The 68002-nt window shown below is 38.4% G+C and overlaps 1 protein-coding gene across 1 annotated transcript; it reads right to left on the reverse strand.

Moving 5' to 3' along the window:
- Window positions 1-10456: 10456 nt before the first annotated feature.
- On the reverse strand, window positions 10457-58376 carry COX7B (Cytochrome c oxidase subunit 7B). The gene is made up of 3 exons (XM_090373389.1): window positions 58232-58376; window positions 40313-40488; window positions 10457-10663 (listed from the first exon to the last, which is right to left on the reverse strand). The coding sequence occupies exons 1-3, from the start codon at window positions 58290-58292 to the stop codon at window positions 10610-10612; spliced, it is 291 nt and encodes a 96-aa protein (XP_090229515.1). The 5' UTR covers window positions 58293-58376; the 3' UTR covers window positions 10457-10609.
- Window positions 58377-68002: the final 9626 nt, after the last annotated feature.

The raw sequence follows: 68002 nt of genomic DNA on the forward strand, positions 1-68002 counted from the left end.
TCTTACCTCATCTTAATTACCTCTCCAACAAAATACATCATTATATTGCCATGATCGTAAGAATTAGCAGAACAGACGGGTTTGAAGACGACTCTCATGCTACTTTACTAAACCATCTTCTTACCAGCTGCACATATATGGCTGCACCATAGCTGTGTGCTATGGTGCAGCCATATATGGTTCCCTCGTGCTATCATTGCATGTAATAAAGCAAAGCTACATAAAATTCAATGCAATATCTTACTCACCGTGACTAGAGCTTGCCGCACAGTCAGTAATCCTGCCCTGCAGGTCTTAGCAGGTACTCTTCCTCTGGACCTGGAGGTTATTTGTAGCGGCCTTGCATAACGCATAAAGAGAGGAATTCCCAACACCATTCTGGATATAACAATCGATCTAGCTGATCCAAAAAACGAAATGAAACATATACTCTAAGCTTTTCCAGCATTGGCAAAGATCTTGGGGGCAAACAGCCAAAGGTGAAACAACTAAAAGATTTCTCCCACAAGTTATGATAACTGCACCAAAACCGCCTCCGTGGTACTCACCAGGTCTTCACATCTCGTTCTTCCTCACTGGTCATGGATCGTTTCGGGCCAAGCTGCATGCCCTGGGTCTCACCGATACTCCTCTCTGCACATGCAGTTACAATGAAGACTGGATTCACCTCATGTATAATTGCACTCTTTATGATTTACCCAGAAGTCTCCTAATTACCAGAACTGGAAATATACCCAGTGGGCAGGAACATCTCTACATAATTGACGAAATAAAATACAAAGCCTTCACTAGTTTTGCCCAGACTGTATTTGAAACACGTCAAATTCACCTACAGCAAACTGTTCAGCCACCCCCATCTTATAATGAACTCAAAACTCAATTCACAGAACATATCCTGTATGGAATCAAAGAAAACACCAATAGGATATTGATCTTTATCCTGACCTAAGGAATCTCTCGACGTTCACAAAGGAAACTATCTTACAAACCCACCAACCCAAAAAGGACTTTTCTACAATAGACACAAGAACTCCAAGCAATCCTTGTGCTTCATGAATCCATGTGCCTCCTCTCATCCCCTCACCTAAGAGATTATCCAAGTCCTCTATCTAGTGTGGGACACTGCTCATTGCCTACAAGTCACACTTGGCTAAAGAAGATTAAATTGCTGCCACTGGGCCCTTGCCCAATGTGGGACCCATTTACTTGCTGGCACCTCTTCTCTTCGATGTGTAGGACAATATCTGATTTTCCTACTTGTGTTGGAACTCACATAAATACTCCTCTGGGAGTGGGACTGGCATTTGACCTTTCAAATGCAGGGTGATGCTTAGGCAACCTGACTTTGTGGGTCACTTGACCTCACAATCTTTTCTCTTCTTCCTGAGGTAGGGTGGGCTCCCCCAAAGTGCGAGCCCACCCTACCCCGCCCTCTTTCTTCTACCTACCTTCTTTCTTCTCCTAAATCTCTCACCCCTTCTCCTATTTCAAAAAAGAAATTATTTTTTTTGGCCCTCCCTGGGAAGCTTAGGCTAACCCCAGGGTCGGCCAGCCAGAGTTCTCTTCGCACTTACCTGGTCCGCCTCCCAGTGCCAGTGACGGTAACTAGCAGTCTGTGGTGTTCCACAGACCCTAGGCTAAGCGGCCAGATGAACAACATAACCCGCACTAAGCAAACATGAACATACACTAACATATGCTATCTGGCCTTGACAGTACTGTCTTACTTCACAAGAGATTCAAATGCGGAGTTGTGCGAAAGCACCGGTGCCGCTTGTCAAAAAAAACACTATGTCACACTATGTCAAGAGTGCCCCAGAAGTGAAAGTAAGCCTGTCAGCCTCAAAAGAAAACCAGAGTGCCCCCAGCAGTCTCGAAGGAAAACCGGAGGGCCCACGAAACTGAAGTAAGCCTGTCAGGCGTGCGGGAAACCTGAACACAAGGACATTGGAAGTAGCGGCAATGTCGGAAAGTAAGTCTGTTTCTTTATTGAATCCTGAACTCAAGGACTCATAACTTAGCTCTGTAAGCCATTAAGTGATAGTCCTTGTAAAAGAAAGGAACATTCCTGTTGTTAATGATTATGAATACATGTAAGCGTAGTTCAGGAGTAGTAAAATCAAAGTAATAATGTAAAGGAATTAGCAAAGAAATTTTATTTATAAGGTAGTACTGTAAGGATAGGTTAACCTATGTCATTAAATTAGGCCAAGTGCCAAACAAGGTAATATATCAGATGAGGTGCAAAGAGAAATAAGTTTTATTAATAGATAAACCTCGTGAGTAAAGAGGGATAACTAAGATGATAACTAGGGTGGCTAGGATATTAATTAAGGAAGAATGGGTGACCTATAAGGAATGTTATTGAGATAAGAGGGTACCGGACGTAATACGTTTTATGTGTGAGAGGCTAAAACAAAGATTCTAAAGGAGCAATAAGAGCTGAAGTAAATATTATTGATGTAAGAGAAAGAAAGAAAAAAAAATTGGTAAGGTAAGAGAATCATTGAGTAATCATTGTGGAGTCAATTTTATGTAAAATACAACTTATACAAACTGATGTTAATAATTCTCATATTGAGAATAACTGAGAAGAGAGAGAGAGAGAGAGAGAGAGAGAGAGAGAGAGAGAGAGAGAGAGAGAGAGAGAGAGAGAGAGAGAGAGAGTGTAGTTTATTGTAGCATGGTTTACATACGTAATGAAATTAGGAAGCTTGTATGTAATTATTTGTTTCTTTTATGTAAATGCTGTATTTATGTAAATGTTGTATACTCATTAACAGTTTGTTAAATTTTGTAAACAAAATGTGTGGCTTTAATGTTCTGCTAACAACAGCTTTACCACCCTAAAAATTGTAGTCAGATTTGATTGTGTGGGGGTGATAAAGAGGTCAACAGGGTGCTCGGCAAATTGCAAATTTTTAGATAGTTAATAAGAAATTTTTTTAAGTAAATAATAAAAATAATATAATAAAAAATAACATAAAAAATAACCCCCCTCCCACAACAATAACCTAATATAGTGGTGGATTGTTTTTTTGGGTTTTTTTTAAATTTTCTTTTCAGATTAAATAAATACCTAAAAAAATATGTCTGGTAGAAAATATAAAAGCGGAGCTGAAAAACGAAAAATACAATTAAATAGGGAAAAAGAAAGAAGTAAATGTGCCAAAATTTAAATTTTTTTGTATTGGAAAATAAAAATGAGAATCTAAACGATATAGGTACAGTCATAAGTAATACAAAATGTATATAACAATAAAGAAGAATTACTAGAACTAGAATTACAACCCAGAACCTCTAAAAACAATGTTGACGTTGACGGACATTCAGTACCAGACAAAAATATACAAGATCTAGACGACGACCAGTTCTCTGAAGTCTCTGTTGCTGTTTTGCAAGAAGATAGTGATAAAGAGGCAGAAGAAGCTTTAGAAAATGCAGAGTTGCTTGCTAAATATGTTGACGTAGGTTTGTCGCCTACACAGTTAAATGATAATTTTATTAATCACCGTCTCTCACGTGAAACGACTTATTTCCAAAATAAAGATCCAAAAAATATATATCCAGTTTCAATAAGGAATGACAAAGAACAAAACAGATCATTTTCAAATAAGTACTTTACGAAAAAAATAAAAAATGCTCAATTACTGGAAAGATCTTGGTTGCGCTATTCTACCAGTATGAGAAGTGGTTTTTGTCTCGTCTGCAAACTTTTCCCTAGTCCCTTCTCAATATACAACTGGATTCTCTGACTGGAAACACATAGGACCTTGTTTAGAAAGTCACAAAAATTCTAATGAAATCATTGTTAGTATGGTTAACACGTAAAGAAAACAAGTCTCTTATTAATAAGCAGTTGCAGGAGCAACTAAGAAGAGATACGGAATATTACCACAATGTCCTAAAATGTGTTATTGCAGTGGTGAAATATTTAAGTGTAAGCGGCTTAGCATTCAGAGGTCACGAGGAAATATTTGGCTCTTCGCACAATGGTAATTTTATGGGGGCTCTGGAATTCCTAGCAGAGTTTGATCCATTCATGTGCAAACATATCCAACGAGAACTGCGACCAAAGCCTTTCACTTCGTACTCATAAAAACAGTTTATGAACAAATAATAGAGATTATGGGAAAACAAGTAATAAAAAGAATTATAGCTGAAATAAATAGTGACGATGCAAAGTACTACTCAATTGTGGTGGCAAACTCAAGTAAAGGACATTCTTATCGAAACTAAAGAACTAAAATGGTCTTGGGCAGGACACATAGCTCGGAGACATGATGACAGATGGACTAAGAAAATAACAAAATGGTACCCAAGAGGAGCTATAAGAAAACCTGGAAGACAAAGGCAGAGATGGATAGATGAAATTCATGAGTTTGTGGGTAGTAAATGGATGGCCAGTGCTCAAAACAGAAGGAACTGGAATGTTGCTGGAGAGGCCTTCATCCTGCAGTGGATTGAAAATGACTGATGATGATGTGCTGCGCATTCCCTAAATTTAGTTGGTGGGGAAGCGGTTAAAGTTGCGACTCAAATTGTGAACTTTTTTGGAATAGTGCAACAAATATGTTTTCTTTTCTGCAACTACCTGTAGGCGGGAGCTTCTAAATCGTGAAACAAAACTAAAATTTTCGATAAAAAGTTTAAGCCAGACGAGATGGTCTTATCACTAAGATGCTGTTAGAGCTTTAAAAAATAGTTACAGCGATATCATGGACATAATAAAAACCTTTAGTGACAATATGGATGAGAAACTTGATTTTCGAAGAGAGGCACAGAATTTATATAATAATTTGGCGAAACTTGAAATCGCATTTTTTTTAACTGTTTTTTGGGAAGAAATTTCAGAGAGATTAAATTTAGTTAACAAAAAAGTGCAGACCCGAGGCATAGACATATGTGAGGTTAGAAATTAATTACGTCACTGGAAGCTTTCGTGAGCAACATACGAAGAACAATCAGATCAGAAACTAAACGAATACAGGAGACAGCCAAAAAATTAAGTACTAGTGTGGAAAAAGAATACAGTGATTTAAAAAAGACTTATTACTTCAAAAGTTTCGGATAAATCTACAGAGAAAGTTTTGCTAAATGGAGCAGAAAAATTTAAACGGGATACGCTAAACGTTGCATTAGATAAGTTCATTATGGATTTTTAGAGAAGAGGCCATGTCTATGGGGAATTTAGCAAAAGATTCAAATTTTTAATCGATTTGCAAGACATTAATATCGAAAATGACTTGGAAAATGCACGTAATGTTGTTGATTATTATTCGGATGACATAGACGAGCATTTAGTAAGTGAATGCATTCAGTTAAAATCATACTTACAGACTAAGCCAGACTCATGCGGTGATATATTCAAGCTAATTTATGAAAAGAAACTTGTCAATGTTTTTCCGAATTGCTACACAATCTTAAAAATTTTTTTGGCGTTGCCAATCACTAGCTGTGAGGCGGAGTTTTTTTTATTTTTTTATGTGAACCCCAAACACGAGAGGTATTAGAACCTATAGTACTTAGTACCGTGCTTGGGTTGGAGGTTGAGAAGACGAAAGAAGATATTTGTTGACATTGGACTTGAACTTCTGTAGATTGTAATTTTCAGGAAATACGTATGAAGGAAGGTTGTTCCAGAAAACGGCAGTTGAATGAATAAATGAGGAAGATGAAAAGTTGGTTCTGTGGGTTTGAACTTGGGCAGTAAATGGATGTTGGCTGGTGGCGGCACGTGTTCGGACTGTTCTGAAAGAGAGAGCGGGAATTATAGAAGCCAATTCAGAAGAACAGTGCCCATGGAAGTATCTGTAAAAGAGGCATGCAGCAGAAACAGTGCGTCTATGAGAAAGCGAGTGGAGAGACTCTGTTAGAGATGAATGATTAATTAACCTAACTGCCCTCTTCTGAATGGAATCAAGAAGCCTGAGAGAGGTTTTGGGGGCACCACCCCAAATGTGGGAACAATATTCCATGGTAGGGCGGATTTGCGATTTATACAGAGTGAGCAGCTGTTTGGAAGAAAAGTAACGCTGAGAGCGAAAGAGAAAACCAAGTTTTTTAGATGCAGAGGAAGCAATATTTGCAATGTGCTTGTGCCAAGAGAGATTAGAAGTCAGGGTAATCCCCAAAACAGATATATCCTTTTGCCTAAAAATTGGAGTGTCACTAAAGATAAGCATACGAGCAGAAGAATCCTTTTTGCGAGATATAAGACAAGACTGAGTTTTAGAAGGGTTCAAATCAACTAAGTTGTCTTTGCCCCACTGGAGAATTACCTGAAGATCAGCATTTAAGGAATTGGTAGCAGATTTTCGAGAAGTTGAAGCTGATTAAGCAGGACAGGATTTCTCAAAACGGAAAGTTGAATGCAATGTGCTATCATCGGCAAAACTATGGATAGGATTTCCAGTCAATGGAAGGTCATTGATATACAAGAGGAAAAGAGTGGGGGACAGAACTGAACCTTGGGGGACACCGGCATTAGTGAAGAAGTTAGAAGACAGAGAGCCATCTACCATCAGTGAGCGATCAGAGAGAAAACTGGATAACCAATTACTAAAAACAGTTGGCAAACCATAAGATGGAAGCTTGTTTAGAAGACCTTTATGCCAAACACGATCAAAAGCCTTTGAGACGTCAAGAGCAACTACTTGTGTTTCACCGAACCTTTCCACTGAAGTAGTCCATAAATGGGTAACATAAGCCAGGATATCACCAGTGGATCGACACTGACAGAATCCATACTGGAGATCGTTGATCAGACGGAAGGTTTCTAGGTAGTTTAAGAGTTGGCAGTTAATAGATTTCTCCATTACTTTAGAAAGAGTAGAAGTAATTGCAAATGAGACGATAATTGGATGGGAGGGATTTGTCACCCTTTTTAGGAACTGGCTGGATATGAGCAAATTTCCAAGCAGAAGGAAAAACACCTTTGGAATAAGAAAGTGAAAAAAGGCAGAAAAGAATAGGAGTAAGTTCAGGAGCACAGGTTTTGAAAACAAGTGGAGAAATACCATCAGGACCTGGAGCTTTCTTAGCATCAAGATTCATCAAAATCCTTCTGATATCCTTTTGACGGAAGACCACAGGAGGCATTGAATGGACCGTGTTGGGAATGGTGGGAGGTGTTTTACCAAGTTCATTAATACATGAGCTGGAAGAAAAATGGGATGCTGGCAGGTCAGCTTTATCCTTGGCTGAAGTGACAACAGAACCATCTGGTTTGGACAGAGGTGGAAGCAGAGATGGGCAAAAGTTGCGGCCAATAGTTTTGGCAAATGACCAGAATGCTCGGCTACCATTAGGGCAAGAAGCAAGATTTCTACTCTTAGCCTGTTCAAACTCTAGTTTGGACTGATTAATAACTGCTTTACAATTGTTGCGAGCTTTGGTTTAGGCAGAAAATGAAACTGAAGAATTAGAAACAAGCCAATTACGATATGCAACATTCTTCTCTTGAACAGCCTTAGCACATTTATTGGAAAACCAAGGTTTAGATAAAGGACGAGATTTTAAAGTGGAGTGTGGGATAAAGGATTCCATTCCTGCAGGAATAATTTCACTGACATGATCTGAGCAAACGTTGACATCAGAAGTTTTGAAACAGTAATCAGACCAAGGAAAAGAAGAAAAGAAGTCATGCAGGTCATCCCATTTTGCATTCTTGTAATGCCAAACAACACGAGGTTGGGAATAGCCATGAGATAAAGGTTGCATTGGAGAAGAGACAATCACCAAGTTGTGATCTGAAGTGCCTAAAGGACCTCTTACTTCGACCGTGTACTTAGAAGGGTTGTTTGTGAAAAAAAGATCAAGCGTATTGGCTGTATGATTCGGATTGTCCGGTATTCTTGTAGGTAAATGAACAATTTGTCCTAGGTCATTAGTAATTGCAAAAGCCTCAGCATCTCGACCTGCTGTGTCGGTGTGACTAGAAAACGGAAGCCAGCTGGAGTTGTGAACATTAAAATCACCAAGGAAAATTACCTCACTGTTAGGAAAGTTGGACTGGAGAAAGTCAAGTTGCAACGAGAGGACATCAAAGAGCTCCAAGTGATTAGTGGAGTTGGGAGAACGGTAGAGACAGATGAATTTGACACAATGAGGTAGAGAGATTTTAAGCCAGAGAAGATCAAAGTGGGGAGATTCCAAATTGCCAAGTCTCTGACAGGGAATATCAGAACAGACATATGCACAAGTACCACCTTTGAGGCGAAAGGAATCATACAGTGAATAATTTGGGCATCTGAGATGAGCAGTAGTTGAATCAACCGATAACTGAGATTCTGTCAGAAAAAGTACATGTGGTTTGGCAGACTGCAAGTGGAAATGGACATCGTTTAGATTAGAATTGGGACCACGTATATTTGTGAAATGAATTAGGAAGTCCTTGGGAGGTTTAGATCTTTTCACAGATAAGCTTGTTCTATTAGTTTGACAATTCATGGTGTATTCAATAGTCAGAAAAAGTGGGTGGGACATGCTGTATGAAGTAATGAAATTTTTGGATATGGCATACATGTGGTAAGAATATACCCAGATGCTTGACATAACGTGGCCTCGACAATGCTCCCCGCATACACACTACTCGGACTCCCTCCAGTCACTATCTGGCAGAGTAGAGGTAGCAAGATTATACACTAGCTGATCCGGAAACCTCCTAGAGAGTTACCAATAGGTTCGGTCCGGTGTAGTAACTAGCGGCCGGCCTGCGAAAACCATTTTAGAGCTGTACCCTCGAAATGAAGGAATATTGGATCTCGCCACGACGTTCATCATAACCTCAAAAGTCATCAATCATACTGCATGATGGAAGAGATAGGGAAGGGTTGACCGGAACTTAGCTCTAGAGACTAAATATGGGTTCCACCACTTCAAGCCTCCAATAAGCAAAGTGGTGGTATTTCGCCGGTTGATGAGAGTCATCTACCACCTAGTACTGCCTGGTAACATAGAGAGGCGGCGTGCCTCCATGTGGTGTGGGCGCCACACCTCGACCCCTGCTTACGTTGGTTCACACCTGGGTGGTCACCCACCATGTGCTTGTGCATGGAGGTTATACCCAGGATTACTAACAGTCCCACCATCGTGAAGGTGCAAGCAGAGGATTTGGCTGTCACAGACCGTCCGGACTTCGCCGAAATTGGGTCCACTTGACTTGAGTGTCACCCGAATATCAGTTCCATCAGCGTTTTAGACTCCCAGGTAGCAAGTACAGCTTGTCTGGCATATCTGAGAGAATGTCTGTGACAACCTCAAGGACCACATTTTTAATACATTAAAGTGATCCTTCTCCAGGATGTTCTATATAGAAAACAAATATAGGACAACAATGACGAATGAAAGATTAAATTATTTATCAATTCTTTCCATAAACTGTGATTTAACCAAAGAATTACAATGTGATGATCAAATAAAAGAATTTGCAGCGGAAAAATGCAGAAGAGTTACTCTTTAAATGTCTTTAATGTATTAAAAATACTTATATAACTCCTAGAATGTTTTATTTATTTTATTTTTAAGAGTAAGTATTATTTTTGTTTTTTTTCTTAGTCTTTATTCTTGACTTGAGAATTTGTTGTTTCGTTTCTTTGCTTGTTACTAAAAGTAATATCTAATACATTCTATTTTTTATTTATGTTTGATGTTTGTTATGTATACAAAACCTTATTTCATTAAAACTGTATATAAAAGTTGTATCCAAGTGCATCAAATAAAATAAAGTTCTTCAACGTCTGCTGCATATAATTTTTCCTATTTAAAAAAGGGTAAAAAAAAAGAGTTTTTCGACAAAATGGCGAATGAGTCACCAGAACTAACCCAACATGCCCTAGTTTCCTTCTAATGGAAAATAATTCTCTTCCTACATAGCACAAATGGTGGAGGACTTTCTTCACAGCGAGGATATTTCCTGAAGGCATACCGGCAAACTTTTACAGTTTTCCCTGAAGATTACTGTAAATTATGTATATTTTACAGAAAGTTTGTGCTTTGGCATTTTGCAAAACTAAGCTGAATTTGTTAGCTTAGTACAAAATTTCTCAAAAATATTTGCCAGCGACAAGACTTAAATAGAGAAGTTCCCAAAAATATGGCTACCATTATGGGAGGAGGGGGGTTATTAATTTTTTTAATTGTAATGTAATAACTATACTTCCAATGATTAAAGCTTTTGGCTCAAATAACCAAATAATATTTTATTATCATGCTGTCAGTTTATAATAAATTAAACAGCCTTTAAAGTTAAATCTGAATGTTTTATACATCCACAGATTTACTTATTTTATTTTCTAGAATTTAAAAGTTTTTCACTGTTTTTATTTTTTTCTAGAAATCAAGCAAACCAGTACACAATAGAAAAGATGATCAATGGTCTAATGATCAAAAAAATATAATAATAAATAAATAAAAACAAATCAATAACAATGTTATTATACACAAATACACGTACTTCCATTAGTATGATTTATTAACTAATTTAAGTAACTTAATTATAACATCTTTGCATTTTTGTCTACAATCTATCCTAATCTGAAGGTAAAAATCCTTTTAATCATTTTTATTTCATGAATGAAATTTACTGCAGATACTTCCTTACTGTGCTCTAATTTTTCATGGGTGGAGGTGGGTTTAAATAAATTAAACCTGACTGGTATGCCTGCAAAAATAAAATATTTCATTATTTTTAGTATTATATATACATTTTTTTTTCAGTTACAGAAAACAAAATTAATTAAAGGTAGAACTGTAGTAAGTAAAAAAAAAAAAAAAAAAGACTTCAATGACACACACACAACTTCCATTTCGTTGTTTTTTTTTTTTTTTTTTCTTTTACATACACTGCATGTGTTTCCATCCCTCCACCCATTCTTACCCATCTGGATGTCACCTTACTATTTTTCCAAAATTTTTAAACTATAATGTAGTGAAATTTCTATTCTCATTTCATTCCAGGCACATATTAGCATTAGTAGAGGGATATGATGCAAGAAAACAAGCTTATATAGCGTCAGCCAAAAAAAAAAAAAACCTTCTCATTTCACTCATCCATTCACTCCAAAATTTTGTCTAGTTCAGCCTTGAATTTATTTAAGCTGTGGACTTCCACAACGACAGATGGAAGTTTGTGCCAGCAATCAACCACTCGCTGGCTAAAGGCAAATTTCCACTCATCTATTCTACAATTGTCTTTAATCAATTTGAATTTATGCCCCCTCAGGTGCAGAATCTGAGCAAGAGGAAGAACCCCATCAGCACTGAGCTCGCTCTAACCATTCAAGGCCTTATACACCTCAATCAGGTGCCTAGTTTTCAGACACGGCAATCTGCAGAATTTAAGCCAGGTTACTGCTCCCCATATGCAGAGGCAAAGAGCACTTCCACCACCCTGAAACAAATTTCAGACTTTGGACCACCGAATAGACACAAAGAACACAAGTGGCCATTGACGACCAGCTGAGTGACTACAGGACTTGAACACAAGAGGCGGTGACAACCTACAGCAACTGAAAGACAATCGAGTCGTTAATGGATGCGACAAAACACTGGGACCTAGATGTAGCTGGCCTGTCACGTGCAGGTGACGCATCCTGGACTCTGCCGAGACTAAGGGTAGAAACACACTATTATCACATCACGTGAATCTCGTCATATCCCTGTCACAGAGTAGTACTCTGTGGTCCCTGTTTAGTGTAAAACGCGAAGTCAGTCAGAGAAGAAGCCTCGTCACTGTAACATACGGTGGCCACATTAAAAATTTGATCTCGAGGTACTCATGCTTATGTTTAGGGTATTCATTCCTCGTTTAGGGGTACTCACAGAAAACCGAACAATTTTAATAGCAACCATTTTATTTCTATATTTTGTTGATTTTGACAAGTTCATGGAATGCAAAATTAGTCAAATTTAAATAAAATTAACCGAATTATAGCCCGCGGTTTAATTCGGAAAATTTTATTGCAAAAGTTATAAACACTAAAGGAAACTTTTATAAATATTAACACCAAATGTTTTACATAATTGTTTATGATACACATTCAATAAACCTGATTTATTTTATTAAAAAGAAAATATTTACCTAGCATTTGAGCAAATTTTCTTTAACAGTCTTTCATTTTTTAGTACATAATGCGTAAAATTCTTTACATTGCATATTGTGATTGGTTTCCTGCAACAGTTCTCCTTCAACATTCTTTAGGGCTAATTTATTTCTATCCTTTTTCCATGCGTTAAACATTGAGCTAAATACTTGCTCACTCAATGCATCTGAGTGAGGCAAAGCAAAAACAAAATTAATATTTTTTTCTATATTAATATTTAATATATGTACTTCGTACGCATTTAAAATTTTTATCCAAACATCTGTGGTATTTTTGAGGTCTTTTGTCTCAATATTTCTACAGAATGATTTCAACAGAACACATTCTTAATACAGCAAATCGATATTGGTAATTTTAAATAAAAAAAGTTTGTTGCCTGAGCCTTAAACCATTACAACAAAATAAAAAAGAAGTCACGTAGAAAGTAAAAGGTTACAAAGTAAGCATAATATGAATATTCTACAACCCTCTTTGTAAATAGGATAGAATGTCGTATTTGTGTCTTTAATTAAGGGTGCATTTCACAAACTTTATCGTCAGTTAATTCTTTCTTCCTAAATAACCATTTCAACAGGGTGTTTTATGGTTTCTGCTTTTTTCAAATGTTAAAAAAGGGGTATATTGGAAATTTTATTATACTTCCAAAAGGGGTACATCTGGCACCTGTAACGTTGTATATGTGTCATTCTCTTTGAGGAAAGCTGAAGCGAAATTAATTGCCACAGTTCATCCTCCTCTTCAGATTTTGAAGATTTAGAATATGCATGCGCTTTTCTTATAGCCGAGAAAACAAAAGAGTGCACAATGGATAGACGATATCAACTGGAAGAGAACAGAAAAATGCAAATTCCATCATTTACTTCAGGACTTTTTTTTTTTATGTGAACCCCAAACACGAGGTATTAGAACCTATAGTACTTAGTACCGTGCTTGGGTTGGAGGTTGAGAAGACAAAAAAAGATATTTGTTGACATTACAATCAACAGAAGTTCAAGTGCAATTTTCAGGAAATACGTATGAAGGAAGGTTGTTCCAGAAAACGGCACTTGAATGAATAAATGAGGAAGATGACAAGTTGGTTCTGTGGGTTTGAAGTTGGACAGTAAATAGATGTTGGCTGGTGGTGGCATGTGTTCGGACTGTTTTGAATGAGAGAGCAGGAATTATAGAAGCCAATTCAGAAGAACAGTGCCCGTGGAAGTATCTGTAGAAGAGGCATGCAGCAGAAACAGTACGTCTATGAGATAAATTTCTGTTTATACTCCAGCACGACAACCAAGTCAGTAGAGTTTACAATAAATCGTCAGTACAAATATTTATCGTATTTAGTAGTCACGGGCTTCAACCCGGTCCACTCAAGAAATGCGTGCTATGCACTCTCGCTCCTGACCACTCGGCTACGTCTATGAGAAAGCGAGTGGAGAGACTCTGTTAGAGATGAATCATTAATTAACCTAACTGCCCTCTTCTGAATGGAATCAAGAAGCCTGAGAGAGGTTTTGGGGGCACCACCCCAGATGTGGGAACAATATTCCATGGCAGGGCGGATTTGCGATTTATACAGAGTGAGCAGCTGTTTGGAAGAAAAGTAACGCTGAGAGCGAAAGAGAAAACCAAGTTTTTTTGATGCAGAGGAAGCAATATTTGTAATGTGCTTGTACCAAGAGAGATTAGAAGTCAGGGTAATCCCCAAAAGAGATATATCATTTTGCCTAGAAATCGGAGTGTCACTAAAGATAAGCATACGAGCAGAAGAATCCTTTTTGCGAGATATAAGACAAGACTGAGTTTAAGAAGGGTTGAAATCAACTAAGTTGTCTTTGCCCCACTGGAGAATTACCTGAAGATCGGCATTTAAGGAATTGGTAGCAGATTTTCAAGAAGTTGAAGCTGATTGGACAGGACAAGGTTTCTCAAAATGGAAAGTGGAATGCAATGTGCTATCATCGGCAAAACTATGGATAGGATTTCCAGTCAATGGAAGAAGATCATTAATATACAAGAGGAAAAGAGTGGGGGAAAGAACTGAACCTTGGGGGAAACCGGCATTAGTGAAGAAGTTAGAAGACAGAGAGCCATCTACCATCACCCTCAGTGAGCGATCAGAGAGAAAACTGGATAACCAATTACTAAAAACAGTTGGCAAACCATAAGATGGAAGCTTGTTTAGAAGACCTTTATGCCAAACACAATCGAAACCCTTTGAGATGTCAAGAGCAACTACTTGTGTTTCACCGAACCTTTCTATTGAATTAGTCCATAAATGGGTAACATAAGCCAGAATATCACCAGTGGATCGACACTGCCTGAATCCATACTGGCGATCGTTGATCAGACAGAAGGTTTCTAGGTAGTTTAAGAGTTGGCGGTTAATTGATTTCTCCATTACTTTAGAAAGAGCAGAAGTAATTGCAATGGGACGATAATTGGATGGGAGGGATTTGTTACCCTTTTTAGGAACTGGCTGGATATGAGCAAATTTCCAAGCAGAAGGAAAAACACCTTTGGAATAAGAAAGTGAAAAAAGGCAGAAAAGAATAGGAGTAAGTTCAGGAGCACAGGTTTTGAGAACAAGTAGAGAAATACCATCAGGACCTGGAGCTTTCTTAGCATCAAGATTCATCAAAATCCTTCTGATATCCTTTTGACGGAAGACCACAGGAGGCATTGAATGGAGCGTGTTGGGAATGGTGGGAGGTGTTTTACCAAGATCATTAATACATGAGCTGGAAGAAAAACGGGATGCTAGCAGGTCAGCTTTATCCTTGGCTGAAGTGACAACAGAGCCATCTGGTTTGGACAGAGGTGGGAGCAGAGATGGGCAAAAGTTGCGGCCAATAGCTTTGGCAAGAGACCAGAATGCTCGGCTACCATTTCGGCAAGAAGCAAGTTTTCTACTCTTAGCCTGTTCAAACTCTAGTTTGGACTGATTAATAACTGCTTTACAATTGTTGCAAGCTTTGGTGTAGGCAGAAAATGAAACTGAAGAATTAGAAACAAGCCAATTATTATATGCAATATTCTTCTCTTGAACAGCCTTAGCACATTTATTGGAAAACCAAAGTTTAGATAAAGGACGAGATTTTAAAGTGGAGTGTGGGATAAAGGATTCCATTCCTGCAAGAATAATTTCACTGACACGGTCTGCGCAAACGTTGACATCAGAAAAGAAGAAATGAAGTCTCGCAGGTCATCCCATTTTGTATTCTTGTAATGCCAAACAACACGAGGTTGGGAATAGCCATGAGATAAAGGTTCCATTGGAGAAGAGACAATCACCAAGTTGTGATCTGAAGTGCCTAAAGGACCTCTCACTTCGACCGTGTACTTAAAAGGGTTGTTTGTGAGAAAAAGACCAAGCGTATTGGCTGTATGATTAGGATTGTCCGGTATTCTTGTAGGTAAATAAACAATCTGTGCTAGGTCATTAGTAATTGCAAAAGCCTCAGCATCTCGACCTGCTGGGTCGGTGTGACTAGAAAACGGAAGCCAGCTGGAGTTGTGAACATTAAAATCACCAAGGAAAATTAACTCACTGTTAGGAAAGTTGGACTGGAGAAAGTCAAGTTGCAAAGAGAGGAAGTCAAAGAGCTCCAAGTGATTAGTGGAGTTGGGAGAACGGTAGAGACGGCATCTGAGATGAGCAGTAGTTGAATCAACTGATAACTGAGATTCTGTCAGAAAAAGTACTTGGGGTTTGGCAGACTGCAAGTGGAAATGGACATCGTTGAGATTAGAATTGAGACCACGTATATTTGTGAAATGAATTAGGAAGTGTTTGGGAGGTTTAGATCTTTTCTCAGATAAACTTGCTCTATTAATTTGACAATTCAGTGTATTCAATAGTAAGAAAAAGTGGGGCGGGGGACATGCTGTATGAAGTAATGAAATTTTTGGATATGGCATACACGTGGCAAGAATATACCCAGATCCTTGACATAACGTGGCCTCGTCAATGCTCCCCGCATACACACTACTCGGACTCCCTCCAGTCACTAACTGGCAGAGTAGAGGTAGCAAGATTATACACTAGCTGATCTGGAAGCCTCTTAGAGAGTTACCAATAGGTTCGGTCCGGTGTACTAACTAGCGGCCGGCCTGCGAACACCGTTTTAGAGCTGTACCCTCGAAATGTAAGGAATATTGTATCTCGCCACGACGTTCATCATAAGCTGAAAAGTCATCAATCATACTGCATGATGGAAGAGATAGGGAAGGGTTGACCAGAACTTAGCTCTGGAGACTAAATATTCATCGACGTTCATCATAACCTCAAAAGTCATCAATCATACTGCATGATGGAAGAGATAGGGAAGGGTTGACCGGAACTTAGCTCTGGAGACTAAATATGGGTTCCACCACTTCAAGCCTCCAATAAGCAAAGTGGTGGTATTTCACCAGTTGAGAATCATCTACCACCTAGTACTGCCTGGTAACATAGAGGGGCGGCGTTCCTCCATGTGGTGTGGGCGCCACACCTCGACCCCTGCTTACGTTGGTTCACACCTGGGTGGTCACCCACCATGTACTAGTGCATGGAGGTTATACCCAGGATTACTAACAGTCCCACCATCGTGAAGGTGCAAGCAGAGGATTTGGATGTCACAGACCGTCCGGACTTCGTTGAAATTGGGTCCACTTGACTTGAGTGTCACCCGAATATCAGTTCCATCAGCGTTTTAGACTCCCAGGTAGCAAGTACAGCTTGTCTGGCATACCTGAGAGAATGTCTGTGACAACCTCAATTACTTTGCATTTGTCAATGTTAAACTTCAGTTGCCACCTCTCAGCCCATCTGCTCAACCTTTTCTAGATTCTGTTACAATAGGTGCAGTAGCATACCATCCTTACTGTCATTAACAACCCTACCAACCTTCGTATCGAATGTAAATTTGGACACTAAGCCTGATATACCTTCATCATTGATAAATACAGACAACAACAATGGGCCCAACACAGACCTCTGGGGAACTCCACTAATAACATTAGTCCATGAAGAGCAGTGTCCATTGATTACCACTCTCTGCTCCCTCCCTCCCACTCAACCATTCTTTTATCCATTGTAGCAATTTTCCCTTTATGCTATACTACTCCAGCCTGTATAGTAGTCTTTCATGTACAACAGAATTAAAAGCTTCCCTAAAATCCAAGTATGACATCAAAATTATTTTTTGCAACCAGCTTCCCTGCAGCCACATAGCAGCATCCAATCGAACTGGCCAGGCAAGACCTCCCCCCAACAAACACATGCTGTGTCTGAACTATAACTGCAGTCGTGTCCAGATGATCCTACAGTGCTTCCCTAACCAGTGACTCCACCACTTTCCCTGGAACAGGTCTGCAACCACTCTTATGACCTTTTGATCCCCCCTTCTGTGAACCAGAGACATATCCGCATATATATGCCTGCAAATCCAATTATTAGGTGAATGGTTTTAAATTTCATTCCCATTGTTTTTATGTTATCTGCTTAACTGCCATGTTAAAATTTTGTATTCTGTTCACTCATCGTTGGCCATCTCAAAAATGAGCCCATTATATGAAGACAAATGCCTTTTTATACTTTTAATTCATAGTGACACTAGTGTGGGAAATTGAGTGCTACTAATGCTATAAACATCTGTTTCTAGTTCAAGTTATTTACAAGGGGGGACAAAATGTGGAAACACCTGATATGAAAGTAGTTTTTGTAATGATTGTGTAATTTATTAAGAATATGCAATTTTTTTTTTGTTTCTTGCAGGTAATACTGTGAAGAAAAGACTATAAAAGCTGATGTTTAATTAGAAATGACATAAAAAAGGTAAATGAACAAAATGACCAACCTGTCAATTCCAAAGAGGTCAAATTGTTAGTGCATGTTTAATAGGGGTATGAGGATGAAAACAGCTGATTTGTTCAATATATTGAGAGTAATATCCGCATTGTATGGAAAAACAAAATCTGATAGGATGACTGCAGCAAAAATTTGAAGCTGAATTGAAAGAAACTGCCAGATAATGAAAAGGATTGTAACCCAAAAACATAAAACTGTCTCAAAACTAACTGCAGATCTTAATGTGTCTCACCAGTTCAGTTTCTAGCAAAAAAACGTTCAGTGAGAACTTCATAAAGCTGAAGTTTGTAGCAGAGCAGTTACTGTCAAGCCACTTATTACTGATGGTAATGCTAGAAAAAGTATGCAATGACATAAGGAGCACAATTAGTTGAATCATCATTCACACTTCTTCCAACATCAGGAAGAAGTTCACATTTAGTGAAGTGCATCATCTTGATGGTCTTGTGCCAACTGCCAAACTGGAGGACGATCAACAATGGTTTGAGCAGCAATATTTTGGTATTCTTTAGGTCCTATTATTACCCTGAACAAGCAAATCATTGCCACTGATTACCTTGATATTCTGAGCAACCAGGGTTCATCCCATGGTGCAAACACTGGTTTCCCAGAAACAATGCCATATTTCAAGGCAATGCTCTAATACTCACAAACAGATATATCCAATCTCGGTTGTGACACATGAAACTAAGGCTAAGCATCTCCTGTGGCCTGCACAATCATCAGACTTAAATGATACTGAGCCACTGTGGGCATATTTCGAGAGGAGAGTGAAAAGCAGATTTCCTCCACCTTTATCAATCAAGGAGTCTGAAACATCCCTCCACGAAGAATAGTCCAATATTCCTCTTAAGACAGTTCAAGATTTATTTGAATCTATTCCACATAAGATACAAGATGTTTTAAAGCAAAGGAAGGCCCAACCCCATATTACTGCATACCTGGAAACACCTCACGTGTTTTCATTATTTTGTCCATTTCCTGTACAAAACCCTCCCACCTGATCTGCATTTCAAAGAAGTTATGATGGTTTACTGTTGATAACTAATCTGAATCCCCCCCCCTAGGAAAACCCCAAACACAAAAGGTATTAGAACCTATAGCACTTGGTACGTTCTTGGGTTGAAGGTTGAGAAGATACTTGTTGACAGACTTAGACTTGGTTTCTTTAGATTATAATTTTCAGGAAATGTGTGTGAAGGGAGGTTATTCCAGAAAACAGAAGTTGAAGGAATGAATGAGGAAGAAGAAAATTTGATTCTGTGAGTATGAAGTTGGGCAGCAGTAAAAGGATGCTGATTGGCTGTGACACGTGTTTGGATCAGTTTGGAAGAGAGGATTATAGAAGCCAATTCAGAAAAACAGTGCCCAGGAAGTATCTATAGAAAATGCACGCAGCAAAAACAGAACATCTGTGAGACACAGCGGAGAGACTTTAGAAAAGATGAGTCATTAATTAATTTAAGTGCCCTCTTTTGAATAGCATTAGCATTAGTAGAGGCATTTGATGCAAGAAAGCAAGCTTATGCAGCATCAGTCAAAAAAAAAAAAAATAAATAAATAAATAAAAAATAACCACTTCCACTTCACCCCTCTGTTCGTTCGAAATACCTGTCCATGTATAAAAACTTATTTAGGCTATCAACTTCCACGACAAGGGATGGAAGTCTATTCCACCAACCAACCACCCGCTGGCTAAAGGCAAATTTCCTCACGTCTATCCTACATCTGTCTTTTCTCAATTTGAATTTATGTCCTCTCAGGTGATTATTCTGAGCAAGAGGAAGAATCCCATCAGCATTGAGCATGCTCAAACCATTCAAGACTTTATACACATCTATCAGATCACCTCGCTGGTGCCTAGTCCCCCAGACACTGTAATTTTCAAAACTTAAGCCTTTCTTCGTAAGAGCACCCCTTTGTTCACTAATCTTGTTGCCCTTCTCTCTACTCGTTCCAGCATTTCTACATCCTTCTTGAAATGATGCCTCCAGACCTGTATACAGTACTCTAGGTTTGGCTGAAACAAGAAAAAGAAATGAATCACTTATAAGTTTATCAAGTGGAAATCTGCTGTACACCAATGGAAACAGTGAAAGGAGTGAAGGTGAAGTTGGGTTTCTGGTCCATAAATATTTAAAAAACAACATTTTGGAATTCAAAAGTACATCACCAAGGGTGTCAAGATTAATACTCAAGATTTCTAAGAGGTACAAGCTAAAGGTTATAATGATTTATGCACCAATATCGAGCCATGATGATGAAGAGGTTGAAGAAATGTACACCGAAATTGAGTCTTCTAGATGAGCAAAAAACCCACTACACTATTATTATGGGGGACTTCAATGCTAAGGTTGGAAAAAGACAAAACAGCACAGAAAGGGGAACTATAGGAAGTTTTGGAATTGGTGAAAGAAATGAAAGACTTGTGGAATTTGCAGAATCTCAAGGATTGTCAGTAATGAACACTTTTTTCAAGAAAAGGGTGAACAGAAAGTGGACATGGAAGAGTCCAAATGGATTAACAACCAATGAAATCTACTTCATCCTCACTAACAGAAAATATATTGTGAATGATGTTACCGTCCTCAATAAGGTAAATGTTGGAAGTGATCACAGAATGGTAAGATGGACACTTGATATAGATGTAGGAAAGGAAAAAACTGACTCAAGTAAATAATACAAAGGTCTTGGAGATAACAGAAGAGGAGAAAAAGCAGTATGTACTGGAACTTAAGAACAAGAAAAGTAGAACAAGCATTAAAGGAAAACAAAGGATTTAAATCAGCAGCCATCAGCAGTAATACAGAAAGAGAAATGATACTGAAACTGAAGAATAGCGATGGTGTACTTATAAACAGCAGAGAAGACATAATTCAAATAGCAGAAGACTACTATAGAGAATTATACAAGGAGCGAGGGAATGATGCCAGCAGTGGGGAAGATGGATTGCAAAGTAGCAACGCATACGACATTCCCCCTGATGAGGTAGAACATGCATTGAAGAAAATGAAGAATCAGAATTCATCTTTGCCCAGAAAGCCCTGGGCAAAGATGAAGTTACTGTAGAGTTGTTAAAATTGGGAGGAAGAGATATAACACAAAAACTGGTAAGACTCTTCACAAAGTGCATTAGAAAAGGTGTGATGCCTAAGCAGTGGAATAATGCAATCATAGTTTTGCTGCATAAGAAAGGAGATAAATCAGAAATTGGAAATTATAGACCAATTAGCTTGTTATCCCACATCTACAAGTTGTTCACAAGGGTCATTACTAACAGATTAGAAAGAATACTTGATCAACCGAAAGAGAGTTGGCTTTAGGACAGGATTCTCAACTATGGATCACCTTCACATAATATCACAGCTAATGGAGAAAGCAAATGAATATAAAATACCATTATGCCTGGCATTTGTGAATTATGAAAAGGCATTTGACTCCATACAGCATAAGGCAATGTTTCGGGCACTGGAAAGACAAGGCATAGATACCCCACATATTATTTATTTATTTATTTTTTGGTAGTTGTTGGCGTATCGGCTTCTGTGGCCATAATGCACCTCCCAAGGTTTCTGCAGTACTTTGATCCAAGACCGAGGCGGGATTCGAACCCGCGACCTTTGGGTTGCCAGGCAGGCACTTTACCCACCCGGCTAGCCCGGTCGGTACCCCACATATTATGATTTTTAAGAAAATATATGAGAGTGCTACCTACCTCCTACAGAAAGTGGACATGGAAGAGCCCAAATGGATTAACAACTAATGAAATCGACTTCATCCTCACTAACAGAAGATATATCGTGAATGATGTTACTGTCCTGAACAAGGTAAATGTTGGAAGTGATAACAGAATGGTAAGATGCACACTTGATATAGATGTAAGAAAAGAAAGGAAAAAAACTGACTTGAGTAAATAATACGAAGGTCTTTGAGATAACAGAAAAGGAGAAAAAGCAGTATGTAATGGAACTTGTTGTTGATTTGGAGGAGCATTAGCAACTAAGACCATATTGCTCTGGTGATATGTGGTGGTCATTCCCTTACCTTGTAATGGAACTTAAAAACAAGTTTGGGTTTCTGTAGACTGCTCGGGACCAAGATATCAACGAGGAATATTACAACTTTGTGAAAGTGATAAAGCCCAAGAAACCTATAGGTAAAAAGAAATCCAAAGAAGAAAAAATTAGTCAAGAAACACTTGTCATAATGAACCGAAGACGACAAATGTTCACCCTTTTCTTGAAAAAAGTGTTCATTACTGACAATCCTCAAGATTCTGCATATTCCACAAGTCTTTCACCTCCTTCATTTCTTTCACCAATTCCAAAATTTCCTATAGTTCCTCTTTCTGCACTGTTTTGTCTCTTTCCAGCCTTAGCATTGAAGTCCCACTCAGTGATCATTAAAATATGACCACCTAATTAATACCATGTTGGGCCACCGTTTGCACAAATAACAGCTGTTATTTGCCTAGCTATTGACTCACTAGATGTTGAAGACATAGGACTTGCAAGGCTTTCCACAGTGTTGGAATGGATGACAGTTGCTTGTCCATACACCGCACTTCTGGTTTTAAAACATCAGAGGTTTTCAATTGGACCGAGGTCAGGTGAATGTGGGGGCCAATCAAGATGGATGATATCTTCAGTGTTCCTCAAACCACTTGTACACAGTACAAGTCCAATGGCATCGTGCATTATCCAGGAATGTCCCATTTCTGTCCAGGAAAAATGCAACATGGAAGGGTGCACATGGTTTCCTAACCCTGGTCTTCATTAGACCTCACCAGTGAAATGCTGGTCCATACACACCAGGGGTCCAGCAAAACATGCCCCATATTAAACAATCACTGCCACCTGCCCGGATAGTGGGCACCATGCATGATGATGATGAGTTCATGGACTTCGTTCATGTGTCGCAAGCACAAGAACAGAGGCATCCGTCAGCGTGCTGCACCAGGGACTTGGACTCACCTGACAGCACACTGGTTTCTGGTCTTCCAGTGTTCAACCAGCAAGTTGTTGACACAACAGCATTTGCCATCTATGATGGCCAGTGGTGAGGGGAGGGTGTCTCTTGGGTTGTCTGCTGTGGAACCCCCATACGTCTGGGTGTGCAGTGCCATTATTTGAGATACTGTTCTTGCATTCTCCATATTGTATTGCGTTGTGAACTGTCACACAATGACCTGCTGTTGAGTCCATACAATGCACTGCACCCTTCGCTCACCAAGAACATCCACTTTGCTTAATCCTTTAGAGTTCTGCCAGGAGGTGATGTGACCCATTCAAGACCATTCTTTGTTCACCTTAACCACAGTGGACAGAGAACAACTCAGAAGATTTTACCTTTCCAATATGGAAGCACCCAATGCACAAACTCTCACAATCATGCAATTTTGAAACTCTGTTCTGGGGAAGGGAAATTGTCAAACTTTCTCATATGTGACTGCCTACCATCATTACTATAGCAGTGCTACCTAAGCAATCCTAAAACAGAATTTTATCACATAAAAGGAGGAGACTACAGATAACATTCTTCAACTCATTATAAGGATTTGTTCCTCAAAATAGACGAGCCAATAACGAATAACCTGGCTTTGTTGTGTAAATGAGAACAGTGTGTGCCTCAATCTATCAATTTCGGAAAAGAGTAAATTTACAGGATATTCAGAAATTTCTATGAATAAAGGAACAAAGATCTGGACATGTTCCGAATCTTCTGGTATTTGTACGTTGGTACAAATGGCTGCACAAATAACAGCTGTCATTTGTGCAGCCATTGGTACAAATACGTCTGGTATTTGTACCAATGGCTGCAGACAGAGTTCTGTAATTTTACAGCATTACCAATATGATTATCCAGAGGCACACTAAACAAAAAATTAGAAATACTTCACAAGTTAAAAACATACATGAATTTCACACAGTTCTATAGTTGAAGTGCTAAGATTTTCTTCACCATTCTATTTGAAGTTAGGTGACATCTCATTGTTCCTAATCTTTACACCTGCAAAATTTGATCTTGTATTTAGAACTAACTTTAGTCATCATTAACAAGAAAGCAGATTAAAGGCATGCCATTGAAGAGAGAATAATTTATATACACCTCCATCAGGAATACGAAGTTTGCTTTGGTTGCGTGATTATCTAACATTTGTTTTTGTTGTCATACAAAGGAATACAGAGCTTATATCAAAATAACTTGCAGTAGCTGTTCAAATAATTTTTTTTCAGAAGTTAATCACATAAATGCCACAATTCACTCAAAAAGGCATCTAATGCTCTTAAGCTTATCTTCAATTAATTCAGATTTCTAAACAAGATCACATATCTCTATTAAGGATTATCCTAACTTCTAATCTCCCTTTCCCCAGGCACAAGCACATCACAAATACTGTTTCCTCTTCATTTAAAACCTTGGTTTTTCACTTGCACTCTTGGCATTACTTTTCTTCTCAACAACTTCACTGTACAAACTTCAAATCTGCCCTACCATGGAAATACTGTTCCCACATCTGGAGTGGTGTCCTCTCTCAGGCTTCTAAACTATTCAAAAGAGGGCATCCAAATTAATTAATGACCCATCTCTTACAAAATTTCTCCATCCGTCTCATAGACATTCTGTTTCTGTTGCATACCTTTTTGCAGCAGAAACAGAATGGTACTGTTCTTCTGAATTGGTATATATATAATTCTTCCGCTCTCTTCCAAACATGTGCCACAACCAGAGCAATTTACTATCCAACTTCAAACTCACTGAACAAACTCTTCTTCCTCCTCCATCCCTTCAACTTCTGTAGAAAACGTGTACATGTATTTCCCAAAAATCACAATCTACAGAAATTCAAGTCTAATATCAACAAGTACAGCAGACTCTCGATTTACAGGGATCGGATTAACCGGGACACTTCAAGATTCCAAATTTAAAAAAAATAAATAAAATTCAAATAATAACTAGAATATGTATAAACTTATTTACGGCTTGTTTTGCAAGTCGTAAATAAGCGACAAGAAGCGGCTTTATAAGTCGTCATTAGATTAGTGTGCCTATTATCTTGCAACAACCCCCACTTGTCTTCATACCCATCACTAAAAAAAAAAAAAAGAGACCAAATGTTTGGTTTGTTTTAGTGCGTCTCGTTGATTGTTGAGTTCCGTCGCACCGCAAAAGGACAAATTTTGTTTCGTTATTTTTCTCAGGGATGTCGGAACATTTTTCTTTCTTTTTTTTTAGAAATCGCGAAATTGATGGTCAAACAAGCAAGAGTTGTGCTTTCAGTTGAACAAAAACTTGAAATTATTCAAAAGTTTGAAAACGGTGCATCTGTTAAATCTCTAAAGAACCATTATAACGTTGGTGACAAAACCATATACGACATTGTAAAAAGTAAAGGGAAGCATCATATTGGATATGCGAGTAGTGCATGGTAAGCTCTTTATCTATCACCATACTTTTTACATAGGTTGCTGAACATTTTTCGATACAGCAAGTCCCCGACTTACGTAGCTTCAGGCTTACATTACATTATTTATAATTTTTTTATATGACTGAAGATTTCAAGTGATGGAGACACACATTTTACCATAATGTAACAACTCACAGAATTCCAGCTATCGGTATTATTGCAAATGCAATAAGATCGAGTTTACTAGCCGTTTATAATTAATTGCATTAACAGAAAAGCCCCCTTGAAAGTGCAAATTGTGTTTATTATTTTATGATAGTGATCTCCAGAAATGTGCTTTAGTAAAATGTCAGATCGCATGGAGTGATAGTGAGTTTTCGCCATAACCCTGTGAAGTTCTTTTCAGAGAATTTAATTTTGACTGTTATCATGATGCTGACTAAGAGAATAAGTGACAGCGGTACTAGTAAATTTATCAAGAAAAGGAAAGAGATCGAGTTGGATTAGAAAACTAAAATAATAAGGATGAATGAAAATGGCCAAACATCAACAAGTATCGCACGGAATTCAGATTTGTCATTGGCAATGGTGAACACAATAAAGGAGAAAGGAAGAATATGAGAAGGGGCCGGCACCAATGAAGGTCAACTGTAATAATAGCGAAGGCTATTTTGACTGTTATCATGGTGCTGACTAAGAGAATAAGTGACAGCGGTACTAGTAAATTTATCAAGAAAAGGAATGAGATCAAGTTGGATTAGAAAACTAAAATAATAAGGATGAATGAAAATGGCCAAACATCAACAAGTATCGCGCGGAATTCAGATTTGTCAGTGGCAACAGTGAACACAATAAAGGAGAAAGGAAGAATACAAGAAGAGGTCGGCACCAATGAAGGTCAACTGTAATAATAGCGAAGGCTACGAAATACATACCAGTTTTTACAGTACAATAGCAGCCCCCAAATTCCAGTCAATATCTGGGAAATTAAAATCTCCCATTATAAGACTCTCTGATTTACTGGCCCACTCTATTTCCCTGTACAGTTCCTTATTATACTCATCAGAGTCATTAGGCCTATAGCACACTCCTACTCTCAATTTTGATCTCCCAATGCTTATGTCACACCAAACTGACTCAACACTGCACTGTCCAGCGATGTCGACTGGCTTCACTTCCTTGGTTTTTATGTGTTTCTTAACTAATAGCATAACCCCTCCTCCCTTCCTATCCTTTGGAAGTATCTGTAGCAAAGGCATGGAAGTATCTGTGCAAAGGCATGTAGCAGAAACAGTGCCCATGGAAGTATCTGTAGCAAAGGCATGCAGCAGAAACAGTATGTCTATGAGACAGAGTGGAGAGACTCTGTTAGTGATGAGTCATTAATTAACCTAACTACCTTCTTCTGTATGGAATCTAGAAGCCTGAGAGAGAGAGGTATTGAGGGCACCATCCCAGATGTTGGAACGATATTTCATGGTATGGCAGATTTGCGATTTGTACAAAGTGAACAGCTGTTTGGAAGAAAACTAACGCTGAGAGCAAAAGCGAAAACCGAGTTTTTTAGATGCAGAGGAAGCAATATTTGTAATGTGCTTATGCAAAGAGAGATTAGAAGTCAGGGTAATCCCCAAAAGAGACATATCATCTTGCATAGACATCGGAGAGTCACCAAAGATAAGCATAGGAGCAGAAGAATCCTTTCTGCGAGATTAGTATCAGTAGAGGCATATGATGCAAGAAAGCGAGCTTATGCAGCATCAGCCCAAAAAAAAAAAAAAACCACTTCCATTTCACCCCTTCGCTCGTTCAAAATACCTGTCCAGCTGAGCCTTAAATTTATTTAGGCTATCAACTTCCACAACAAGGGATAGAAGTCTGGTCTGTTCCACCATCCAACTACCCGCTGGCTAAAGGCAAATTTCCGCACGTCTATCCTACATCTGTCTTTCCTCAATCTCAATTTATGCCCTCTCAGGTGATTATTCTGAGCAAGAGGAAGAATCCCATCAGCATTGAGCATGCTCAAACCATTCAAAGTTTTATACACCTCTACCAGATCAGCTCGCCGGTGCCTAGTCTCCAGACACTGTAATTTGCAAAACTTAAGCCTTTATTCGTAAGAGCAATCCTTTGTTCCATTCACTAATCTTGTTGCCTTTCTCTGTACTCATTCCAGCAGCTCTACATCCTTCTTGAAATGAGGCCTCCAGACCTGTATACAGTACTTAAGGTGTGGCCTGACCATTGCCTTATACAAGGGAATAATCACCTCCCTATCCCTGCTAGAAAAATTCCTGTATGTCTTGTCAAAGATATACAATGATATGAGCTACTCTTGAAGCCCGTCTGCACTGCTCAGAGAACTTCATATCTGCCTGCACAATTACCCCCAGGTCCATTTCATTCTCTACCACTGCCAGTGTAGTACCACAGAGTTGATACGTTGCTCTGGGGTTGCTGTTTCCCATATGTAGTACTTTACATTTGTGAATGTTAAACTTCATTTGCCACCGCTCAGCCCATCTGCTCAACCTTTCCAGAACCTGTTGCAGCAGCATAGCGTCAGTAGTGTCCTTAACAACCCTGCCAACCTTTGTATCGTCTGCAAACTTGGGCATTAAGCTTGATATACCATATCATCAATATCATTTATAAATACATAAAACAATAATGGACCCAACACTGAACCCTGAGAGACTCCACTAATAACATTAGTCCACGATGAGCAGTGTCCATTGATTACCACTCTCTGTCTTCTCCCACTTTATCCATAGATAAAGTGGGAGAAGACAGAGAGTGGTAATCCCAACAATACCAGAGAGTGGTATCCCAACAATCCCTTTATCCATAGCAGAAATTTGCCTACAATGCTACACTGCTCCAATTTGTGCAGCAGTCTTCCATGTGCAACAGTATCAAAAGCCTTTCTAAGGTCCAAATATATAATATCAAAGTTATTCCCTTCATCCAGTTCTTTTGTGACTGCACCACAGTATCCAATGAAATTGGTCAAGCAAGACTTTCCCTTAACAAAACCATGCTGTGTCCGAGCCAAAACTGAAGTCTTGTCTAGATGATACCGCAGTGCTTCTTTAACCAGTGCCTCCATTAATTTTCCTGGGACAGAAGTTAAACTCACAGGTCTATAATTACTTGTGTCAGCCTTTGATCCTCCCTTGTGAATTGGGGTCACATTTGCACATCTCCAGTTTATGGGTACCTCCCTGAGTCCAAGGATGCTCTCATAATTATGGCTAAGGGTTTGCTTACTTCCTTTGCTGCCTCCTTTAATATAACTGGATAGATCCCATCCACCCCTGGTGTCTTTCTTGTGTTTATCTTGAACAATTTCTCCTCCACTTTACTCTCAGTTATTATAAGATTATTTGGCTTCCTGCCAGAGTTTACTTCACCTCTGACATTCCCCTTCCTGAATAACTCCTCACGTGTGAATGTCGATGCAAAATATTCATTTAGTTTGTTAGCTACCTGAGCAGGATCAACAGTTGAACCATCGATATCAAGTGGACCAATCTGATTCATCCCCTTCCTTCTAGAGTTTACATAAGTAAAGAACTCTGCTGTTTTTCTTTGCATTCTTTGCCAAAGGTTTCTCATAATCTGCCTTTGCCTGCCTAACCTCCTTTGTAACTTGGTTACAGACCAGCTTATATCTATCATAGGCTTCCATGTCACCCATTAATTTATATGTATCCCATGCATTTTTCTTCTTATTATGATTGCCATTCATCTGAGACCTCAATGAGCAAGTCGCCAGATCTCAGACGCTTGGTTGTTTTCGGAGATCCTATTAGATTTTCTAGGTATTTCTGAATTTTAAGAGGTGAGAGACTACCTAGAGACCGTTCTTAGGTAAAATGCAATACAAGCTGCATTGGAGCCCTTCTTTGAACACTGTCAGTTTTTTGATGTTTTGCTCTGCATTAGTTAGTGTCTTCTATCTCATGAGTAGCCATATTAGGTACCATATGTCCTGTAGAGAAGATCATTTTGCTCCTTTTAGCCCTGGAAAGATAGCTTTTCTTTCCAGGTTAGCGGCCCCGCCACGGGGAGACAGAAGCAGTGCCACAAGGGTAACCAAGCAGCTGCGTTAGTTTGGTTAGTAAGATTAACAAGAAACAGAAAGGTGAATTTCCTTCCTGGAACTCTGCCTACTTCTTTTAGCGCAAAAGTTTTGCAATACAAATAAATATAGAAAACTGTATTTAAACCTAAAGAAAACTATTTGCTTTGCATGCAATATAGAGACAGCTTGGAATCGCTTGGTTACACTAATAATTGCTTGACACCCGGGGCCCTTTGGTCAGTGACTGTCAGAGAAATACAGTAAATCTCCGCTATTCGTGGGGGTTACGCTCCTGAGAAATGCCGCGAATACCGAAAACACGAATACTGAGTTTTGGCTCCCATAGTAATAAAGGGGTTCCGTTCCAAAGTATGAAATATATAAGAAAAACTAGTCTAAAATTGTCTATGTATGTATTATATGTACCTTCATAATATGACTATATGTACATAGACAGTACATAGTGAAATGCAAGCATATGGCATCGAAATGAAAATAAGAAACAATTTAATATTAAATGTAATATTTATTAGAAATTTCAAACAAATCTTTCAAACCAGCGCCTTTGCTAGCTAAAAAACTTAACCCGCCAGTGCTATCTCCAGTTTTGCTAAAGTGTTGATAAAGGAGTTTTGCCTTTTCACGAATGATGAGTGAACTTAACGGAATTTTATTTTGAGTTCGGTCTTCTATCCACAGATTTAAAGCCTTTTCCACTTTTTCTAATTTAACATCACAAGTTACACAGCAAATTTTTGAAGCAATTAGCGTGTTTTCATGGACACTATGGCGGATTTTTTCTTCCGATTTCTTGATTGATCGTACCGTTGACTCATTGATTTTATGTTTTGCCATTGAGGAGACACTTTCACCATTAGAAATTTATCTATAACTCAATTTTATTTCTTCCATTAACACACTCAAAAAAGTCTGTTTTACACTGCAAAACAGTAGATTTATCACTTTTGTAAGCATATCAATTTATAAGCATATAAATTAAAAGCAAATGAAGAAAACCTTCCATGACAAGCACATAACACATACTGAACAAGGATTAGCGAGAAACATCCACGCTCGCGATTTTGTCACCCCCCCCACCCACTGAGTGCTGTTTTGAACAGGAAAGAATTTTTGCCACGCCCATGTTTTTTTATGGCGGAAAATGTTCACGGCGCTTTAAAATTCACATTTTTTTAGGTTTCATTTTATATTAAATCAGTGACCAAGAATACGCGAAACCGTGAATAGTGGGGGTTTACTATATATTGCGCAAAAAACATAGGTAGAACAGAACCAGAGTATGTCTGCCAGGTGTAAAAGGTATGTCTGCCAGGCATTTTGATTAATGATTTTAGGAGACCTGAGGACTTATTTAATAAGTACAGAGAAATGCTTAGAAAAAGTAACAAGCTTGGGTTAAATTTGAAAGTGTCTGCAATTTTTCCCAGACATGATAGGAGGGAGTACATGATCAGCGCCTAGTCTGTCAATTTGGCGATGGAGAGATTGTGCAAGGCTCAAGGGGTAGAATTTTTTCAGTGTAGTCTGCGATTGTTAACAGTGGAGACAGGTTCTAAAGGAATAGGATACACTTAAATAGAGAGCTTGCAAGAACATTTGCTGATGCTATCAAGGTAGTGTTAGGTGGGTCGGAAAACTGTTGACTTCGGGGGGGGGGGGATACTAATAGATTAAAAATAGCTGCAGGCAGAAGTGAAATTGATTTTTGCACTGCTTCTATTGAAACATTCAACAGCCTGGAAAGCAAGCTACTGGGGATTTTTAGCCCTGCTGTGGGTCATCACGGAACAAGGAAATACATGGGCTGTGTTAGGGTAAAAAAGAGTAAGAACAGGTTCAGGTATACTTGCATGTACACTAACACAAGCACAGTAAATAAATTTGATGAATGAAATGTTGGTCGAGTCATCAAATACAGACATTGTTGATATAATGGATGCAGAATTTGATTATGGGGAGTACAATGTATATAGAAAGCACAAACAGGACAGGAGGGGGTAGGGATTATGTTTTTTTTTTTTTTTTTTTTGTAGTTGTTGGCGCATCGGCTTCTGTGGCCATAATGCACCTCCCAAGGTTTTTGCAGTGCTTTGATCCAAGCCCAAGGCGGGATTCGAACCCGTGACCTTTGGGTTGCCAGGCAGGCACTTTACCCACCCAGCTAGCCCGGTCGGCGTTATGCTCTTAGTTAAAAAAAGCACTTAAAACCACAGTTGACATAGATGGAGAGTGCAATGTTGAGTTAGTTTAGGGTGACATAAGCACTGGGAAAACAAAAAAGAGAGTAGGAATGTGTTATATAGGCCAAATGACTATGATGAGTACAATGAACAACTGTACAGAGAAACAGACTAGATCAGTAAATCAAAATGTCTTCTAATGGGAATTTTAACTTTCCAGATATTAACTGGAACTTGTGAGTTGGTCACTCACACACTAGCAAGCCTTGTGGATTTATGGGATAACAGTTTTCTACAGCAGAAGCAACGAGAGAGAGAGAGAGAGAGAGAGAGAGAGAGAGAGAGAGAGAGAGAGAGAGAGAGAGAGAGAGAGAGAGAGCAATATTACTGATCTGGTTATCAGATTCTTCATGTATTAAGAATCTGCAAATAATAAACAACCATGTGGCAGTAATCACAGTGTACTGATGTGGGATTTAATTAAAGATGCAACTACACCAGTAAAGGGAAGGTGTTTGCTTTTGTAAAGGAGACTACAGTGGTCTTGGGCAGTTTTTAAATTCCATACAGTGAGACTAACTATTGTTGTTACCAACAACAAATTCTAAATGGGAAGCATTCAGGGAAATAATCACAGAATGCTATTAGGCTTTTCATAACTAAAGAATACTGTTCAAGGCTTAAAACTAAATGGATGTCAAAATGAACTGTTGAGACACATGGCTGAAAAGAAAAATACATGGAATATATATAAATTATCAGGTAACACAGAAACCTATGGTAGATATAAATTAATCAGAAATCAAGTCACAAAGGAAGTTAAAGCAAGTCAAGGCAGATTACGAGAAATCTTTGGTAAAAGATACAAAGAAAAACAGCAAAGACTTCTTTACTCATGTAAACTCTAGAAAGAACGGGATGAATCAAATTGGTCCACTTCATGTTGATGATTTAACTGTTGATCCAGGTTGCTGACAAGCTGAGTAGATATTTTGCATCTCCTTTAACACATAAGGAATTCTTTAAGGAGGCAGATGGCAGAAGTTTATCAAGCTCTAACAGGGAGCTAAAGAATTTTCTGATAATTGAGAGGAAAATGAAAGAGAAATTGTTGAAGTTAAATATAAAAAAAAGTACCCGAGGTGAATGGAATCAATCCAATCAGATTAAGGGGGACAGCAAAGGAGGTAAGCAAATTCGTAACCATAATTATGAGAGCATCTTTGGAATCAGGGGAGGTCCCTGCAGATGCAGATGTGCAAATGTATCACAAGTTCACAAAAGAGGATCAATAGCTGACAAGAGTAATTACAGAACTGTTAGCCTAAATTTGTTCCAGGGAAAATAATGGTCAAGTCACTGGTTAAAGTAATACAAGACATTCTAAACATAATGCAGTTATACTTCAGTCACAGCATGGGGTGATCTTTTCTGATCTATTTCCTTTTTTCCTCCAGTTCCTTGGTCACTGGAGAAAAAAATAATTTTGATATTACAGTAAACCCTCGCTAATCCAGATTAATTGGGGGGGGGGGGGAGAAGTCATCCGGACTAAGCAATAATCTGGATTAGGGAAGCAAAAGATATCGCTAAAAGACAAAAAAATTAAGAACACAATTAAATAGAAAATTTAATGATATAGGTAATGCTGTAATGATATAGGTAGCAAAAATAAATAAAAAAAATATATCATTTTAGAGCCTTTATTTAAAAACTATAAAAAGACAATACATTTATCCATCGATAGAAGACTCAGAAGTTGTACAACAGACTCTCGATTTATCGGGATCAGATTAACCAGGACACTTCAAGACTCCAAAGTAAAAAAAAAATATCCACCAGAAATCATCAAGTAATAAACAGAATGGGTATAAAGAGATGTTTTGCAAGTCGTAAATAAGTGATAAGAAGCAGTGCTATAAGTTCTGATTGGGAGATGAATGTACCTATTATCCTGCAACCCCTGCTGTCTTCATACCTGCCATTAAAAAAAAAAAAAAAAAACCCCATGGAAAGAGAACAAATGTTTAGTTTGTTTTAGCGCATCGCGTGGATTGTTCTGTTCCATAGTAAATATTTTTGTTTAGAAATCGTGAAAATGATGGGTAAATGCAAAAGGATTGTTTTCAATTGAACAAAAACTTGAAATTATTCAAAAGTTTGAAAACGGTGCATCTGTTAAATCTTTAATGAACCATTATAATGTTGGTGACCAAACCATACGCGACATCATAAAAAATAAAGGGAAGCTATTAGATTTTGCGGGTACATCTGATAGAGTTAAAGGCATGACTATAAGAAAAACAATCTAACAGTCTACATACAAGGACCTCAATGAGGCAATGGTTGTGGTTTGGCAAGCAGTTATATAAACCCATAATATATAAAATACGTCAACTTATGTACATATATACGTATAAAGTAAAAAAAAAAAAAAAAAAAGAAGCAATATAAGCAATAACCTGTCCGACTCTGAGTTAACAAGGCTGAACAACACACAAGACGATGTGATGTATGTTCCATCTCTCTCTCTGCACGGTCAGAGTAACTCATCTATCTTCATAAATCCCGTGTGTCTTTCAAAGTACAATACACAACTGTGAACAGAATTTTTCATATTTCAATATGGATTAACTGTAACTGGATTAGCGAGGATTTACTATAAATACTTAAATTTCAGGATAGCCTTTGATACTGTTGCACATAAGAGACTGGTGTATAAAATGGAGCAATGTGGCATTAAGGGAAAGTTGCTGGTATGGATAAAGGGATAGCTGAGTGAGAGAAGATGAAGTGGTTATGAACAAACACGACACTTCATGGATTAATGTTGTGATTTGAGTCCCACAAAATTCGATGCAGAGCCCTTTGTTGTTTTCTGTATTTAATAATGATACTGATGAGGGTATATTAGGCTAAATGTCTAAGTTTGCAGATGATACAAAGGTTGGCAAGGTAGTTATCAACAGTAATGAATGTATGCTGCTGCAGCAACACCTAGAAAAATTAGGCAAGATGGGTTGAGAAATGGCAAATGAAGTTTAACATTGACAAATGCAAGGTACTGCATATGTGTAGCAGTACTTTGCATCAGAATATAACGTCTCAACTGAGATGGTACTACACTTAGGGCAGTGGAAAATGAAAAGGGAAAGCTCACAGGGTTTTTTCAGAGATATATAGAAAGTTTGCTTGCAGGTTTAAGGAAGAGATTATCATATTATATAAGGCAATGGTCAGGCCACATCTTGAGTACTGCATACAGGTCTGGAAATCTCATTTTAGGAAGGATGTGGAGCTCCTGGAATGGGTATAGAGAAGGGCAACAAGATTGTTCAGGAGAACAAAGAGGTGCCCTTACCAAGAAAGGCTTCAGTTCTGCAAAACTGTAGCATCTGGAGACCAGGTACCTGCAAGGTAATTTAACTGAGGTGTTCAAGGCTTTGAATGGCTTGAGCAAACCCAATGCTGATGTAATTCTCCCTATCACTCAGACTATGCACATGAGGCATAAATTCAAATTGAGGAAGGATGGTTGACTGCTGGAACAAGGTTTCATCTGTTGTTCTTGTTGTTGAAGTGGGTAGTTTGAAGAAATTCATGGAAGAATTAGACAAACTACTGGAGGGAATGGATAGGTGAAATATGATATTTTTTTTTTGTCTGATGCTGTATAAGCTTGCTTTCTTGCATCATTGCCACTATTAATACAGGGGGTCCCCAGTGTCTAAGTATTCATTATCCAATTTCTCACAGTTACGAGGATTTGAAAATTACCCAAGCACTTGAATATTTTTGTGAGAACGACCCTCTTCACGACTGTGAAGCAAAAGTTAAGTTCAAAATTAAAGACAACTAAATGCTACGACACAATATCTGAAAAATTATGGCAAAAAAAAAAACAAAAAAAACTTCAGGATTCTTTCTTTATTCATAAAACTGAAAGAGTAATTTCAATAAACTTTACAGCAGGCCCCCGTTATAACGTGGTTTGCTTTACGCTGATTCGCTATAACGCTGTTCTTATATTATAACCCATATCTGACTATAATGCTGTCTCAGGTCACTATAACGCTCTTTTACAGATTGCATTTTTAGCATATTTAACGAAATCGTTTCATTTGATGGAGTCGATAGCTTGAAAATGAATGTCAAAACAGCATTAAAACGTTTCCCATGCCGACTTGAGAAATTTTCCCACACTCAGTGATATTTTCTCGCATGCTAATTTAATTGCAGTACAGTAACTTGCTATGTAGTTCCGAGATCAACATTTTAAAAAATGATCAAGTATATTGCTTGTAATATTTGCGTTATATGCATTTATCTGAAGTCTAGTCATCACTCAGTACAGTATTAGACATCGTGCATAATGGACAGTTTACTCGAACATTGTATCATAATTAATGCAACCAATGCAGTTACATTTTCGAAGAGTTAATAATGGCCGATAGGAATGAAAAAGCAACGTCTGGACGCAGTACAAAGACTATAAATGTAAGAAAAAGACTGAATTTTAAAATTAAATTAGACGTTTTGAAGCGAATCGATTCCTGTCAAAGACAAGCGGATGTGTGCCATATATTAGGACTTGCAAGTTTAACTGTAAGAACAATAAAAAATAAAATAAAATAAAGAATTAATTTTAGCAGCAGGAAAGATAGCTGTTCTATTGCAAGCAATGGAACAGCTATATATTAAAAAAAAAAAAAAAAAAGAGAGAGAGAGATTAGCCAATATGATGATCTGAAGAAAACTCACCTAAAAAAAAAAAAAGTGAAACCATTTAAAACTAGCAAGGGCTGGTTGAATAGATTTAAAATCCAGGGTGAAGCCGCAAGTTCAGATTAAGGAGCCGAAACTTTCAAAAAATAACTTGTTAAAATTATTGAAGAGGGATATTATGTGTTATACTTCTCAACAAGTTTTTAACATAGATGAAGCAGGACTTTCGTGGAAGTGAATGCCTAAAAGAAGTTTCATATTGAAAGAAGAAAAAAACATGCCAGGTTTCAAAGCAGCAAAGGATCGGTTGACTTTATTGTTGGGTGGTAATGCTGTGGGGGATTTAAAATTACCGTATTTCCCCGTGTATAAGGCGCTCCCATGTATAAGACGTACCTTAATTTTGGGGCCCGAAATTTGAAAAAAAAATGTATTACATAAAGTTATTGAACTCAAGTTTTATTCATCATAAAATTCATATAACTTCTCATAACTTGAATTCAGCACTGACCGAAAATCTTTTCTGAGCCATTTCTGAGCAGAACGTGGCAAAACGTAACGTAATATACCGGTAACAAGTGTAAAAGACAACAAGCGGGAAATGCAAGTAAAAAAAATCTACAACCACTGTATAAGACGCACCCAGTTTTTAGACCCCAAATTTTTCGAAAAAAGGTGCGTCTTATACATGGGGAAATGCGGTAATATCCCTTTTAGTTTATTTGGAAGAGGGCCAAAGTTCAACCCAAAATCGACACATTTTTCTTGATTAAATTCATCAATTAAATTAAATTAATTTAGATCAATTAAATTCATAATTTTAATTGGAATTTTAAGTTTAATTTTCATACGTAAGTAGTTACCACATAATTATATACGTATGTAATGCAGAATATTTTACATGTACAAATATTTGAATATTAAATATTTTGACCGACATTTGTGCATCTTTTCACTACCGTTTATTATTGATTAGGAAATATCCTATGGCACCGACCGCAACTCACAAATACATATGTTACCTTATGGGAATGTGGCACTCACTTAGCGCGGATTCACTTAGCGCTCTGTTTTTCCGGAACGAATTATCAGCATTAAGCGGGGGTCACCTGTACTTAACATTGTTCAACATATTATAATAAAAAATGTCTAATAAAATAATTCTCATTTTTCAGTTTCTATAATCCAATTTTTTACTATGTTAAAAGTACATAATCTATCTATACATTAAAAACGTTTTCCATCTAGTGATATTTATTCAAGCCAATGGGAGAAGAGGGCAAGGCAATTACATCACTACAAATGCAATTAATTATTGACAACTGCCTCCATAACATTCACCAACCTTGTGCATGTGATTCACTGTCTAACATTTGATATTCTATTGTAACGTTTTTTGTATATTTATGAATATTGTATATTTGTAAATATAGTATTGTAGTTTAGTATTTTGTAAATATTTTAATATTTGTATAATTTGTAAATACAGTATTGTAGTTTAGTATTCTGTAAATATTTTAAATATTTGTATAGTTTGTAAATATTTCAGTTAAATATTTTAGTCCTGCTTTTTCAGATGCAACAATATTCCTTATGTATTATGGAACCCGAAGAAAAGGCCTTTTCCTAAGTGACCTATGTAAACGCAGGTAAATGATTACATAGTGATATTGGCTGAAGTCCAGATTAGTATACACTGGCAGGTACTTCGATGAAAGGGAGGAAGATCAATTAACTGCCAACTCTTAAACTATCTAGAAACCTTCCGTCTGATCAACGATTGGCAGTATGGATTCCGTCAGTGTCAATCCACTGGTGATATTCTGGCTTATGTTACCCATTTATGGACTAATTCAACGGAAAGGTTCTGTGAAACATAAGTAGTTGCTCTTGACATCTCAAAGGCTTTCGATCGTATTTGGCATAAGGGTCTTCTAAACAAGCTTCCATCTTATAGTTTGCCAACTGTTTTTAGTAATTGGTTATCCAGTTTTCTCTCTGATCGCTCACTGAGGGTAATGATAGATGGCTCTCTGTCTTCTAACTTCTCCACTAATGCCAGTGTCCCCCAAGGTTCAGTTCTTTCCCCCACTCTTTTCCTCTTGTATATTAATGACCTTTTTCCATTGACTGGAAATCCTATCCATAGTTTTGCCAATGATAGCACATTGCATTCTACTTTCCATTGAACCCCCAAGGTTCCACAGAAAACTTGCCCTGCTCAATCAGCTTCAACTTCTCGAAAATCTGCTACCAATTCCTTAAATGCCGATCTTCAGGTTATTCTCCAGTGGGGCAAAGACAACTTACTTCATTTCGATACTTCTAAAACTCAGTCTTGTCTTATATCTATCTCGCAAAAAGGATTATTCTGCTCCTATGCTTATCTTTGGTGATACTCCGATTTCTAGGCAAAACGATATCTCTCTTTTGGGGATTACCTGACTTCTAATCTCTCTTGGCACAAGCACATTACAAATATTGCTTCCTCTGCATCTAAAAAACTTGGTTTTCTCTTTCGCTTTCAGCGTTACTTTTCTTCCAAACAGCTGTTCAACTCTGTACAAATCGCAAATCTGCCCTACCATGGAATATTGTTCCCACATCAGGGGTGGTGTCCCCACAACCTCTCTCAGGCTTCTTGGTTCCGTTCAGAAGAGGGCAATTAGGTTAATTAATGATTCGTCTCCAACAGTCTCTCTCCACTAGCTGTCTCATAGATGTACTGTTTCTGCTGCATGCCTCTTCTACAGATATTTCCATGGGCACTGTTCTTCTGAATTGGCTTCTATAATTCCCGCTCTCTCTTTCAAAACAGTCCGAACACATGCAGCCAACATCCATTTACTGTTCAACTTCAAACTCATAGAACCAACTTTTCATCTTCCTTGTTTATTCATTCAACTGCCATTTTATGGAACAACCTTCCTTCATACGTATTTCCTGAAAATTTGTCTACAGAAGTTCAAGTCCAATGTCAACAAATATCTTTTTTCTTCTCAACCTCCAACCCAAGCACGGTACTAAGTACTATAGGTTCTAATACCTCTCGTGCTTACCTAAAAAAAAAAAAAAAGTCTCTCTCTCTCTCTCTCACACACACACACACACACTTGGGAGGGGGAATTTGGAATCAAATTCTCCCACATACCTTTTAACACCAGTTTCTGACATGAGTTATTTTCATGATTTTGATTCAATATACTATGGGATTGTTAGAGGTTAACATGTTTTGCATCAGGTAACCACAAAATAGGCCTGACGTAGCTGACTGATACTCGAACCATGGTTAATTCAAATGCTGGCTTGAGTTGACCATGGTTCAAGCCCACATTAACAGCAAATATGACAACATTCTTGTTTTCTCTAGCTTACAAATCCTCTGAACCCCAAAGGTGGCTGTCCAGGCTATAAACAGACAACATATTAATGAGTGATGCTGTCTATCTCTTTCTTTAATTGGCTGGGGTGAACCAACACCATTCAACCAGCCACTGTAATTCATCCCTACCCACCTGCCCTTCAGAGTAGATGAACAGACGAATAAAGGCAGTGCCTCTGTGCCAGTGATATAACTTGGTGCAATGTACTCCCCACGTGCATTTTTCAGTAAATTGCACTGTCATATGAATTTCATGAAAAAAAACCAAAAAATTCAAGGAGCTGAAAGCCTGAAGAACAACAAATTTTAAGGAATTACAAATGGGTTAAATTACATATATCATAACTAAATATTTCTAATTCAACAATGTTTGCATTTGACAATTTTTATTTCACTTAAGATTAAACCAATATAAAGTGAAATGAAAGATTTCGAGATACAAAACAAGCAAAAAGAAGAGGTACTAGAATTAGTAAAAGAGGTGTTAGTGAAAAAAAGTTAGGCTCAAGAAAGGTAGAAAATAACATCAAAATAAAAATATATTGAATATTTTAAATTATACTTACAACAGTTGTAGTAATCAAGAAAAATCCTAAACCTAAGGCAAGTTGCAAGTTATACTTTCCTTGCTTTTTATTATATTCTGACATCCAAGAGCCTGAAGGCACTGGCATATCATTCATACTGGGAGGTTTAAAATGTGACGGGGCATAATCTGACATAACTCTTTTACACCCAGGACCTGAAATGCAATATATGAGCACTCATTAAGCAAAAGGTAAAGGTAACTAATATATTTATATTTAGTTGTTAAATAGTATGAACCAGAGCAGTAATGCTTAATATGTTCTATGTATCAATATTTGTAAAATAATAAGAGAAGTTTACCTCAACATAGTATGTAGAACACTTCCGTATGATACCCTCCAGCAATTAAAACGAAAAACTTACATTAGAGTAACAAATGATTTAAAAAATAATTAAAAATCAATTTAACACAATTAAAAATCAATTTAATGCAATTAAAAATAAGAAAATTAATTAAAAGAATTTAAAGAAAAAAATTGCAAAACGATTTTCCTTCCTGAAGCTGACAACGATTTTCGACCGTATGTTGTGATCACAAGAATGAAAATTACCAAATAGGTGTGAGTATGAAACTTAAATAGGAATTATTTGTCTTCGTGCATGTGCATAATAGCCCACCAACATTAACATAATTTTCGTGTAATTTAATTTCTACGGTTCCTGCAATTAATAGTCGTGTATAATTACGTTGGACACTTAAGTATTTTGGCCTTGTTAAATAAAAAAGTATATTTTTCATTAACACCGTGAAAGGCTAATTCTGATGCTGCTGAACGAGAAGCACGAACTGAGGCCACATGTTGATTAACACGAATATTCAAAGGAACACGCATCGAACCCTGGTAAGATGAGTCGCAATCACCGCAAGAAATGTTGTATACCAGGTCATTAATTTGGGTTCCGAACAAGGAAAGGACTGAGCAATTGTTCACTATAGTGTGTAATTTCCGTATTGGCCTGGCCACAATTTTAAATTTGGTATCTTTAAAGAATCTGTTAAGCTGTTCGTGCCATTGTTCAACATATTGGACAGAAATAAAGTATTTTTTGATATTACTATTGTTGATTGGTGCAGTATTTTGTACCCTAATTTGGTTTATTGTAACAAGGGTATAACCCCTGTTTAAGAACCTGCTGAGCCCAAAGCAGATTCCATCGTTGAATATTTGTAGGCATTTAGAAATTGATTGAAGATAATCGATCTTTTGTAGGTGAACGGGTGATAGCTGTTATAATGTAGAAGCATACCAGTGTTTGTAGGTTTTCGATAGATATCACGCGTTCACCTACAAAAGATCGATTATCTTTAATCAATTTCTAAATGCCCACAAATATTCATGAAAGTGTAGTGCATTTTAATGATTTGAATTAATAGCTAATACAATTTACACTATAAAAATGACCTTTTAGAGAGCTATACAACGAAAATTTCAACTTTCAAGGTTAACGAAATACCAAAAAACGTGTTACTGGGTTAACATTACGATATTTTCACGATATGATGGTGTCTCTGGAATGGATTAATATCGTAAAGTGGGGGTACACTGTATTGTACAGCTACGAGCATGGTTTGAAATGAGCTATTTATGAATGTTTAACATTCATTTTTTGCAATTAATGTTCATATTTTCGATTTTATCGATACTTGATACTTTGAGGGAAAAAAAAAAAAAAAAACTTGTAAATTTGTAAATCCGGGAACTGCCTGTAGTATGTAATCAATTCACAAAGGGAGTTAGGCAAGCTAAGGGAGATTATGAGAGGTCTCTAGAAAGGAATGCAAAGAAAAACAGCAAAGACTATGCTTACATTAGAAGTAGATGGAAGGGGTTTAATCACATTGGGCCACTTGATGTTTATGGGTTAACCGTTGATAACGCTGTGCAGACAAACTGAATGGGTATTTTCCATCAACATTCACACATGTGAAATTTAGTGTGAATGTAGAAGTTTATCAAACTCTAACGAGGAGCTAAACGACTTTGTGATAACTGAAAGGAAAGTGGAGGAGAAAGGTGGTTGAACGTTGGAACAGGCTTCCATCTGTTGTTGTGGAAGTGGATGGATTGAATAAATTCAAGGGAGAAGTAGATAAATTCTTGGAGAGTATGGATGGATGAACTGAGTTTTTTTTTTTTTTTTTGGCTCATGCTATATAAGCTTGCTTTCTTGCATCATTTGCCATTACTACTACTACTAAATGTTACATTTTAAATGAAGTAATCACAGCACTGAAGTAATCAACCGGTGCAATACCACCACTTTGCTTATTGGAGGCTTGAAATGGTGGAACCCATGTTTAGTCTCTTGAGCTAAGTTCTGGTCAACCCTTCCCTATCTCTTTTTTTTTTTTTTTTTTTTGATTTGGTAGTTGTTGGCGCATTGGCTTCTGTTGCCATATTGCACCTCCCAAGGTTTTTGCAGTACTTTGATCCAAGCCCGAGGCGGGAATCGAACCCGCGACCTTTGGGTTGCCGGGCAGGTACTTTACCCACTCGGCCTCCCTATCTCTTCCATCATGAAGTATGATTGATGACTTTTGAGATTATGATGAACATCGTGGTGAGATCCAATATTCCTTACATTTCGAGGGTACAGCTCTAAAACGGTGTTCGCAGGCCGGCCGCTAGTTAGTACACCGGAACGAACCTATTGGTAACTCTCTAGGAGGCTTCCGGATCAGCTAGTGTATAATCTTGTTACCTCTACTCTGCCAGATAGTGACTGGAGGGAGTCCGAGTAGTGTGTATGCGGGGAACATTGTGGAGGCCACGTTATGTCAAGGATCTGGGTATATTCTTACCCTATGTATGCCATATCCAAACATTTCATTACTTCCTACAGCATGTCCCACCCACTTTTTCTTACTATTGAATACACCATGAATTGTCAAACTAATAGAGCAAGCTTATCTGTGAAAAGGTCTAAACCTCTCAAGCACTTCCTAATTCATTTCACAAATATACGTGGTCTCAATTCTAAACTTAACGATGTCCATTTCCACTTAGTTTGCCAAACCCCATGTACTTTTTCTGACAGAATCTCAGTTATCGGTTGATTCAACTACTGCTCATCTCAGATGCCCAAATTATTCGCTGTATGATTCCTTTCGCCTCAAAGGAGAGACTGCTTCTACAGGAATGGGATACACTTAAATAGAAAGGGTGCAAGAATGTTTGCTGATGCTATCGAGGCAGTGTTAGGTGGGCCGGAAAACTGCTAGATTGGGGGGATACAAGGACTAATAGATTAACAGTAGCCACTGGCAGAGGAGAAAGTGATTCTTGCACTGCTTCTATTGGAATGAGCAGCTGCCTGGAAAATAGGATGCAGGATATTTCAGAGACTGCTGGGAATCATGGGGGTACAGGTGAACACATGGGTTGTGTTAGGGTGGCTAAGAGGAAGAGCAGGTGCATGTATACTTGCGTGTACACCAATGCTAGGAGTTTAGTAAATAAATTTGATGAATGTCTACAGAAAGGATAGACAGGATAGAAAGGGAGGAGGGGTTATGCTATTAGTTGAAAAACACATAAAATCCAAGGAAGTGAAGCCAGTGGACATCGCTGGACAGTGCAGTGTCGAGTCAGTTTGGTCTGACATAAGCATTGGGAGATCAAAATTGAGGGTAGGAGTGTGCTATAGGCCTAATGACTCTGATGAGTATAATAAGAAAATCAGAGAGTCTTATAATGGGGGATTTTAATTTCCCAGATTTTGACTGGAATTTGGGGGCTGGTCACTCACACACTAGCAAGGCTTTTGTGGATTTATTGGATGATTGTTTTCTACATTAGGATGTTCGGGAGGCAAGTAGAGGGAGTAATACTTTTGATTTGATTATCAGTAGTGATTCTTCATGCATTAAGAATCTGCAGATAAATGAACCACTAGGTGGCAGTGATCACAGTGTTCTGAAGTGGGAGTTACTCAAAGAGGTAACTACCATTAGGGGTAAAGGGAAGGGGTATTGCTTTCGGAAAGGCGACTACGATGGACTGAGACAGTATTTAAATTCTATACAGTGGGATCAACTGATGATGTTACCAACAGCAAATTCAAAATGGGAAGCATTCAAAGAACTTATCTTGAAAGCTACTAGGCTTTACATACCAACTAAGAAATTTTGTTCAAGGTTTAGGCCTAAATGGATGTCAGATGAACTAATGAGGCATATGGCAGAGAAGAAAAATGCATGGGATACATACAAATTAACACGTGACACAGAAGCCTATGATAGATACAAGTTGATCCATAACCAAGTTACAAAGGAGGTTAGGCAGGCGAAGGCAGATTACGAGAGATCCTTGGCAAGGGATGCGAAGAAAAACAGTAAAGAGTTCTTTACTTATGTAAACTCTAGAAGGAAGGGGATGAATCAGATTGGTCCACTTGATATCGATGGGTCAACTGTTGGTGACCCTGCTCAGGTAACTAACAAACTAAATGAGTATTTTGCATCGACATTCACACATGAGGAGTTATTCAGCGAGGGGAATGCCAGATTAGTGTATTCAACTCTAGCAGTAAGCTAGAGAATCTTGTAATAACTGAGAGTAAAGTGGAGGAGAAATTGTTGAAGATAAACACAAGAAAGGCACCTGGGGTGGATGGGATCTATCCAGTTATATTAAAGGAGGCAGCAAAGGAAGTAAGCAAACCCTTTGCCATAATTATGAGAGCTTCCTTGGACTCAGGGGAGGTACCCATGGACTGGAGATGTGCAAATGTGACCCCAATTCACAAGGGAGTATCAAAGGCTGACAAGTAATTATAGACCTGTGAGTTTAACTTCTGTTCTGGGAAAATTAATGGAGGCACTGGTTAAAGAAGCACTGCAGGATCATCTAGACAAGACTTCAGTTATAACTCGGACACAGCATGGTTTTGTTAAGGGGAAGTCTTGCCTGACCAATTTGATTGGATACTATGATGCAGTCACAAAAGCACTGGATGCAGGGAATAACTTTGATATTATATACTTGGATCTTAGAAAGGCTTTTGATACTGTTGCACATGGAAGACTGCTGTACAAATTGGAGCAGTGTGGCACTGGAGGCAAATTGCTGCTATGGATAAAGGGGTGGTTGAGGGGGAGAAGACAGAGAGTGGTAATCAATGGACACTGCTCATCGTGGACTAATGTTATTAGTGGAGTCCCTCAGGGTTCAGTATTGGGTCCTTTATTGTTTTCTGTATTTATAAATGATATTGATGATGGTATATCAAGCTTAATGTCCAAGTTTGCAGACGATACAAAGGTTGGCAGGGTTGTCAAGGACACTACTGACACTTTGCTGCTGCAACAGATCTGGAAAGGTTGAGCAGATGGGCTGAGAGGTGGCAAATGAAGTTTAACATTGACAAATGTAAAGTACTACACATGGGAAACAGCAACCCCAGAGCAACGTATCAACTCTGTGGTACTACACTGACAGTGGTAGAGAATGAAAGGGACTTGGGGGTGGTTGTGCAGGCAGATATGAAGTTCTCTGAGCAGTGCAAACGGGCTGCAACAGTAGCTCATGGAGTATTGTCAATGATATACAGGAATTTTTCCAGCAGGGATAAGGAGGTGATTATTCCCTTGTATAAGGCAATGGTCAGGCCACACCTAGAGTACTGTATACAGGTCTGGAGGCCTCATTTCAAGAAGGATGTAGAGCTGCTGGAACGAGTACAGAGAAGGGCAACAAGATTAGTGAATGGAACAAAGGGGTGCTCTTACGAAGAAAGGCTTAAGTTTTGCAAATTACAGTGTTTGGAGACTAAGCACCAGTGAGGTGATCTGATAGAGGTGTATAAAGCCTTGAATGGTTTAAGCATGCTCAATGCTGATGGGATTCTTCCTCTAGCTCAGAATAATCACCTGACAGGGCATAAATTCAAATTGAGGAAAGACAGATGTAGGATAGACGTGTGGAAATTTGCCTTTAGCCAGCAGGTGGTTGGTTGGTGGAACAGACTTCCATCCCTTGTAGTGGAGGTTGATAGGCTAAATAAGTTTAAGGCTCAGCTGGACAGGTATTTTGAACGAACAGAGGGGTGAAGTGGAAGTGGGTTTTTTTTTTTTTTTTTTTGGCTGATGCTGCATAAGCTTGCTTTCTTGCATCAAATGCCTCTACTAATGCTAATCTCCTACTCTTAATGTCATTGGTGCCAACGTGTACAACAACATCACCTTTTGTGCCCTTAAAAGCTGATATATGCTTTACAATGTCATCAACTTATGCCCTGGCAGACAAACCCTGGTCCTGTTCATCTATCCTTTTTACACAATATATTCCCCGTCTCCCTGACAATAGTCACCAACAATAACTAGTTCCTTTGGGACCAGCGCATTCTGCCTTTGAGATTGCCGCTGTGTTGCCTGATGGCCAGGAGTGAGCTCTGGCGTTGAATTGGGCAGCTGAGAGCTTGACTGGCCCCTCATTAATTTCTTCGAGGGCATCTACCCTACACCTTAAGCTCTCATAGATGCCCAGTAGAACGCGAGTTGATGCCTAATTTCTAGACACTCTCTGCACCTGGCACACACAAAGACATCCTCCTTGGCTAGATCAAGTTCTGTTCCAGAGAGTTCGGCACACATTTCACAAGTTCCACATTTTTTAGGCTGTGATGCATTGGAGAATCGCCCCCCCTCTCAATTCTCCCCCCGAGTCACAGCACTCTTGCCACTTTGTGCCCGTTGCTTTGTTGCTCTAGTCTGGGGCATGATATTTTAAATTAATAAGATCAATAAATTTAGTTAATTAATTGTCAATACTACGTTATCTAATAGAATCCTAAATGCAGTGATGCGTATTACACTATATAATTATACGTTAGAGCTGCCTAGTTACCACAATTAAAAATTTGAATTTGTGAATTTGTGACTCCCCCGAGTCACAGCACTCTTGCCACTTTGTGCCCGTTGCTTTGTTGCTCTAGTCTGGGGCATGATATTTTAAATTAATAAGATCAATAAATTTAGTTAATTAATTGTCAATACTACGTTATCTAATAGAATCCTAAATGCAGTGATGCGTATTACACTATATAATTATACGTTAGAGCTGCCTAGTTACCACAATTAAAAATTTGAATTCCCTACTACTCTATACAAAAACAATGGCTTCAAGATTCAAACAAAATACCGGTTTTATGTATATTAAGTAGTAATCTACAAAAACTCTTTATCTAAATTAAAAATAAAAATAACAAGCACAACTATAAGACTACATATAAAGTACAATATAAAATAACAATTAGGTAAATAAAAAGGCAGACTTGACTGAGCATGCATGACACTCACTGTACCTGCCGGTCTGTATACTGGCAACGTACTACGTACTCACAGTATTTTTTTTTTTTTTTTTTTTTGTTTTTCAGAAAGAATAAAAACAATTTCCTGACTACATAAGAATTTGATTATAAAAATATAAGTAGATAGTTATAAAAACATGATAATGGAAATAGGTAATTATTATTTTCAAGTAATATATTTTGTATTGCCTGAAAATAATAATATGAGTATATTTTGTGATTATTTGTAATAATTTGTGAATTATTACACTTGTGAAAAGGTGAATTAAATAAAAATATATATAGTACTTAATGCTATAGATCCAATGATTTTAACTTTCTATCAGTATATATATATTAAACTTTCCAAAAAGAATGGTAGTACATTTGTTAAAACCATTTCAAGTGAAAATAAACTGAACATGTGCAATGAAGATGTATTATTTTTACTGAATTTTTCTCCATTTTGCCGACGTGAAATCATCAATAATTTTATCCTAATTTATGTTTTGTGCGATGTGAGTTTCAATGGATACAATTCATATATTGGTTAGTCGTTCTTGTCCAGTTGTTGATCTAAGGTGATTTTTAATCAATTTGAGTTTACTCGAGGACCTTTCACAAGAAGTTACTATTATAGGCAGGGTAAGAAAAATCCATAATACTATTTCTGTGTTTGGATAAGTTATTTTTAGCTATATGGTGCAAGGAAGCTTGAGGCTTAGGCTGCACAAGTCAAAAAGAAAAAAATTTCTGAATTACTCTTTGTATGTGTGTGTGTCAGAGAGAGAGAGAGAGAACAAGTCAAAAGTAGAAGGGAATCACCAAGAAAGAGAAGAATGAGGATATCCAGCTCAGGACCAAGCCCATACTCACCAGATGTCAGCCCATGAACACAATACTCCTGAATCAATTGGGGAAGATACATGTATGTATGTATGTATGTATATATATATATAGAAAGTTAAAATCATTGGATCTATAGCATTAAGTACTATATGTATTTTTATTTAATTCACCTTTTCACAAATGTAATAATTCACAAATTATTACAAATATATACAAATAATCACAAAATATACTCATATTATTTTCAGGCAATACAAAATATATTACCTGAAAATAATTACATATTTTTTTTTATCATTTTTATAACTCTACTTTTATTTTTATATGTAGTGGGGAAATTGTATTTTATTCTTTCTGAAAACGAAAAAAAAAAAAAAATTACGGCACGTACATAGTACCAAGAGAAGTAAAATACTCTGTGAGTAGTACATTGCCAGTATATAGTCAGTATCATACATGCTCAGTCAAGTCGGAACTGCCGACTGAACACGATTCACTCCAGATTGGAGCTGGTGGTGATTTGCGGACTGACAGTGACTCACGACACTGAAGTGCAGAATTACCGAATGAATATTAAAATAAAAATTATATTTTTCGCGAGGTGGGGAACTTTTAGGTAATCCTGCACTTTAGTGTCGTGAGTCACGGTCAGCCAACCAGTCACCACAGCTCGGAACTGTCGTGAATCGTATTCTGACGGGCAGTTCCGACTTGACTGAGCTTGTGCAACACTTACTCTATCTGCCGGCTGCGCTGTATCTGCTCATCTGTGCTGGGAATTGTCATGGAGCATGCGCGACACTCTCCGTATCTGCTGGTCCATATATTCTGATGGAGAAGTTCCGACTTCACTGATCATGCGCGACACTAACTATATTTGCTGGTCTATATGCTGCGAATTGTCACGGAGCATGCGCGACACTCACTATACACTGGCAATATACCACGAATGCACAGTAATTTTTTTTTTTTTTTTTTTCTTTTCAGAAAGAATAAAAAATTTTCTGACTACATAAAAGAATTTGATTAGAAATATAAAAGTATAGAGATTGATAAAAACAATAATGGACATACCTATATACTTTTTTTTCGTTTTCGGAAAGAATAAAAAAAACAAATTTCTGACTACGTAAGAAATTGATTTTAAAAATGAAAGTAGACAGTTATAAAACAAAGGAAATAAGTAATTATTGTTAATTTTTAATTATTATTTTCAGAGCCCCTAATTAATTATTATTTGCAGAACTCCACGTTGTCCACCACCACCCCTGGGAGATGAGTCAGGCACAGTACTCTGGCTGCTCTCCGTCAGGGATCGCCAGAGTTTCCTGACGGAGAACAAAAATCAAAAAAAAATTAAAAAAGAGAGCATTAGTGAGGGAGATAGCTGAAAGATGGGGGTAAAAAGGAAGGAAGAAGAGGAAAAATGCGTCAACTGCAAATACTGTTTGCTTTAAACGTTTGAATTAACGAAATGCTGTTTTTTCCTAGGCTAGTGGAGAAAAGAAAAGCAAAGAATAAAGATACCTTCTTTGCCTTCATTGATTTAGAAAAAGGCTCTGTTTAGATAAGACTCCGTTCCAAGAAAGGAATTATGCAAAGCCCTTCAAAATATGTCAGTTGATCCAGAGCTTGTGGAACTGATTAGGGCAGCATTTCCCAAACGTTTTCAGTCAGGGAACACTTTTCATCTCACAATATATTAAGGGAACACTTAAGAAACACAAGTTCGGTGGAAGTGAAAAAACTGTTTGCTAATAATTTTTTACATACGATGCACTGGTCGTCAGGAGCATTTTTTTTACATTTGGATACTTTTCTCAGCAAACATATTTCCAAAAGTCTTTTTCTGATGCCATGCCACAGGATAAACAAGAAAATTTTTATTTTAATTTCGGCTTTACATGTGTGGGAAATAAAGATGCTCTTTCTGGATGACCAGTGCTTTGTATCACAAAAAAAAATTTTAGCCAACAGTTTACTATTATTATTAGCCACATGGAAGCCTAAAAAAAAAAAAAAAAAATATTCCCCCTTTTTCCCTGAGAGAGAGAGAGAGAAGGAAATCACCAAGAAAGCAAAAAAGAAAAGAATGACGATATCCAGCTCATGACCCTGGGTCTGCCAAGCATTCACCAGATGTGAGCCCCTGGGGTTTTCTTTGGCTTCCACTAAAAAAAACTTGTTTCGTAAATAGAAAAAAGAAATGAAAGTGGGATGAAAAAGAAAAACAAAAGCGAGAAGAAAAGTGTTCCGTGACTAAAAAAGTTTGGGAAACACTGTCCTAATCAGTTCCACAAGCTCTGGATCAACTGACATATTTTGAAGGGCTTTGCATAATTCCTTTCTTGGAACAGAGCCTTTTCTAAACGGAGCCTTTTTCTAAATTGATGAAGGCAAAGAAGGTATCTTTATTCTTTGCATTTCTTTTCTCCACTAGCCTAGGGAAAAACAGCATTTTGTTAATTCAAACATTTAAAGCAAAGTGTTCGCAGTTGACGCCTTTTTCCTCTTCTTCCTTTCTTTTTACCCCCATCTTTCTGCTATCTCCCTCACTAATGCTCACTCTCTTTTTTTTTTTTTTTTTTTTTTTGTTCTCCGTCAGGAAGCTCAGACGATCCCTGACGGAGAGCAGCCAGAGTACCGTGGACAGCCTGGCTCATCTCCCAGCGGTGGTGGCGGACAACGTGGAGTTCTACTAGGCAGTGGTTTTCAACCGAGGTGCCACGGCACTTTAGGATGCCGCAACAACATTCCAGGGGTGGGTGCCACGTAATTTGGGTTTAAGTTACTTAAACTTATTATTATTTTTTAATTTATGTTTATTTCATTATAAAAAAGTGTACAGTATCTATTTCAATTTTGTGGTCATCTATAACAGATGTTTACTTAGTACCTCTATATAAAGAATAAAATCATATACTGTATATATATATAATTTGTATAAATGATGATTAATATCTTTAATATAAATAGATAGTGAATGTCTTTAATTACAAATAGATACTTTAGCCTGCAGGCAGAACTGTACCGGTTAGAATAATTTTATCTCTAAAGTTTCCATTTTCTGTTGAAGCCAAGACATGAAAGCTACAGTATCTATTTGTAATTAAAGATATTCACTATCTATTTATATTAAAGATATTATTTTACTGGCTAAACACCTAATCATCATTTATATCCTAAGGATTAGCATTAGCATTAGTAGAGGCATTTGATGCAAGAAAGCAAGCTTATGCAGCATCAGCCAAAAAAAAAAAAAAAAACCACTCCCACTTCACCCCTCTGTTCGTTCAAAATATCTTGTCCAGCTGAGCCTTAAACTTATTTAGGCTATCAACTTCCACGACAAGGGATGGAAGTATGTTCCACCAACCAACCACCCTCGCTAAAGGCAAATTTATGCACGTCTATCCTGCATCTGTCTTTCCTCAATTTGAATTTATGCCCTCTCAGGTGATTATTCTGAGCGAGAGGAAGAATCCCATCAGCATTGAGCATGCTCAAACCATTCAAGGCTTTATACACCTCTATCAGATCACCTCGCTGGTGCCTAGTCTCCAGACACTGTAATTTGCAAAACTTAAGCCTTTCTTCATAAGAGCACCCCTTTGTTCCATTCACTAATCTTGTTGCCCCTCTCTGTACTCGTTCCAGCAGCTCTACATCCTTCTTGAAATCAGGCCTCCAAACCTGTATACAGTACTCTAGGTGTGGCCTGACCATTGCCTTATACAAAGGAATAATCACCTCCTTATCCCTGCTAGAAAAATTCCTATATATCATTGACAATACACCATGAGCTACTCTTGCAGCCCATCTGCACTGCTCAGAGAACTTCATATTTGCCTGCACAACCACCCCCAGGTCCCTTTCATTCTCTACCACTGTCAGTGTAGTACCACAGAGTTGATACGTTGCTCTGGGGTTGCTGTTTCCCATGTGTAGTACTTTACATTTGTCAATGTTAAACTTCATTTGCCACCTCTCAGCCCATCTGCTCAACCTTTCCAGATCCTGTTGCAGCAGCATAGTGTCAGTAGTGTCCTTGACAACCCTGCCTACCTTTGTATCGTCTGCAAACTTCGACATTAAGCTTGATATACCCTCATCAATATCATTTATGAATACAGAAAACAATAATGGATCCAATACTGAACCCTGAGGGACTCCACTAATAACATCAGTCCACGATGAGCAGTGTTCATTGATTACCACTCTCTGTCTTCTCCCCCTCCCACCCCTTTATCCATAGCAGCAATTTGCCTCCAATGCCACACTGCTCCAATTTGTGCAGCAGTCTTCCATGTGCAACAGTATCAAAAGCCTTTCTAAGATCCAAGTATATAATATCAAAGTTATTCCCTGCATCCAGTTCCTTTGTGACTGCATCATAGTATCCAATCAAATTGGTCAGGCAAGACTTCCCCTTAACAAAACCATGCTGTGTCCGAGCTATAACTGAAGTCTTGTCTAGATGATCCTGCAGTGCTTCTTTAACTAGTGCCTCCATTAATTTTCCTGGAACAGAAGTTAAACTCACAGGTCTATAATTACTTGTGTCAGCCTTTGATCCTCCTTTGTGAATTGGGGTCACATTTGCACATCTCCAGTCCATGGGTACCTCCCCTGAGTCCAAGGAAGCTCTCATAATTATGGCTAAGGGTTTGCTTACTTCCTTTGCTGCTTCCTTTAATATAACTGGATAGATCCCATCCACCCCGGGTGCCTTTCTTGTGTTTATCTTCAAAAATTTCACCTCCACTTTACTCTCAGTTATTACAAGATTCTCTAGCTTACTGCTAGAGTTGAATACACCTCTGGCTTTCCCCTCGCTAAATAACTCCTCATGTGTGAATGTCGATGCAAAATATTCATTTAGTTTGTTAGCTACCTGAGCAGGATCATCAACAGTTGACCCATCGATATCAAGTGGACCAATCTGATTCATCCCCTTCCTTCTAGAGTTTACATAAGTAAAGAACTCTTTGCTGTTTTTCTTTGCATCCCTTGCCAAGGATTTCTCGTAATCTGCCTTCGCCTGCCTAACCTCCTTTGTAACTTGGTTGCATATCAACTTGTATCTATCATAGGCTTCTGTGTCATGTGTTAATTTGTATGTATCCCACGCATGTTTCTTCTCTGCCATATGCCTCGTCAGTTCATCTGACATCCATTTAGGCCTAAACCTTGAACAATATTTCTTAGTTGGTATGTATAGCCTAATAGCTTCCAAGGTAAGTTCTTTGAATGCTTCCCATTTTGCATTTGCTGTTGGTAGCATGATCAGTTGGTCCCACTGTATAGAATTTAAATACTATCTCAGTCCATCGTAGTCGCCTTTACGAAAGCAATAACCCTTCCCTTTACCCCTAATGGTAGTTACCTCTTTGAGTAAATCCCACTTCAGCACACTGTGATCACTGCCACCTAGTGGTTCATTTATCTGCAGATTCTTAATGCATGAAGAATCACTGCTGATAATCAAATCAAGAGTATTCTTCCCTCTAGTTGCCTCCTGAACATGCTGAGGTAGAAAACAATCATCCAATAATTCCAGTACAACGGCCCATTTATCCTCATATAATTTGTATTATGAAATGTAATTTTTATAATTATATTATTGATAAATATCATATAACATTTATATTTTTATTATATATATATTGGGAAAATTGAGTAGGGGTGCCGCAAAAAAAAATAAATTACTTAGGGGTGCCGTTATTAAAAAAAGGTTGAAAACCACTCTACTAGGGGCTCTGAAAATAATAATTAAAAATTAACAATAATTACTTATTTCCTTTGTTTTAACTGTCTACTTTCATTTTTAAAATCAATTTTCATATGTAGTCAATTTTTTTTTTATTCTTTCTGAAAACTAAAAAAAAAAAAGTATTGCACGTAGTATATTGCCAGTGTATAGTGAGTATCGCGCATGCTCCGTGACAATTCGCAGCACAGAGCAGCAGATACAGCGGCAAAGAGTTAGCGTTGCGCATGCTCAGTCAAGTCGGAACTGCCCGTCAGAATACGATTCGCGACAGTTCCGAGCTGCGGTGACTGAATGGCTGACCGTGACTAAGGACACTAAAGTGCAGGATTAGCATTAGCATTAGCATTAGTAGAGGCATATGATGCAAGAAAGCAAGCTTACTCAGCATCAGCCAAAAAAAAAAAAAAAAAAAAACCTCTCCCATTTCACCCCTCCGTTCGTTCGAAATACCTGTCCAGTTGAGCTTTAAATTTGTTTAGGCTATCAACTTCAACAACAAGTGATGGAAGTCGGTTCCACCAACCAACCATCCGCTGGCCAAAGGCAAATTTCCGCACATCTATCCGACATCCGTCCTTCCTCAATTTGAATTTATGCCCTCTGAGGTGATTATTCTGAGAAAGATGAAGAATCCCATTGGCATTGAGCATGCTCAAACCATTCAAAGCCTTATACACCTCTATCAGATCACCTCGCCGGTGCCTAGTCTCCAGACTCTGTAATTTGCAAAACTTAAGCCTTTCTTCGTAAGAGCAACCCTTTGTTCCATTTACTAATCTTGTTGCCCTTCTCTGTACCCGTTCCAGCAGCTCTACATCCTTCTTGAAATGAGGCCTCCAGACCTGTATACAGTACTCAAGATTTGGCCTAACCATTGCCTTATACAAGGGAATAATCACCTCCTTATCCCTGCTAGAAAAATTCCTGTATATCATTGACAAGACACCATGAGCTACTCTTGCAGCTCGTCTGCACTGCTCAGAGAACTTCATATCTGCCTGCACAATTACCCCCAGGTCCTTTTCATTCTCCACCACTGTCAGTGTAGTACCGCAGAGTTGATACATTGCTCTGGGGTTACTGTTACCCATATGTAGTACTTTACATTTGTCAATGTTAAACTTCATTTGCCACCTCTCAGCCCATCTGTTCAACCTTTCCAGATCCTGTTGCAGCAGCATAGCGTCAGTAGTGTCCTTAACGACCCTGCCAACCTTTGTATCATCTGCAAACTTAGACATTAAACTTGATATCCCATCATCAATATCATTCATAAACACCGAAAACAACAATGGACCCAACACTGAACCTTGAGGAACTCCACTAATAACATTAGTCCACGTTGAGCAGTGTCCATTGATTACCACTCTCTGTCTTCTGCCACTCAACCATCCCCTTATCCATAGCAGCAATTTGCCTCCAATGCCACACTGCTCCAATTTGTGCAGCAGTCTTCCATGTGCAACAGTATCAAAAGCCTTTCTAAGATCCAAATATATAATATCAAAGTTATTCCCTGCATCCAGTTCTTTTGTGACTACATCATAGTATCCAATCAAATTGGTCAGGCAAGACCTGCCCTTAACAAAACCATGCTGCGTCTGAGCTATAACTGAATTCTTGTCTAGATGATCCTGCAGTGCTTCTTTAACCAGTGCCTCCATTAATTTACCTGGAACAGAAGTTAAACTAACAGGTCTATAATTACTTGTGTCAGCCTTTGATCCTCCTTTGTGAATTGGGGTTACATTTGCACATCTCCAGTCTATGGGTACCTCCCCTGAGTCCAAAGAAGCTCTCATAATTATGGCTAGGGGTTTGCATACTTCCTTTGCTGCCTCCTTTAATATAACTGGATAGATCCCATCCACCCCAGGTGCCTTTTTTATGTTTATCCTCAACAATCTCTCCTCCACTTTCCTCTCAGTTATTACAAAATCATCCAGCTCACTGCCAATGTTTACTTTACCTACATCATTCTCCTTCCTGAATAACTCCTCATGCGTGAATGTAGATGCAAAATACTCGTTTAGATTGTTAGCCACCTGAGCAGGATCCTCAACTGTTGAACCATCAATATCCAGTGGACCAATCTGATTCATCCCTTTCCTTCTCGAGTTCAAGTATGTAAAGAACTCCTTTCTGTTTTTCTTTGCATCCTTTGCCAAGGATTTTTCGTAGTCTGCCTTTGCCTGCCTAATCTCCTTTGTGACTTGGTTACAGACCAACTTATATCTATCATAGGCTTCCATGTCACCCATTAATTTGTATGTATCCCATGCATTTTTCTTCTCTGCCACATGTCTCATTAGTCCATCTGACAACCATTTAGGCCTAAACCTTGAACAATATTTCTTAGTTGGTATGTAAAGCCTGGTAGCCACCAAGATTAGTTCCTTGAATGCTTCCCATTTTGAGTTTGCTGTTGGTAACATCATCAGTTGGTCCCACTGTATAGAATTTAAATACTGTCTCAGACCATCATAGTCGCCTTTACGAAAACAAAAACCCTTCCCTTTACCTCTGATGGTAGTTACCTCCTTGAGTAAATCCCACTTCAACATACTGTGATCACTGCCACCTAGTGGTTCATTTATCTGCAGGTTCTTAATGCATGAAGAATCACTACTGATAATCAGATCAAGAGTATTGCTCCCTCTTGTTGCCTCACGAACATGCTGATGTAGAAAACAATCATCCAATAAATCCACAAAAGCCTTGCTAGTGTGCGAGTGACCAACCCACAAATTCCAGTCAATATCTGGGAAATTAAAATCCCCCATTATAAGACTCTCTGATTTACTGGCCCACTCTATTTCCCTGTACAATATATTATTATACTCATCAGAGTCATTAGGCCTATAGCACACTCCTACTCTCAATTTTGATTTCCCTATGCTTATGTCACACCAAACTGACTCGACACTGCCCTGTCCATCGATGTCAACTGGCTTCACTTCCTTTGACTTTATGTGTTTCTTAATTAATAGCATAACCCCTCCTCCCCTCCTGTCCTGTCTATCCTTTCTATATACATTGTATTCCCCAAATTCCAGTTCCGCATTACTTATATCTGTGTGACACCACGTCTCTGATATCCCAACAATATCTGCCTTTGATGTTTTGAGCAATACCTCAAATTCATCAAATTTATTTACCAAACTCCTAGCTTTGGTGTACACGCAGGTATACATGCACCTGTTTCTATTCTTAGCTACCCTAACACAACCCATGTGTTTACTTGTAACGCAATGACTACCAGCAGTCTCTGAAATATCCTGCATCTTGTTTTTCAGACTTCTGCTCATTTGAATAGAAGCAGTGCAAGAATCACTTCCACCTCTGCCAGTGGCTACTGTTAAACTATTAGTCCTTGTATCCCCCCCAAACTAGCAGTTTTCCGACCCACCTAACACTGCCTCGACAGCATCAGCAAAAATTCTTGCACACTTTCTATTTAAGTGTATCCCATCCCTGTAGAAGCAATCTCTCCTGTTAACAAGTACAGTCCAGGCTGAAAAAAATTCTACCCCTTGAGCCTTGCACAATCCCTCCAGGGCCGAATTGATCGACAAGGCTCTCATCATATACTCCCTCCTATCGTGCCTGGGCAGAATTGCAGACACTTTCAAGTTCAACCCTAATTCACGGCTTTTTTTCAACAGTGACCTGTACTTGCTAAGTAATTCCGCCGGTCTCCTACTCTTAATATCATTAGTGCCAACGTGTACAACTATATCACCTTTTGTGCCCTTGGATTACCAACTTTTATTCCACCGGAGGTGAATAACTCACTCCTGGTCAACCTGGTCACCCCTGGTTGACCAGGAGCAGAGCTTTTATGAGAGTAATAAATTATTATGACTGAAATATTAAATTATTATGGTGAAATCAGTTACAGCTATGAGATAGAATTAGCCATGCTTGTCTTTTAACATTCAGCGGAAAAAAAAAAAAAAAATGATTCAGACTCTTTCATACTCACGTAAGAAATGAAGAATCGTCCTTCTAGGTGAAGGAAAGTAAAAGATCTTACTAAACACCATTCTGATCGGATTATAAAATTAACAAATAAAAAGTATCCTTTAACCTTCACTACAAGTAAGACGCAACTGAAATTGTTTCACGCACAACGACAGCGCCCCCTAATGAAAATTCCGTATTATGTGTAAGGGAATTTTGGGACAGTTAGTCTCTCGCTGCTAATAGCTGTTACGACTATACTACTGTAGCAAAAACATATTAACAATACATTTAAGGAAATTAAGACACAATAATCCTTCTGGGCATCTGCCCGTCTTACTTCCAAGATTCCAGGACCAGAGAGTAAGATAGGAAGAATTGGTCTTTGTCAGATATGCATTGGATGCATTCATAATAAATCAACCTTATCCTCTCAAAGGTGAAGAAACTTCGCCTTCGTAGTGTTCGTACTGTATGAAGGCAAATTATACTTCATACTGTACAATCACCGAGAAAAAAAAATTACTCAGCTTGTAATTTTTTAAATAATAATCGGGAAACGCTCTTTAAAACATGTATAGAAATATTCACTGTGCTGCCACTTTATTAGGTACACCCCTGCAATGCACACAAATGGTTTATACAACAACACTGCAAGTCAAATAACCACAGTTGTGGATATAAATGCAGCAGAACAACCTTTCTAGTATCAATTAAGCGAACAAACTGTAGAAAGAATGGGGAAAAGGAGTGATCTAACAGACTTCGAACGTGGCATGGTAGTAGGTGCAACACGTGCTGGAAAAAATCATCTCTGAAACGGCAGTTTTCCTAAACTTTTCACGCACCACAGTTTTAAGGGTGTATCGAGAATGGTGCAACGAACAGAAAACATCCTCTCAACAGCACTCCTGTGGAAGAAAATCGCTTGTTAATGAGAGAGGTTAGAGATGGCTAGAATTGTGCAATCAAACAGACGGGCCACAATGTCGCACATCACGTCAGATTATAACCTTGGTGCGCAGAACAAAATATCGCAACGGACCATTAGTCGCACTTTGTCGCGAATGGGCTACAACAGCGGACGGCTCAATTGGTACCTTTGTTATCAGTGAAAAACAAGAGAGCATGCCTCCTGTGGGCACAGCAATACCAGCACTGGACTATCGAGGATTGGAAAACAGTTGCTTGGTCTGACGAGTCGAATTTCCTGGTGCATCATGTTGACGGAAAGCTCAGAATTTGGCCAAAGCAACATTAATCCCTGGATCCGTGATGCCTGACGACTACTGTGCAAGGTGGTGGGGGCAGTTTTATGGTGTGGAGAATGTTTTCTTGGCACACGTTGGGTCCATTGATACCCATAGATTCATGTCTCAATGCCACACGTACCTAAACATCGTTGCCGACCAAGTGCATCCAATGGGAGACAAACGTTGCTACACGTCCGTAGGAATAACCTTAAATTGCCCTACACGTGTCTCCCGGGTGGTGCTAAGTGAGTAACTGCGTTGGCTGCTGGACCTCGAGCTCTGCTTTTGGATATCCCAGCAATTAGAGGATACATTATATTAATACTTAGAACATGGAACATTATCCTAATCTAAATGGCTCCTTTCAGAACCAAACAACAACAACAAAGAACATAGGACACCCTCTGAATATTCTTCAACTTAATATTGAGGGTATAAACCGATCAAAAAGTGACTACCTTTTAAAGGTACTTAACGACTACCATGTAGATGTTGTGCTGCTACAAGAAACACATTGTGAAGATCAAAACCAACTTTACTCTAGATGTAAATTACCAGGATACAGCCTTGTCGCGGCTACTTTCCATAAAAGCTCTGGTACCACTACGCATATCCGAAATAAAATTGACCAAATAGAAATTTTGGACATAAGCACTAATGACATTTTCACTACCAGGGTTGGGGTGATGGGGCTGGAAATAATAAATATCTATAAACCACCATCTCGACCTTGGTGTAAAGAAGCTATCCAGAATGTGCATCATCCATCAATTATTATGGGAGATTTCAACAGTAGGAGTACTCTTTGGGGCTATGCTGACACTAATGCAGATGGCCTTGGTGTGATGGCCTGGTCTGAAGTCGAGGATGTTTTCTTAATGTATGATGCAAAAGAGAAAGGTTCCTTTCACTCAGGCAGATGGAACAAAGATACCAACCCAGACCTCTGTTTTGTCTCAAGAGATGAGTGCGGAAGACCTTTGCAGTGTAGCAGGAAAGTTTTGAATAATTTTCCTCGTAGTCAGCATAGACCAATTCTTGTAAAAATTTGCACCAAAGTTCCAATAGTAAGATCAAAGCCTGTACCTCGCTACTTTGGAAAAGCTCACTGGGAAGCCTTCACTAATGAAGTGGATCACAATATTCAATGGATCCCATCAAAAACCGACAATTATAAGCGATTTGTTGGTTTAATATGCTGCATAGCAAAGAAACATATTCCCAGAGGATACAGGAAAGAATACATTCCTGGCTGGAACAGAAGATGTGATGAGCTATATGAAGAATACCAACTTAGCAATAGAACAGAAATTGCTGATGAACTATTGCAATGCTTAGACTCTGCTAGGAAAGAAAAATGGAACATAATGACAGCGGGTATGAATTTCCAACACTCAAGCAGAAAAGCATGGACACTTCTGAGGAAACTCGGAAGTAGTACTCCCAAATATATTAATAAGAGCTCAGAAGTATCCCCAGGAAAAGTAGCCAAGAGAATTGTCAACATTCCCAAGAGACCAACCGATACTAACAAAGTTGAAGTCAAAAAACTTAAGAAGGAATTAAGAACTAGACTATCCTTGGCTGAAACAACCTCCCAATTCTCAGGAGAATTCACAATTGCAGAGATTTCAACAGCTCTGAAGGAAATAAAACCAGGCAAAGCAGCCGGAGTGGACGGAATATATCCAGAGTTCCTGAAACATTGTGGTCCAAGAGCTCTGAATTGGCTAGATAAATTTTTTAATGACATCTTGCAGAATGGTAGGTTCCCGTCTTTGTTTAAGAGAACTAAAATAGTTGCCATCCTAAAGCCAGGGAAAAGTGGATCTTTCCCTGAAGATTATCGCCCAATTGCACTTTTAAATATATGTTATAAATTAATTGAAAGAATGGTTTACAATAGAATTTCATCCAAAACCTTCCAACACATACCAATTGAACAAGCCGGATTCCGACCAGGCCGAAGCTGCTGCGATCAGGTACTGGCATTTACCAGCCATATCGAGAACGGATTCCAAGATAAGAAGAAGACCATTGCAGTCTTTGTGGACTTGACATCAGCTTATGACACAGTATGGTGACAAGGAATGATTCTGAAATTTTTGAAGATTATTCCTTGTAAGCCCCTCGCGATCCTACTTAACAATATGTTATGCAACAGAATGTTTGAAGTACACTTAAATGGCAGAGTGAGCAAGCCCTATATATTAAATGATGGTTTACCACAAGGATCAGTTCTAGCCCCATTATTATTTAATATCTATACTGCAGATCTTCCAACAACTGCTAGGAAATTCATGTACGCAGATGACATAGCCCTGACTGCCCAGTCTACTGACTTCAATGCAGCCGAAATTGTACTTACAAAGGATCTTCATAACTTGAATAAATATTTTCACACATGGCGACTTAAACCTAATTTAAATAAAACCGAAGTTAGCTGTTTTCATCTGGATAATCATAGGGCTAACTATATGCCACAAGTGGAATATAAAGGTCAACGACTGAAACACAACCCTTTCCCAAAATATCTGGGAATTATAATGGACCGAACACTGACGTATAAACAACACCTTTGTAATATTGCAGCAAAGATAAAAACTAGGAATAACAAATTGCATAAACTCAGTGGAACAGGCTGGGGAGCAAACGCAACGGTGCTACGAACATCAGCCCTTGCCCTACTCTACTCAGTTGCAGAATATTGTTGCCCCGTATGGCTTAATAGTGCACACTCTGTAAAAGTTGAAATCCAACTGAATGACACAATGAGGACAATATCAGGCACCATTAAATCGACACCTTTAAAATGGCTACCAGTGTTATCTAACATCTATCCCCCTCATATAAGAAGAGAAATAGCCTTGCTGAAAGAATGGCAGAAATGTCAAAGAAATCCTCACTTGCCCATACATCAGGAATGCAACCCCCAGAAGCCGGAGAGATTGAAGTCTAGGAACCCCTCATGGAAGCTAGGCGAGAAACTTATCAAGTCATATTTTAATGCTGACCAGACCTGGCGCGAAGACTGGACTACTTCAAATCCCGACCACCTGGGCTTAGTCAGTGATCCATGCAGAGCTGTTCCAGGTTTCAACTTACCAAGAAAGGAATGGACATCCCTGAACAGAATCCGAACAAATCACGGAAGATGCAAGTTTTGGCTGCATAAGTGGGGAAAAACTGAAAACCCATTCTGCGACTGTGACAACGGGCCCCAGACCATCCAGCATGTCATCTCGGAGTGCCCAAAGAGGAGATTTGAAGGCTCCATCCAAGATCTACATAGTGTTACTGATGATGCTATTAAGTGGCTGAATAAACTGGACATTACATTTTAATTCATCAAATGTTACTTATAATTTTTTCTGTAAATATTGTTTTTAGGCTTATTGTAATTTATTTATTTATTTTTTGACATTGTTACAAATGTATCCTCATTTTTTGCCATAAGAAATACTAATAATAAGTGCATCCAATCATGTTGACAGTTTATCCTCGGTCAGATGGTTACTTCCAGCAGGACAATGCGCCGGTTCACAAAGCCCGAATCACTATGGAATGGTTGCAGGAACATGACAATGACTTTTCTTTGCTGCAGTGGCCTGCTCAGTCTGCGGATCTCAATCCTATTGACATCTTTGGGATGAACTGTAAAGGGCTGTTTGCTGCAGGCCTACACCTCCATCGAATCTCAAGGAACTACGTGACACACTCATATTTGCATGATACTGCATTCCTGCACAACGTTTTCAGCATCTTGTTCAATCCATGCCTAAACGAATTATAACTGTTTTGAAGGCTAAAGGAAGCTCAACACGCTAGTAGGTAGGTGTGCCTAATAAAGTGGCAGCACAGTTTATTTGATTTATAGTATTTTTTTTTTTTTTTTTTTTTTTTTTGTTGTCTGGTTGGGCTTCCATCTCTATAATCCGGGAAAAAAATGAGGACTTTGAATATAAAAATGAGGGAACTTTTCTCTATGATACCACAACGAATTTTACATTTTTTTATGGATTCAAAGAACATTTAAAAAATGTTCTTTGAATTTGCTATCAGTTTATTATGATATTCCCAAAGAAAGCTTTTTATGGTTACTGTAAAACTGATAATATTTCTAACAAAATTTTAACTGAATATATCAAATTTCAGGAAAATAACAGGATTCACTCTTACTAGCATAATGCTGATTGTTTAAATGTCTTAAACCTGCAAAAAAAATGATACTCTACAAAGAAAATTTATGTATGAATTCTTTTATATTTTTCTATTGATTCAATTTTTCTTCAGTAATTCTTGCTTGTTGACCAAATACAAATGGAAAATTCTTCATGGTTGGTATCGAAAATTCAATTTTATTAGTAGAAGCCCCTTAATTGACTCTGTAATAAGAGAGTTTTTTCCTTTCACACAATTGTTTTGTACTACGTTATTATAGAATACATACTGTCCCACTAAAATAGCACCGTAAATGACAAAAACTTGAATGAACTTTCCCCAGTGGTTTCAACCACATGTTCAAATATTCAACATACACCTATGAGCCAAAGCATTATGACCAGCGAGTCGAATTGGCCAGTAAATCAAAGACTCTTATAATGGGGGAATTTAATTTCCCAGATATTGACTGGAATTTGTGGGTTGGTCACTAATACACTAGCAAGGCTTTTGTGGATTTACTTCATGATTGCTTTCTACATCAGCATGTTCGGGAGGCAACTAGAGGGAGTAATACTCTTGATCTGATTATCAGTAGTCATTCTTCATGCATTAAGAATCTGCAGATGAAGGAACCACTAGGTGGCAGCGATCACAGTGTGCTGAAGTGGGATTTACTCAAAGAGGTAACTACCATCAGGGGTAAAGGGAAGGGTTTTTGCTTTCGGAAAGGCGACTACGATGGACTGAGACAGTATTTAAATTCTATACAGTGGGACCAAATGATGATGTTACCAACAGCAAATTCAAAATGGGAAGCATTCAAAGAACTTATCTTGGAAGTTACTAGGATTTACTTACCAACTAAGAAATATTGTTCAAGGTTTAGGCCTAAATGGATGTCAGATGAACTAATGAGACATATGGCAGAGAAGAAAAATGCATGGGATACATATAAATTAATGGCTGACATGGAAGCGTACGATAGATATAAGCTGGTCTGTAACCAAGTCACAAAGCAGATTAGGCAGGCAAAGGCAGATTATGAGAAATCCTTGGCAAAAGATGCAAATAAAAACAGAAAAGAGTTCTTTACCTATGTAAACTCTAGAAGGAAAGGGATGAATCAGATTGGTCGACTGGATATTATTGGTTCAACAGTTGCGGATCCTGCTCAGGTGGCTAACAAACTAAACGAGTATTTTGCATCTATATTCACACATGGGGAGTTATTCAAGAAAGAGAATGCCAGAGGTGAAGTAAACTGGCAGTGAGCTATATGATTTTGTAATCACTGAGAGGAAAGTGGAAGAGAAATTAACATTAGCATTAGCATTAGTAGAGGCATTTGATGCAAGAAAGCAAGCTTATGCAGCATCAGCCAAAAAAAAAAAAAAAAAAACCCACTTCCACTTCACCCCTCTGTTCGTTCCAAATACCTGTCCAGCTGAGCCTTAAACTTATTTAGGCTATCAACCTCCACCACAAGGGATGGAAGTCTGTTCCACCAACCAACCACCCGCTGGCTAAAGGCAAATTTCCTGACGTCTATCCTACATCTGTCTTTCCTCAATTTGAATTTATGCCCTCTCAGGTGATTTTTTTGAGATAGAGGAAGAATCCCATCAGCATTGAGCATGCTTAAACCATTCAAGGCTTTATACACCTCTATCAGATCACCTCGCTGGTGCCTAGTCTCCAGACACTGCAATTTGCAAAACTTAAGCCTTTCTTCGTAAGAGCACCCCTTTGTTCCATTCACTAATTTTTTGCCCTTCTCTGTACTCGTTCCAGCAGCTCTACATCCTTCTTGAAATGAGGCCTCCAGAACTGTATACAGTACTCTAGGTGTGGCCTGACCATTGCCTTATACAAAGGAATAATCACCTCCTTATCCCTGCTGGAAAAATTCCTGTATATCATTGACAATACTCCATGAGCTACTCTTGCAGCCCGTCTGCACTGTTCAGACAACTTCATATCTGCCTGCACAACCACTCCCAAGTCCCTTTCATTCTCTACCACTGCCAGTGTAGTACCACAGAGTTGATACGTTGCTCTGGGGTTGCTGTTTCCCATGTGTAGTACTTTACATTTGTCAATGTTAAACTTCATTTGCCACCTCTCAGCCCATCTGCTCAACCTTTCCAGATCCTGTTGCAGCAGCATAGTGTCAGTAGTGTCCTTGACAACCCTGCCAACCTTTGTATCATCTGCAAACTTGGACATTAAGCTTGATATACCATCATCAATATCATTTATAAATACAGAAAACAATAATGGACCCAACACTGAGCTCTGAGGGACTCCAATAATAATATTAGTCCACGATGAGCAGTGTCCATTGATTACCACTCTCTGTCTTCTCCCCCTCAACCACCCCTTTATCCATAGCAGCAATTTGCCTCCAATGTCACAATGCTCCAATTTGTGTAGCAGTCTTTCATGTGCAACAGTATCAAAAGCCTTTCTAAGATCCAAGTATATAATATCAAAGTTATTCCCTGCATCCAGTTCTTTTGTGACTGCCTCATAATATCCAATCAAGTTGGTCAGGCAAGACTTCCCCTTAACAAAACCATGCTGTGTCTGAGCTATAACTGAAGTCTTGTCTAAATGATCCTGCAGTGCTTCTTTAGCCAGTGTCTCCATTAATTTTCCTGGAACAGAAGTTAAGCTCACAAATCTATAATCACTTGTGTCAGCCTTTGATCCTCCTTTGTGAATTGGGGTCCCATTTGCGCATTTCCAGTCTATGGGTACCTCCCCTGAGTTACCCATAGACTGGAAGCTCTCATAATTATGGCTAAGAGTTTGCTTACTTCCTTTGCTGCCTCCTTTAATATAACCGGATAGATCCCATCCACCCCGGGTGCCTTTCTTTTGTTTATCTTCAACAGTTTCTCCTCCACTTTACTCCCACTTATTTCAAGATTCTGTAGCTTACTGCTAGAGTTGAATACACCTCTGGCATTCCTCTTGCTGAATAACTCCTCATGTGTGAATGTCGATGCAAAATATTCATTTAGTTTGTTAGCTACCTGAGCAGGATCATCAACAGTTGACCCATCAATATCAAGTGGACCAATCTGATTCATCCCCTTCCTTCTAGAGTTTACATAAGTAAAGAACTCTTTGCTGTTTTTCTTTGCATCCCTTGCGAAGGATTTCTCGTAATCTGCCTTCGCCTGCCTAACCTCCTTTGTAACTTGGTTGCATATCAACTTGTATCTATCATAGGCTTCTGTGTCATGTGTTAATTTGTAAGTATCCCATGCATTTTTCTTCTCTGCCATATGCCTCATTAGTTCATCTGACATCCATTTTGGCCTAAACCTTGAACAATATTTCTTAGTTGGTATGTAAAGCCTAGTAGCTTCCAAGATACGTTCTTTGAATGCTTCCCATTTTGAATTTGCTGTTGGTAACATCATCAGTTGGTCCCACTGTATAGAATTTAAATACTGTCTCAGTCCATCGTAGTCGCCTTTACGGAAGCAATAACCCTTCCCTTTACCCCTAATGGTAGTTACCTCTTTGAGTAAATCCCACTTCAGCACACTGTGATCACTGCCACCTAGTGGTTCGTTTATCTGCAGATTGTTAATGCATGAAGAATCACTGCTGATAATCAAATCAAGAGTATTACTCCCTCTAGTTGCCTCCCGAACATGCTGATGTAGAAAACAATCATCCAATAAATCCACAAAAGCCCTGCTAGTGTGTGAGTAACCAGCCCCCAAATTCCAGTCAATATCTGGGAAATTAAATTCTCCCATTATAAGACTCTCTGATTTACTGGCCCACTCTATTTCCCTGTACAGTTGCTTATTATACTCATCAGAGTCATTAGGCCTATAGCACACTCCTACTCTCAATTTTAATCTCCCAATGCTTATGTCACATCAAACTGACTCAACACTGCACTGGCCGGCGATGTCGACTGGCTTCACTTCCTTGGTTTTTATATGTTTCTTAACTAATAGCATAACCCCTCCCCCTTTCTTATCCTGTCTATCCTTTCTGTAGACGTTGTACTCCCCAAATTGCAGTTCTGCATCACTTATATCTGTGTGACACCACGTCTCTGATATCCCAACAATATCTGCCTTTGATGTTTTGAGCAATACCTCAAATTCATCAAATTTATTTACTAAACTCCTAGCATTGGTGTACACGCAAGTATACCTGCACCTGTTTCTATTCTTAGCTACCCTAACACAACCCATGTGTTTACTTGTACCGCAATGTCCCCCAGCAGTCTCTGAAATACCATGCATCTTGTTTTCCAGGCTTCTGCTCATTCTAATAGAAGCAGTGCAAGAATCTCTTTCACCTCTGCCAGTGGCTACTGTCAATCTATTGGTCTTTGTCTCCCC

Source organism: Mastigoproctus giganteus, chromosome 5, assembly GCF_048544385.1.
Source record: "Mastigoproctus giganteus isolate SK-2022 chromosome 5, ASM4854438v1, whole genome shotgun sequence".
NCBI lineage: Eukaryota > Metazoa > Arthropoda > Arachnida > Uropygi > Thelyphonidae > Mastigoproctus > Mastigoproctus giganteus.

What these genes read in the sequence shown, in the direction of transcription:
- COX7B (XM_090373389.1), bottom strand. Translation starts at nt 58,292, where the DNA reads ATGGTGTTTAGTAAGATCTTTTACTTTCCTTCACCTAGAAGGACGATT. An exon ending in GACGATTCTTCATTTCTTAC is followed by an intron (nt 40,489 to 58,231) that starts GTGAGTATGAAA and finishes ATTGCATTTCAG; the next exon opens with GTCCTGGGTGTAAAAGAGTT. An exon ending in TCTTGATTACTACAACTGTT is followed by an intron (nt 10,664 to 40,312) that starts GTAAGTATAATT and finishes TTATTTTTGCAG; the next exon opens with GCATACCAGTCAGGTTTAAT.